Here is a 70,160-nt window from a genome sequence, read left to right as displayed (position 1 = left end):
TGCAAAATATATTCAATTGCAGCACTATTGTGGAGCACCTTTTATTTCTTATGTGGGAAAGTGACCATTTCTAACAGGTGCTGAAAGCTTATGCTCTTTCTCTGCCTCCTGCACATCCTGCCAAGTACCAGGATGTACTAAATACTGCTGTACAGATGGAAATACACCCATATTGACACTTCTGAGGTACGAGGTTACATCTCCCTACATGCGGGTTCGTGGCACCTCACCTTAAAACAAACATACACTGATAGCAGCTCATTTTTTTCCTACCTGCCTTGGAAATGTTACCTGCAATTTTATTACCCAAATGGTAAATGGACTGGTTCTTATGTAGCGCGTTCTACTCATCTGAGCGCTCAAAGCACTGATGAGGCCAATCACCGTGATGTCATCTGCAAACTTAATGATGGTGTTGGAACCATCAGCAGGTCTGCAGTCGTGGGTGAAGAGGGAGTAGAGGAAAGGGCTCATCACACAGCCTTGTGGTACACCGGTGTTCATTGTGATGGTAGATGAGCAGCGGTTATCCAGCCGGACATGTTGGGGGCGGTTGGTCAGGAAGTCCAGTAACCATTTGCAGATGAGGGAACTGATGCCCAGGTCTGTCAGTTTCCTGATGAGTTGTGAGGGGTGGATTGTATTGAACGCTGCACTGAAGTTTATAAAACAGCATTCTGGCGTAGGTGTTGTTGTTGTCCAGGTGTGAGAGGACAGAGTGCAGTGCGATGGAGACTGCATCCTCTGTGCTCCTGTTCTGGCGGTATGCGAATTGGTGGGGGTCCAGGGTGGGGGGGAGACAGGATTTGAAGTGTGCTAGGACCAGCTGCTCTAAGCACTTAGTGATGATGGGGGTGAGTGCTACTGGGCGGTAGTCATTGAGGCAAGATGGGTTGGAGTTTTTGGGTATCGGGACGATGGAGGTGGATTTGAAGCAGGCCGGTACCACAGCGTGGGCCAAGGACAGACTGAATATGTCTGTGAGCACTCCTGCAAGCTCCCCAGAACACGCTCTGAGAACACGCCCGGGGATGCCATCAGGACCTGCAGCCTTGTGGACATTGATCCTGCTCAGCACCGCTCCTACATCGGTGGGGGAGAGAGTCAGAGGTTGGTGGTCTGCTTTGGTTGTGGGTTCCCTCGCTCAAAACGAGCATAAAAGTTGTTGAGCTCATTGAGGAAGGAGACATCAGAGCAGAGGAGGAGCCAGACATTTGAAACACCCGGGGCTTAGCCCTAAAGGGTAGTATGCATGTGGGATCTTTTTTTTTTTTTTGAGGGGGGGGGGGGGGGGGGGGGGGGGGGTGTAGAAATGACTGAAAGATTAATAGGCTCTGTTTTGAGTTTTGTTCAAAAAAGAATGACTTCATATAGGGAAATATATATATCACACATGCAGGACACCATAAACTAGTTTTTTAATTAAGCAGCAAGGCGGAACAAAGTCGGGCTGTATCAAGACACAGGGACTGAACCCCAATTCAACCAGACCCAGAACTGATCCAGAATTAAAACAGGACTACAACAGTTCAAAAGCAGGATTACTGAGGACTTAACCAAGACATAACCACAATCAGAACTAGATGATAGTAGCACTAAAAATCATCATAGACCTGCACTACACTTATTTATTTAATTCTACCAAAATATTTAGATTGAGAAAAGTTTATATAATTATTCAGCCTTGTTGTGCAAACAAGCCTGCATAACTTAATAAATATAGAATTTGAAAAATAGCAAACCTAAAAAGAAACACTAGGTACGAGATACATGAGTACCTATGATACAGTGATACTTTTAGTAAGCAACCATTTGACTAACATGTGTCTCACCTGCTCTTGTTCATCTCTGTTCTGTCCTCATTCTCCATCTCAATCTCTGCTCCTCTCTCTCCCTCTTTGTGCTGATAATCATCAAATATACAGTTGAAACCACATATTTACAAACTCTTCAGATCAAAACACAAACACTTTTTTAATTGTAACATCAAATCAGACTAAATGTTTATTTTTTTAGATTGATAAATATAAAAACATATTTGTTAACTTTAAGAGTAAAGAGAGAAACTGTCTGTGTTTTTAATTGCAAATGGCACCAAATTGTATTCAAACTTGAGCCACACTTATGGAGCTCCACGATTCTTCTCCTGGTGTTTTGGTTGATATCTCTTGATTTTCCCATGTCACAGAAACAGGCTCTGTGTTTTGCCTTATATGCATCCACAGCTGTGCCACCAGTTTACTCACATGGACTCTACTAACCTATCAGAAGCTTCTTCAGCTCAGAATGGAATCGTCTGGAGTTTTCTTATTAATTAACAATAAACTTAGTGTACATGTACTCCTAAATTTAATGAAAGTGATAAAAAATAGACAGCTCTGTCTCTCTTTATTCTGACATTTAACTAATTCAAAATATATTTCAATATTTATCTAAAACAAAAGTTTACTCTAAATTGATGTTGTACAGTAAAAATGTTTTATGTTTTCTCCCTAAAGTGTAAATATCTGGTTACAAATGTGAATATCCTGCTGTGTACTGAAATCCCTCTTGTTTTGCATAGAAATATACTGAACAACATACAAAGCATAATATATAAAATAACATTTACCTGAGTTTTTTCTTTGAAAGAACCCTCTAATGTCCATTCTTATATTTCAGTACATAACTGAAACCGAATTAGTCGGGGAGGGTAAGAACTGAAAATATGAAATAAACACACGTAAGCTAAGATTCTCTAAAAAATAGCATTTGTTCGGCTTTTCATTTCGCCATTTGTTGATTCACTTGACGAGCAAGTAAAATAATATTGGTCAAGTGATCAGTTTCATATCAATCTTTCGTGATGCACCGTCACATTTACATTATTTGTACGGTACGAATGATTTGCTTTGGTACCTGCTCAAACTTAAGCTCTCCTTAGTATGGCTGGCTCCGTCTCTCCAACAGTGCACTCACGGGCAGCAGCTCCCCCCGCCCCCTCGCTCAGTCGCTTAGTGCCTGAGCTCGGATCATACCAATATCAGGGGGGGATTCACGCACAGTCGTAAATTCCCACAGTGTGCACTATGTGCTTCGAATATTGTGTGTACTTTTTGTTTTATACAGTTGTCAGCCAGGCATCTAACTATGAAAAAATTACACTCCAAAATACCCCGGGCTTCTGACAAAACAACCCGGGCTTAAGCCCCGTAAGCCACCCCCACGCTCCGCCCCTGCATCAGAGGATGCGGGGGAGGGTTTGGTGGTCCTGTAGTCTGTGATGGTCTGGAGTCCTTGCCACATGCGTCGGGGGTTGGAGTTGGAGAAGTGTTCTTCTACCTTCTTTTTGTAATGGTGTTTGGCTTTTTTGATGCCCTTCTTTAGATTAGCCCTGGCTGTGCTGTAGGCGTGTGCATCTCCTGACCTAAAGGCGGTGTTGCGGGCCTTCAGGAAGAGACAAAGATCCCGGTTCATCCAAGGCTTCTGGTTGGGGTACATGGTGATCCGTTTCTGGGTGTAAAGTAAAGTGTGCATGTTAGTCCCCGTAGGGATATAGTTCCTCTGCATTTAACCCATTCACCCAGTGAAGCAGTGGGCAGCCACCAATGCAGCGCCCGGGGAGCAGTGTGTAGGGACGGTACCTTGCTCAGGGGTACCTCAGGGTAGCCGTTCAGTGGAGTCGAACCACCGACCTTCCGATCATGGTGCCACCACTCTACCTACTGAGCTATCCCTGCCCACTGTCAGGTGGTGACACTGTCTGTGGTTTTGGAGATGTAATCCAGTACAGATGAGGCGTACTGGTCCAGGTCTGTGTGGGTGAACATATTCCAGTCTGTTGGTGTGGTTGAAGTTCACCTTTATGTGCTGAAGGTGAAAACACTGAGCAAAGGGAGGAGTGTATGATCTGTAGATACTATGGAAGCTGAAGATTGTACCTGACACCCGTTTGCTGCTGCCACCTTCTGGCCTTCAGGTGCTCTGGACGTGCTGTTTTTTGTCCTACAGCTTTAAGAGGCTCTGTCTCGGCTCTTAGTTGTTGGCACACCTGTTCACCATAAGTCATCACAGCACAGCTCATGGGCTGGGCTCCTCCAAAGGTAACCACCAAGCTGATGTTGGTTGGAGTTGTTTTATATGTTTAGATTAGTTTGTTGTCTCCTGCATGCTGTCATCTGCTGCTCTCCCTCAGGTATGTTCCCAGCTCAGGTGTGTTTGTGAGGGAGTGTTAGGGACCCGCAGAGACACTGGAGACAATAACTTGTACGAGCACAACTAAACTCATGGCTGCTGATCATTTAAGGTTTACCTTCAAAGTAGGAACTGCTGTCCTCCCTTAAACTGTGTGTACAGTGACTGGAGAACAATCCTCAGTGCTGGCCTGCACCTGGGACACTGCAAACCAGGGTGCTTTGCTAGAAAGCAAGTTCAGCACATGCAGGATGTGTTTCTGATATCGCGGTTTCGCAATCTAGCTTTGAGCACATTCATGGTTCCTTTCATCCTCGGCACCAGTTGCTGCTTGTTGGGAACATGACCTCCAATCTGTCCACTAACTCTTGGGAAGAGCCCATCAGGATGCTTGGTGAAAAACCTCATTTTAAAAACAGCCCTGCACACTGTTCCTTCACCGTGACCAAAGAGTTCCATGATTCCAGATGCTGACAAGTAATGTCGCTCGATTGTAACAGATCAAGTAGTGTAATTGTGTTTGTGTGCAGTTCTTTATTTATATATTTGGATTGTCCGGGCATACGAGCACAGCTAAACCTACAGCCGCTGATCATTTAACCTTTAGCTTGGCTTCCCAGTTAAAGTGTTTACAGAGAGGGAATGATTGAATCAGGGTGTCATTTCTCATCTGCACGTGTATGTTGTCCATGCTACCTCAGAGATATTTCAAAGGAAAGGTTAGACCTGTCTCCTTGAGGGATTATTTAAAGCTTCAAGTCCTCTGATCCTCCGTCTTGCCATCAGCTCAGTTTAATCTAGACCAGGCTAAAAGTTTATTATCTTAGGACGGTCTAAGTCATCTGGATGTAAAGTGACTTTAATGTGCATTTCGGCTCCGGAGCCTAATAAAGCTCTTTCCTGGCAGGTGTTGGTGGGTCGAGCAGTCTGACGGAGGAACGTAGTCGGCCATCTTGGAAAGAAGAAAATGTTTTCTTCACACACGGTGAGAAAAACATCGTTTTTATAAATCATGAGTCCGAACATTTTACAGACTTTTATACGTGAAATTGTTCGTAGTTTATAAACACATCTGGAAGTGCCGTGCAAACCAAGGCCGAGCTGCTTTTAGGAAACGTGAAAAGTCTCAGTACAACTTTCATGAATGATCATCATTTATTGTCATTATATCATTATGATTATTGTTAACTACCACCCTTTAGTAATTATTTACAGTTTTCCAGAACATGAGAAACTAAATGCATGTTAAGAAAAGAAAATAGTAAATGGAAAGACGAAGGCTTCAACCTCTTAGACCTTTCCTTATTTCCAACACAGCTGATTTAAATGGTTAAATGACTTCCAGTTCTCCTGGTAATGAACTAATCAATTGATTCAGGTGTGCTGACCCAGGGTGAGATCTAAAACCTGCAGGACACCGGCCCTCGAGGCCTGGAGTTCGACACCCCTGGTCTTACACCAAGGACTAAATGGTTCATTTTTGGCTCGCTGCACTGTAACAGGGACGGGGTGATTTGCAGAGCACTTTGTAAATGAGGACTGTGTGCAAGAGGTGCAAGTGCACGGGTGAAGTCGCACTGTCCCCTCTGCATTTGATTGTCCCTCGTTGGGTCGGGCGTAAAGACTGAGCAGGGCAATCAGCTGGTAGAACCGATGTCCACAAGATGCAATCAGCGATGCACTTGTTTAAATGTATTTTATGCAATAATACAGTCTTTCTTTTCCAAAACGCATCCAAACAATTTACAACACAACAGGTTACTATTATGGGCATCATCCAACAAACAGGTTTCTTATCGAAGCAGAGAGGCCGGCACGACAAAACAAGATTTAACTCAAACACTTATTAAGCTTCTGACTCCCTGCCTGTGTCTTTGTTGCTGTAGGAACAAGACGACAAAGAGAGCCCAACACCTCAGTGCTCTCAGTTGGCTGAAGATGCTCACTCAAGTGCAAACTTACTTGAGCACTACAGGTGTGATCAGTGTAACAAGAAGTTTCATGCCCCGTGTCACCTCAGAAGACACCAGCGCATCCACAGTGGGGAAAAGCCCTTCAGTTGTGACCAGTGTGGGAAGGCTTTTACTCGGAAAAGCAACTTAAAAACACATCACCTCAGCCACAGCGGCGTCAAACCACACACATGCCACCAGTGTGGAAAGACATTTCGTTCTATGGGCAACTTGAAAACTCATCAGCGCCTACACAGAGGAGTCAAACCATACGCATGTAGCCAGTGTGGCAAGGCTTTTACTCAGATGAGCCACTTACAAACCCATAAGATGGTCCACAGCGGAGAAAAACCCCACACATGTGAGGAGTGCGGAAAGACATTTAGTTTGAAGGGCAACTTGAGAACTCATCAGCGCCTGCACAGAGGAGTCAAACCATACGCATGTAGCCAGTGTGAGAAGGCTTTTACTCGGATGAGCCACTTAAAAATCCATGAGATGGTCCACAGCGGAGAAAAACCCCACACATGTGAGGAGTGTGGAAAGGCTTTTAATTATAAGAGCAACTTAAAGAGACATAAACTGGTCCACAGTGGAGTTAAAGCACACAAGTGTGACCAGTGTGGGAGGGCTTTTGCTTTGAAGTCGAGCTTGGCGACACACAAGCTGGCGTCGCATGTGACCTTTCTGGGAAAGCCTCCAGCCAGCGACCCCAGAAACACACCAACAGACGCTGATACGTGATCGGTGCAGCAGTTCAGTTTACACAAACTCGAGCTTAAGTCAACTCTACGCTTACTGACCATGGACACGCACCAGTGCGACCAGTGTGACAAAGCCTAGAACCAGTTTAGAGGTAATTCAGTCAGTTTTTTTTAAACAACCTAATGTGTATATAAAAGATTTGTTACTGGTAATACAGCAAAACTTGATTGTAGTTTTTAAAGTTCAAGTTAAACCATGTGAAATAAGTTGGATAATACACGGTGTTACATATGGGACACAAACGCAGCGTTTTGGGACAACATGGTTTCTGTTGGGTTTACACAAACTGTAAAGATGTTATTACGATGTTATTACGATGTTATTACGATGTTATTACGATGTTATTACGATGTTATTACGATGTTATTACGATGTTATTACGATGTTATTACGATGTTATTACGATGTTATTACGATGTTATTACGATGTTATTACGATCAATGTTAGCTCTACATGGGTGTTAGATTTCAAAATAAAATCCTTTTAAACGATCGTCTCGTTTCATTTATCACCAGCAGAACAGTCTCCAACAGTGTCCAACTTTATGGCTCATAATGGGCAAAGACGCGGCTACAACTTTGATGCTAATCTGAAGTGAATAAAACTATAATAGGACATGAAATGCATTTAGATCTGTACATATGCTGTAATGATCACATGATGTGGCGCCATCCTTTCTGAAATTAAACCGACAACAGATTTGTTGTCTGGGGCATTTAACACAAACTGATTTGAATAAAACGACATCATGAATGCAAAAAACGATGCAGCTGCATTCATATTCATATTTCCTCCTCGGTTCCAACTATTAATACAGAAATGCAAATGCATCATTCTTTTCTTGAAATTTAAACACAGGTTTATAAACGGTCTCAGCAGTTCTTAAGTACATTTAGTAAAACAGGTAAACACTTACTAAAACACAGTCATTGTGTCCTTACATGCTGTCGTTTTAGCAGACTCTCAAACCAGTTTCAGTCCAGTAGTGTCCGTATCACTGCCGCCCAAAACCAGTATCACGAGCTCAGTGTGTCACATGGCCTTGCTTGACCAGATGGTGCTATTCAAAATGTTGCCAAAAGGGATAATGAGCATCACTCTCATGCCAACAGTTATGGCAAAGATTTTATTCTGCGCGTTTGATCTGAGACACGACTGGTTATTAGGGGTGCAACGATATTCGTATCGATATTGAACCGTTCGATACAGTGCTTTCGGTTCGGTACGCATATGTATCGAACAATACAACATTTGTAATTTATTTTATCAATTTTCCTTCTGACGATGCTGTCTGTGTTGAGCGCTCAGAGAATCTGTGTTCGACTACTCCGCCTAGGCTGCACTGTCCAGCGCAGATCCACTGAGCGCTCAACACAGACAGCATAGTCAGAAGGAAGAGCGCAGGGCAAGCTAGCGAGACAGAAGCTAAGCTCTCCTTGCAACAGGCAAATTGAACCTCATTCAGATCTGGCGTTTGGAATTATTTTGGTTTTCATGTGACGTATGACCCTGAAGGTAAGCGAGTCATGGACTAAAGTAAAACAGTATGTTGGATGTGCCATGCAATGCTCAATTACATGGGTGGGAGCTAGTGTGTTAGCGCAGTTAGCTCGTTAACGTGTTGGCCATCTAGCCCCATGCACGGGGCGATCGGCGGTAGCTCGTTAACGGAGATTTGCCGTGTTGTGGCGTTAAGGTCATTTCAACGAGATTAACCTGAAAGCACTAGTGGGAACACAACGAATATGACTGCACATTTATGCCGACATCATCCTAGTGCAAAGACAAAAACAACAAGCATGCTACTAACTTTAGCCGAGTCATTTAGACAGCTGTTAGCACATGATTCTCCTTATGCTGCTGAGAATATAACCCAGAAGAAGCGGATAGTATAGCTTTTATTTTGGAAAGAGGCATTTCTCTGTAATAAACTCTCTTTTCCAAAGATGAGTGATTCCTCAATCAGATACAGGGCTTGCAATATCGCTAGCCCGACGTCCTGGAGCTAGCGATTTTTTCAGTCGGGCTACCAAAATCTATCTTTGCCCTGCCCGTCGGGCTATTGTAGGAAAAATATATGTCAATGCTTTTGCATTCTTTCAGAAATGTAGCTGGGTAATTATGTCATTGGCATCGGTGAGCCACTGTCAATATGTGACATATTGAAGTCGCGTTTGAATTTGCGCTTGTTTTTTTGCTTTCACTTTGCAATCGTGTGAACTGTGTATAGAGAGCGACAGCACTGATCTGTGAGTGATGATAATTTGCGCACCAATTCCTCTGACATCGTCTTATTAATCGTTAGCTTACTATGCAAACATGACAAGTGAAATCTCCCGCAGCTTAAACATGTGAGAGGTTGATCGCGCAGAGAATCGCTGAGCTTATGTGAGTGCGTGTAAAAGCATTTCAGTTCTGCTGAGCCAAATAAGACAGGTCAGGGTGAAGAAGTGACAGCCAAAGAAAAGCTTACCACAAAACGGAGAAGTTATGACAAATCAGACTATAAGGCAAAAAGAAAGTGCAGCTTTATGGTTTCATGGACAAAAGAATTTCTGTGGCTGCGATATGATGAGCTAAATAACCAGGGCTGCACATAAGTGGTCCGCAGGTGCGCATTCGCTGTCAAAATAAAAAACATGCACAAGGGTTAGGGTTAAATTTAAAAACTGTACTTTTGAGTTAAAATATATATTTATAATTTTAATAAATGACAAATTAAAAATGCATGAACATTTTTTTGTATCGAAAAAAATATTGAAACGTGACACCAAAGTATCGAACCGAACCGAACCGTGAATTTTGTGTATCGTTGCACCCCTACTGGTTATCCATCAAAGTTCAACACTTTAAAGTCCACAACTTTCCACACTCTGATAAGCACATCCCAGCGGTGACCGCCCCGCCGGTTCCCAGACTGCAGCCTTGCCGTTCGCTCTGGGGCTTATTTTTAGCTACACACATGGCACTTTTCCATTTTATCATTCTTTATTAAACATCTTACAAAGAAGTATTTAACTTTAATTAGTTTTACCAGAGTGTGCATGTTTATGGATGTTAGAGAAAAATACAAGGTGCAGATACTGCACATCTGCAGTCCCCATCAGGTCACATGTGCATATAACCAAAAGTCAAATACAGAAAATGATCCTGCTACTTTGGCCCTAGTGCAACTCTCTGTTGGTCTTTGGTTTAAACTGCAAGAGTGGCTACAAATCTGTGGTTAAGCTGCACTTCCTGCTGTTTCTCCCTCTGTACTCGTTGCTCTTTAGGTCAGTATGTGGTAGTTTTCCATGTCCCAGTGGAGATTTCCTCTCGTGCAAGCTTTCCTCACGCGCACACTGAGCCCTCATCCTTTCTACACAAAATTCGTTTGTCTACTTCATAAACAAGACTAATAGTCAACAAACATCTTGGCTTCACTTGGATTCTCAAGTTTAAAATACATGGAAAGTTTGGGAAACTATGGTTTACCCTGACGGGAGCATGAATGTGGACAGCAGCGGTGGCACCGAAATTTATTCAGTATTTGCTGAGGCATCAGATTCTCGACAGCTGGCAGTAAAGAAAGAGTCAGGAGGCTGGGTGTAGTGGACACCGGTATATGTCTAAGCACCGACCTGGCAGATCTGATTACAATGTTAAAAACATAGAGCTTAACCCTCATCAGTAACATGACAACTGTAACATGCTGTAAGTATGAGCACTTTTATGAAACTTCACTAAAGTGTATTATTGTGTTGTCAAGCTTGAATGCATTGTAAGTGAATGGGTTCTGTTTGTTCAGCTACAACTGGGAAGAAAAACTTTCTGACCAATAAGGTGGAGACGGTGGCATACTTGTGTTGTATCAGCCTATCGGAAGGTTTTTGAAGGTCTGATTTCAAGATATAACACTGGGACAGATGATAGTTTAACAAGGCTGTAGCAATATTACTGTTGTTATTGCTAATGACTGTTACGTGTCTCTGCTGGAGCAGACCTAGAGTAGATATTATGTTTTGTCTGTCCCTGCTCTCATGAACAAGGCATCTTTCAAACTGCTTGAAGGAATTTCTTCAGTTTCCGTAAGGATTTTGCCAAAGTTTAAGGTCATCCCAACACTGCGACACTCATTCTGAGTTCATTTGTGAAGTGTGACAGAACTTCACACAAATGCCAAACAGGACAACAGCAAGTTAAAACAATGCTGAAGTGTTTTTATTGTATGACGAGCAGAAAAGAATTTGAGGTTGCAACGTTATCCTTGTTGCACTGCAATCTTGGGATGTGAGAACCTGAAAGCCTGAAATCTGTACCCCATCCACAACACACCTTTTCTCTGTACTCCTCCCCAGCACCCTGCAGTCACATGCGCCTGCAGGTAGATAAAAACCTCAAAAGAGACACTGGTCGCCATTCTGCTCAGAAGCTTTTCAGGAGCTTTCAGAAGATTCACGAGTTCAGGCGTCTCCACCGTGCAGACATACAGGAGCAGGTATGGACCTCTCACTCGCTACAAAAACATCTGAGCTGTATTCGGTGCAATACTGTGAGCCAGTTTCTTGTTTAGAGTGGATGTTTCAGGCTACAGCAGCATTACAGTAACTTTTGTGCATTTTTCCTGCAGTAATTGTGCGTTTACAAACACATTTCAGCAGCACATGCAAACCATCACAGTATAAATGCAGCTCTCTGTTTCCATATTTGGCAACCTTTGGTCTTCCACAACAGCTCCAGGACGGTGTAACCAGGGCAACAGAGTAATATATTGTCCTAAAAGGATAATATTTTACCAAGCCTTGCAACATGCTGCAAATAGCGACGCGCTAAATAGCATGTTAGATAAACTGCCAAAAATACATCCAGAGGAGCAGGTGTTTGGTCTCTCACTCTCATGTCATGAGCTCTCAGCAGATGGTGGAACATGAGCCGCTTTGTTTTGGACTAAACTCCATGTTAAACTGGACTTTATGACAGAGAAATATGGAGTGAAAGGAAAGGCCTTACTTCAGCCTGCAAATCGGTTTTTAATGCACAGGAACTGGAAATTATTAACCTGATAACCTGGGAAGTCATTAGCTTACATACGTGTAAAATAAATATGAAATCATTTGTAAGCGTCAGTGTTTCATGTGATTTCTAAGTCATTTTTAACATGTGACCTGTTTGGTGTAGGATGCATTTGGTGGGCACTTTGGGGCTTTTTCTGACCTTGCTGCATCTCTCTAACTCGCTGCTGCTGGGAGCCTTTAACATCAAATCCTTCGGAGACACCAAAGCCTCCAACACCACTCTGATGAACATCATTACCAAGGTCTGGGACTTTTCCCTCTTTGGTAGATATGACAGTTTGTACAAAATGTTTACATCCACCCATTTGTAATGCAATTTGGGTCAGAGTGCTTTCAAAACCAATCCAGAAGTGTTATCTTGTGTGTGCGTTTTGAAATAGTTTGAACTGAATTTTGAGAAATGCTTTGGATGATTTGGCCTGTTGCAGAAGTAAACCTGAATATTCCCAGAATATTCCCACCTCTATGCTTAAGGAATGATCAATGAAATAACTGGATGTGCAACAGCTGTAGCGTTGCCTTTACAATCTAAAGCTTAACACATGAATTTTTTCGTGCAAGGTAAAATATAAACAAACGTGATGTTGCAAGATGGACAATCAGGTGATTCATTTTCATTTTTTATGTGTGTTTTGCAGATTGTCCAACGCTATGACGTCATTCTGATCCAAGAGGTCAGAGACAGTGATCTCTCAGCAACCCAAAAACTCATGGAGTACGTCAACAAGTGAGTCCACACACCGAACATGGAACATTCAGAGTAACACTGAGCATGAAATGCAAACGTATGGAAACATAAAAGTGTGTGTTTGTTTCCCCCCAGAGATTCTCCTCAGTACAAATACATCGTCAGCGAGCCTCTCGGTGCGAGCACCTATAAAGAGCGATATCTCTTCCTTTACAGGTGCACCACGATGAAAAAAATAAGTCTCTACTCTACACACAGTGAAATGATATTTATTCAGTTCAATTTTATTTACACAGCGCCAAATCACAACAAGAGTCGCCTCAAGGCGCTTTATACTGTCAGGTAGACCCTACAATAACACATACAGAGAAAAACCCAACAATCAAATGACCCCTATGAGCAGCACTTTGGCAACAGTGGGAAGGAAAAACTCCCTTTTGACAGGAAGAAACCTCCGGCAGAGTCAGGCTCAGGGAGGGGCGGCTGTTTGCAACAAAACATGGTTCGTTGCAGTGATGCCGTGTAAAAAGCATTTTTAGTTCTTGCTCTAAATATGTATTTTGTAGAAAGGGAAAAAATCTTTTTCATGGCAGAATGTGAATAGTTTGATTGTTTTCTTTGTTTCTTAAAGCCAAACAATTTAACAAAAATAAAAATGACTTGTTCACGTTGCCCGGGGTTAAAGTCAGGATTGGTGTTGGATCATCATCATCACTTAGACCTCAGAGGGTTAAAGAACCTCCCATAAGTTTCTCAAATAACCATTCAAAACAACTTGATTAAAAATTTATATTTCCAGCATGTTTGTAGTGTTTGAGGCATGTTTGAAGTAATTTAACGGCAAATCCTCCGTCTTTGTTCTGGCATAAACATACATCTTATACACACTCAGAATTCAGAAGAAGTGATTTAAAAAAAGGGGAAAAGCAGAACTACAATAAATTTGTCCCGAGAAGCAACTGGACATGTTTAGAAATGAAGTACACACTGGCAGCAAATGAAAAGGTGGTGATTTTCTCCACAGGGAGGCGCTGGTATCGGTGGCAAAAAGCTACACCTATGACGACGGCCCGGAGGAAACTGGACAAGACGCCTTTAGCAGGGAGCCGTTTGTCGTAATGTTCTCCTCCAAACACACTGGTAGGTGCTGTGGCTCGAGTTATACAGCTGTTTCTGCATCACACTGATAATGATGTGGATCCTCATTCAAACATTTGTGCGTGGTAGTTCCTGGGACATGTTAGTCACTAGTCCTTTATCATTCTCATGCGGTGTAAGCGCCTCCGTCACTGTCAACACTCCTTCGTTCCCTTCTCTTCTGTAGCTGTGAGAGACTTTACTCTGATCCCTCAGCACACCTCCCCAGAATCAGCTGTTCGGGAGCTAAATGCTCTCTATGACGTGGTGGCAGATGTCCGCGCTCGCTGGAACAATGATGTATTTACAGCCTACAAGTAAAAATCATTTATTTGGTGGAAAAACACACATTCGGTAAATGCGACTCACACTACTCTCCCTGCAGGACATCGTGCTGCTGGGTGACTTCAACGCAGGCTGTAGTTATGTGTCCGGGTCTGACTGGCAGCAGATCCGCATCTTCACTGACAAGACTTTCCATTGGCTGATCACTGATGCGGCCGACACTACCGTGTCGCAAACTGTCTGCCCTTACGACAGGTAGACAGATTGTGGCAGGTCGTTCTGATGTGTGCACGCAAACTCTAAACTCTAATCATCTTTCTGTGTTTGCAGGATTGTGGTCACTGCGGACATGATGAGAGGAGTGGTGAAAGATAGTGCGAAGGTGTATAACTACATGACGGACCTGAATCTCAAACAAGATCTGGTAACAGATGAATTTCAATCCTTATCTCTGTAAGAATTCATTTGAACTAAAAAGCACAACCTGCCTCATTCCCCGCTGACACTAATGGAAACGTCAATATAAAAAGTTAACATAATGCTGTATTCACTGCAACTGAGACCATAGACTCGTCAGCAAAATGTTTACTGAGCTCCAATCAGAAGAGAGGCATTCTACACAAAGGGCAAAGCAGTCGCCCCATCAGAAATCATGCAGTTTTAAAGCACTTTTGCTTTTTTAATATCAGCTTTGAGCTACAGAAAATCGAGCAACTTTGTAAAGCAGTGGCTGTAGTAACGACCACAGAGATGCAAACAAAATCATAATGCAGTGTATACTGTAGTGATGGCATTACCATGCAGGCACGTTGAGTTTTTCAGCACTGGAAAGAAACCTGTGGAAACTGAAGCCGTCTGCAGCACAAACTGTGAGCCACTAAAAGAACGGTTTCTCTGTCTCTCAGGCGTTGGCTGTCAGCGACCACTTCCCCGTGGAGGTGAAGCTGAGCGGTTAGGCTCACGTTGCTTGAACCGTGACTTCCACAAGCTTTCCACACATCGTGCTCAATCTGCAGCCAGCACAATGATCATTCAGTTGGGGACTACTGTCAGCCACAGCTTCATGAAATGCAAATGCACAATAAAGCCACTAAAAGAATTTCACTGAAAACTTGTGTGTTGTAAAGAATTCGGCTTCTTGTTGCAGTGGAGCACATTTGTCTGGAACATTTACTGAGACCCTTTGTTGATTTGGAAACCTTTAATAACGCGTTTGTATTTTATTTCACTTCTTTTGTCTGCTTAAATGTCTTCAGAGTTTAAAGTTTTTAATTAATTTCCCAAAACAGCTCAGACACACAGCAAAACACTAACCTGCAAAACTGAGCCAAAAATGTTGAAAAAACATAAAAGAGCGGTAGAGTAATACATCTGTAGGGGAGACCGGGGATAGTTGTCACATCTTTGACATTTCTGTCTGTAAATTGGAGCTCTTTTAAGGTAGTGGATTCAAAATGTAATGCAAAGTATTTACATGTCTCTGCTATTAAATAGTGCAGCTACTTTCTCTGCAGCACAATTACCCATTGCATGGTATGGCCTCAAACACGAAGAGTGAAATGTTACAATTAACCCCATAGTCTGGGTTAGTTGTAACATATCCTGGGGTGAAATGTAACACAATGAAATAAGAGTACTAACAAAACATTAACATGTAATCTTTGTTTATTCAACACATGAATGCACTTACATCCATTTATGTAGCTGTGTGTGTGTGTGTGTGTGTGTGTGTGTGTGTGTGTGTGTGTGTGTGTGTGTGTGTGTGTGTGTGTGTGTGTGTGTGTGTGTGTGTGTGTGTGTGTGTGTGTGTGTGTGTGTGTGTGAGACAGAATGCAGAAATCTAGCTTAAATTCCAAATTATGGAATTTTCTGCAACTGAATATTTCATTAACTTTGGTTGGTCTTCCTTGAGTTTGGCCTCATTGGCTCAGTGGGCATTATAACCTACAACTTTTGCACCAACTTTGAACATAACAATGAAGCTGAAAAAATGTAGCTGTGCACCAGCATCGCAATTCCATTACTTTTGGGTTTCGTGCACCCATCCTGAATTTATTTCCACTACCAGTACTTCCTACTGGTCCATCTCTGACACAGTGGTCAGCATAATGTATGTGTGGGAACACAAACAGTGGAGGAATTGTGTTGCCAATGGCATTAACCGCATACACAAAAGCGACCAGTGAAGCTCTCTCTGCTGATGTCGTTGCCCCAACTTGTTTAATATAAGTTAAAGTAATAGTGTGGTAAGTTGTAACATCTGCTTATTGTTACAACTGACCCCGACTTTGCTGTTACAACTGACCCAGACTCCTATAGCCATGAACTAGCTAACATTACAGCCAACGGCTAAAACATTAGCACTAAAGACCTACACAGAATATATCCCATAGACATACAAATAACATAATTTAAGTTTGATGAGTTTAACTGCAAAGCAGATAATGCTATTAGAAATTGAAATAAAGTAGAAAAACTTACTTTTTGGCATACAAATGACTTTTTTTCGTGTTAAATTGTCTGTGTTTGACAAAATGTGCTGATTTTTCACATGTGATAGCAGAACTGAGTTGGGCATGCACAGGATGAGTCACATCATTTGAACTTAGCCCTGATTGGAGAAACTGGAAGTGTTACAACTGACCCACGTTACAACTATCCCCGGTCTCCCCTACCAAAAGAAGAACAATGTATTCATTAAAATACAATCAGTCATCTTCAGTTACTCCTGTAAAGCTGAAATGTGTTCACCACATATGTTAACCTGTGATTTTTAAACACTGAAATGGAAAATCAGGTTGTCTGCATACAAAAGCTAAAGACGCCTGGGAAATAGAGACACTAGAGTTTCTAATAGCGTCCAAGAGAAGTGTGCTTGGAGAGACGATAGCTGACTGCAGCCTCAAGATGGCAGTGATGTAGAAGCACATCACTTATGCTTTGGTATAACTGACTAGACAAGCACTGCTTGTCCTGGCTGAACAGTTGAGTTGGGGTTGCTGTAGTTCAGTTCTACTAATTGGAAGGTTTGCAGTTCAATACCAAGCTGCTGCAAAATACTTAGCCTCCCCCCCGAGGATGTAATATTAAAGTGAATACACGTGCTGATTTCATCTCTTTACATGAAAGAACATTTACTTTTCCAGGAGTCACATTAGTGACTTGTAGCTTTAGGCTTAGTAGACGACTCACACTGACAAATCCAAACACATTTGAGGGTAATACTCTTAAATGTGTAAATGTAGTGCTCAAAGAAAACAGGGAGCACCACAGCAGAGGTCATTCATGTCTGTCACACACAGGACGTGACAGTGAAAAGTGTGGAGACACTGCACACCTGAAGTTTAGCCGATTGTGTTGCGCTGACACTCAGGTCCTTTTGAAGTGTCGTATATTGATTCAATTGTCCAAAACACAAACATACAAAGAATGAAAAATGCTCCTTGTTATAAGAATGCAAGATTCATTTTGATTTGGTTGTCCGCTGAATTTTTAACATTCTCAGCTGTCATTTGAATGTAGAGACGTCTGAGTTACAGAGATAATGAATGAGAACCACACGCTTTAATCCATTTAATGTATGAATCCAGACATTTATTTGGATATTTCACAGTAAAAACCAAACATTTGTTAGAGATGACAAAGGCTTTGCCACATTTAGATGCACTAAAGGTCAGATTTGCTTAGTTCTTCATATGTGAGACTCTTTTGCAACAATTAGCAGTTTGCTCGTGTAAGCATACTGCAGGTAATGCTGAGTGATGGAGAAGGCTCGGCAGGTTGCCCGAGTGTACGGCTCTTCAAACCAAAACAAAAAGTCACACCCTAACCTCGAGTGTTTTTATTAACACCTTGAGGGGTAAATGCTGGGTTTTATCCCCCAAACATGTAGACTGCTCACTGCCTGATGTCAGATCACATCTGTAGCTGGTGCTACAAAGTGTGCAAACATGTTTCCCCTCTCTAAGCCTTTCTTCTCTTAAGCATCTCCAGATACATCCCCAGGGACTTCTGAATAGAGTCCTTGGTGATGAACTTGACAAAGTTATTGACATCAGCCTCTCTGTTAGCCGCCAGCTTGTCTATGGTTGGCTTCCTCATCATGGACTTTGTGAGCTGTCTGGCGTGATCTGCAAATGAAACAAATGCACATGTAAGGAAGCTGTGCATTCATATACAATTTCTTCTATGAATACTGACATGGGCTTCAATTCATTGCAAAATATATTCAATTGCAGCACTATTGTGGAGCACCTTTTATTTCTTATGTGGGAAAGTGACATTTCTAACAGGTGCTGAAAGCTTATGCTCTTTCTCTGCCTCCTGCACATCCTGCCAAGTACCAGGATGTACTAAATACTGCTGTACAGATGGAAATACACCCATATCGACACTTCTGAGGTACGAGGTTACATCTCCCTACATGCGGGTTCGTGGCACCTCACCTTAAAACAAACATACACTGATAGCAGCTCATTTTTTTCCTACCTGCCTTGGAAATGTTACCTGCAATTTTATTACCCAAATGGTAAATGGACTGGTTCTTATGTAGCGCGTTTCTACTCATCTGAGCGCTCAAAGCACTGATGAGGCCAATCACCGTGATGTCATCTGCAAACTTAATGATGGTGTTGGAACCATCAGCAGGTCTGCAGTCGTGGGTGAAGAGGGAGTAGAGGAAAGGGCTCATCACACAGCCTTGTGGTACACCGGTGTTCATTGTGATGGTAGATGAGCAGCGGTTATCCAGCCGGACATGTTGGGGGCGGTTGGTCAGGAAGTCCAGTAACCATTTGCAGATGAGGGAACTGATGCCCAGGTCTGTCAGTTTCCTGATGAGTTGTGAGGGGTGGATTGTATTGAATGCTGAACTGAAGTCTATAAACAGCATTCTGGCGTAGGTGTTTGTTAGGTATTTTAGTACCATGGTAGCATTTACTGGATATTGTTTTATAGTGACATTATGCAGGAAAACTCTGTCATTCAATAAGGCCCCTTTGTTTCAGTGTTTTTCTCTTTGACCCAAGAATTGATGTGTGAGAATCACAGGCTGGTACAAGGTTGAAATACCACAGAGATCACTCCCTCAGCTACATTAGTTTCTTAATCTTTTAGACGCCTGTTGAAGGCCAAATGGTTTGTTTCAGATTTCACTAATGTAAGAACTCTTCGTTTTGTGCCTTGAAAATATGTCGCTGAGATAATCACAATTGTAGCTGAACTGATACACTACACAAAGGATGCTTCTTCACCCATGGGCAGGAACACGCTGCCTTATCTTGGTCTGTACTGGTTTAAACTGATAATCTGCTGTCTCATGAATTTTACCCTCTATATAAACTGTTGTACTTGTGAATAAAGTTGAGTCACTTTGGGAAGACAATCTAAAGCAGTCTCTGTTTTCTTGTTCTCCCAAGCTGCTCCCGAGCTCGTACTAACACGCTGAATGGCATGCTTGAATATTACTTGAGAATATATTTGACTGTGTTACAGACTAAGGGACATTCTCTGCTGATAGGTGAAGGTACATTCTCTGCTGATAGACGTCCACGCCTCGGAGGAAGCCGATCCACGGATTAGGCCCTGGAAGCCGTTTCCTTCAATTTTGGTGTCAGAAGTGGGATCCTGACGAAGGTAGGCACTCGTCTTTTATTTTATAAGACTGTGTTATGCCTTTCTCAGTGATCCACATAGAAACGGGATACGCTGACGAGGCCTTCTTTAGTGGCCCACATAGTAACAAGTGGGATACGCTGAGGAGCCTTCTTTAGTGGCCCACATAGAAACACAGGAAGTTGCCTGTTGTTTTGTAAATTAAAGCAGAAAGGACACAGGAAGTTGCCTGCTGTCATAAACTAAGAAGTTGCTCACCAGCAGAAAGGACACAGGAAGTTGCCTGTGGTCATAAAACGAGAAGTTGCTCGTTAAAAAGTGAGAAGTTGCTCACTAAAAAGATAAAATTGCTAGCAAAAAAATCAAGTAACCTCAGGTGTGCCACAGCAAAAATAAAAACTAACTTAAATCCTTCAAGCGTCTAAACCCCTCTGGAAATCACTGACCATGGGTCAGAATAATTCAAAGACCTTAGACGGGTCCGATAAAAACTCAAAATTAACTGTAAAACCGAAAAAAATAAAATATAAAATCACAAATAGCGGCTCAGTACGACTCCCACTTCCGGTTACGTTTAACCCACGCTCGCGAATCAATGAAGACTTCCATGATTACTTATCCAGAACATGCGGAAGTGCTTACGTGACTGATTTCGTCTCGAACTTAAGAACTATAACTTTAATGCATCCTAATGTATTTCCGGAGCCCTATCCCGAACGATTATCGCCAGAAAACAGGTCAGTAGAAATGTTAAATACTATTTGTGATAAGGAAAGTAGGCTGATTAAAAAGTCCTGTAAAAAATATATGATAGAATGTCGTGATGTGATCAATCGCATGCTACCGCTATGGAAAAAAGGACCCGAGCCAGACGTAAATGCTTTAAATCAAGCCAGTGTAGGCTCTAGTAAATCCACTGCAGAAAAAACTAGCCTTATATGCCCATCCGTTCAACCTACGGCTCCGCCGCCTTATGATGAAAAGACAGAATTAATAGCTGCTGCGGCGGCTGCACGTCATCAGCGCGTATATCCTGATATAACAGCAGAATCCCAAAAGAGTGAGGAAAGCACTGAAATGACACCTAAATCAGAAGAAGATGACTGGTTTAACCTAGATCAAAGACAGGAACGAGAATACACTGAACGAGAAAGAGAGTTACAGGAACATAAAAAGCAAACAAAACAGTTAATGGCAGAGTGTGAGGAAATCATGAAAGATCCTTTAACTGAACGTACGGAAGCTGAACTGCAGCAAGCCGTTTCCGTCATAGATAATCATGTTCAGCGCCACACTAGAGTAGCGAATGGTTTAACTGTGCCAAAAGCAATAACTAACACCAGAAATTTAATAAGGAACTACTTAAAGCAGAAAAAAGAGGAAAAAACTCAAGAGGGCCCCCACAAAAACACCCGTTATAAAGAAAAGCAGGGATCACAATTTAATGACGTCAGCACCTCCCTTCCATTCATGATAATAGGGGACATGTGTTGCATTCAACCCCCTAAAATTTCAGAGTTAGCAGCAACCATTAAAGAACTTCCCGATCCTCTACAAAATCCTACAGCCTTTGTTTCTGCATTACAGAGAAGTACCAGATACCACCACTTGGGTGGGCCTGATTATAGATATATATTATGTCAACGAATCCCAGGTGTGACTGAATCTCAGCTTATTGAAGAAGTAGAGGAACTAGACCCTAAAAATGACCAAGCAGCCAACACCACCTCGTTTTTGTGGATAAACGATGACAAAATCACAGCCTTTTTTCAAAATCTAAAGAAATTTCTGCTCACAATGTCTAGAGATAAAATTGATTTAAATGCAGTAACCATGTGTAAGCAAAAGCCAGATGAATCTATTCTAGTGTTTATGAAACGTTTCACGCACTGCTGGACTAATGAGGCATGCATGCCTGAAGGAGGAAATGATCAGATTTTCATAACAACATTCTTAAACAATATTCATCCAGAATGTTCACAACTATTGAAGCTGACTGCCACTGATAATCTCTATGACATGAAGATAAAGAACTTTATCACACTTGTCAAAACAAAAGCTGGTGCAGATCTTTTCCCCAACAGCACGAAGGCTAAAAGTGTTAAGATGATGTTGAATTTTGATGTTGAAGGCTCAGAGGAAAGTGAAAAAATGATGTATGCAGGGGCCCCGCCCCCTCAACAAGCGCAGCAGGGAGATTTCAGAAGGAGAGATAGGAGTGGAGACGCATGTTTTTATTGTGGAAAAATAGGACACTGGAGGAGGGAATGCAAATCAGCAGCACGTAGGTCTCAACCACAAAACACAGGACCAGCTCCTGCCACTAGGCGTCAGCAGAGCTCTTCCAGACAAGGTAACTGGCAACGCAGACAGGAATCATGGCCCCTTTGCACTTAGGGAGCAACCTTATAATCCACATTTTAATCCCCATCCATATGATAACGAAAGACTGGACCAACCATAGGGAGGCCCAGGTGATGATGAGGGACAGTGTGAAGCACTACACACGATGCTGCATTTGCAATTGTCCCGTAACACAGAAAGCTTGCCCATGTTAGATATAGAGATAGGTGAAAAGACTTATTCCTTTTTAGTTGACAGTGGAGCCACTAAAAGTTCACTGTCTGGAAAATTCTATAGTGGGCCTGTTTCCTCTGTGTGCATCAACACCATGGGAATAAACGGAACTCTAGTGCAATGCCCCAAAACTCATTCTCTAAAAACACGCTGGGGCCCAAAACCGGACGAAATTACATATCATCCATTCATAATTATTCCAAACTCGCCTGTGAATCTATTAGGCAGAGATTTAATGGCAAAAATGAACTTGTGTATTTCATTTAACACAAAGGGTGAAATGTTTGCAGATACTGATAACAGCTATGTTTTCTCTGCCCTATGCACCGACACCATGGAGAAGGAACAGCCTCTGTGTCAGCTGGACGCCTCAGCGGAGAATGAACTCAATATCCATCTGACTGGTATCCCACGTCACACTCTGTGTCAAAAACATGTGCAAACACCGTTACCAGGTAGCCCCATGCCTGGAAGCCACATATTTGTTTCTCTCACACTGTTCAACAACATGATAACTGCTCACACCAGAGAAGGCCGAACAGTGGTTTTGTCACATAACTCAGACATAGGCTATGACATTACTGCACCATGTCGACACATAGATCTAACCTACCCCATACACTGTACTATCTTTGCTGTCACATTGCCAGCTGAATATCAAAACATGACATTATGGTCAAGAGGTGAGAATGATGTAGGATTTATTGACTGTACACCTTATCATGCTCAGCTGAAAAACAACAAGCCGGTATATGTCAAGCAATGTCCCATTTCCGCTGAAAAAGCCGCAGCCTTAGACATCATCATAGGAGATTTATTGACAGCTGGAGTAATAAAGCCCACAGTATCTCCATATAACACTCCTGTCAATCCTGTGCCAAAGCCTAACAAACCTGGCGTATGGCGTTTCACACAAGACTTAAGGCAAATTAATGCAGTCATTATGCCTCTGCCACCTCTTGTCCCAGATGTTCCCAGCATACTGACATCTATTCCAGCAACAGCCACACATTTTACTGTGGTGGATTTGTGCTCCGCCTTTTTCTCAGTACCTGTGCATGAGGACACACAGCCGATATTTGCTTTTACACATAGAGATAAGCAGTACACATGGACTCGCTTACCCCAAGGCATGGTAGACAGCCCTGCGGCTTTCTCAATGGTGGTACGTGCTACCCTGGACGGCTTCACTCCTCCAGAGGGCTGTACTCTGATCCAGTATGTAGATGATCTCCTCCTCTGTGCTGAAAGTGAAAAACTATGTCAAACTGCCACACACATGCTACTCCAGCACCTCCAACAGACTGGCCACAAAGCATCAGCAAAGAAAATGCAGTACTGTCAGACTTCTGTTCAATATTTGGGATTTACACTGTCTCACGGACAACTTTCCATGACTACAGACAGGGTCAAAGCTGTGACCTCTGTCCCTAAGCCCACTACACAGAAGGAAATGCTGTCTTTCCTAGGCATGGTGAACTATTGCAGACAGTGGATACCAGACTGTTCTTTTCATGACCACATTCTGCGTGAATGCTGCAAAAAAGACAAGCCTCCTCGAATACTGTGGTCCACAGAAATGACTGCCTCTTTCAATGCATTACAGGGAGCGCTGACCTCCGCCCCTTGTTTGGGTCTGCCTGACTACCACTTACCGTTCCACCTGTACGTCACAGAGAACGGCACAACCTGTGCAGGTGTATTGGCCCAAGAGCATGGCTGTGGCTACCGTCCAGTAGCCTTCTACTCAAAGGTGCTGCCAGCAGTAGTTCAGGGGATGCCGGCCTGCCTGAGAGCAGTAGCAGCTTGCTCTATCATGATAAGGGACTGCGAGAAGCTCACACTCTCACATGACACTATTCTACACACCAATCACCAGGTCACGACCATTCTAGCAAACATAACTACACAACACATGACCGCACAACGTCGCTCAGGTTATGAAGCTACACTGACTTCAACAGCAAATCTCACTATAAAAGCAAGCAGCACACCCAATTCGCCAGCACACTTACTCATTCGTATGCTGTGTTCCTCTGACCGACAGGATGGTTCAGACGACCCTGACGTTCATGACTGCATGACACGTATACAGGAATCCACAGCACCACGCCCAGAGTTAGAGCAGACACCAATCCCAGACTCAGTCATTGTTTATGTGGACGGGTCCTGTTCAAAACCAAATGACAACTTATTTCTTTGTGGCTATTCGGTGGTGACATTGCCTGACATCATACTAGAGGCTCACTCATTACCATTTCACTCAGCACAAAAAGCAGAGCTCATGGCTTTAATACGCACCTGTGAGTTACATGTGGATAAGCGGGTAACAATTTACACTGATAGCCGTTATGCATTCGGTGTGGTGCATGACTTTGGCACATTGTGGAGACAAAGAGGATTTAGATCTGCTGATGGAAAATCGATTGCTAATTCTGACCTTGTTCAAAGACTTTTGCAGGCTATACAGCTGCCATCGGCAATTGCAGTTGTTAAAACGAAGGGGCACAGCACGGCTGACACAGACGAAGCAGTGGGAAATGCTCTTGCAGACGTAACCGCGAAAGCAGCTGCTGCCTCATAGCAACCACCCAGAAGGGAAGTATTATCTTTGCCTTTACAGCTGCCACTTGTCACGCTCCCAGACTATTTAGAAACAAATGTTGACCTAAAATTCATACAAGAGCAAGCCTCTGCCTTAGATTACACTTACTGGGAAAGTAATGATTGTACCTTAGATAACAGAGACGGCTTATACAAAAACCTTGAGGGTTTGATTGCCCTCCCATCTTCACTACTGCCAATCCTTGTCCGCCATTTTCACGGTGTGAGTCATGTCGGACAAAGAGGGGTAATAGGAGCAATAAAATCAAGATTTGTAATCGAGAAAACATCACACGCAGTAAAACGCATATTAGCAACCTGTCTAACATGTGCACGAACTAATGTAGGAAAACCAAAAGCAAAACATCAGCATTTACCACAACCAGATTTCCCATTTCATACATTACAAATTGATTTTACACACATGCCAGCACAAGGAAGCATCAAGTACTTACTGGTAATAGTGGACCAATTTAGTAAATGGGTAGAAGCTTACCCAACATCAAAAGAAACTGCAGAAGTAGTCTGTCAAAAGTTGTGCAATGAAATAATACCCAGATTTGGAATACCTCACCAAATTAACAGTGATAGAGGACCTTCATTTACATCAGAAGTAATTCAAAAGTGTGCTAAAACTCTAGCAATAGACTGGAAATATCATGTGCCATACCATCCTCAGAGTTCAGGAGTTGTAGAAAGAATGAATAGGACCATAAAAAATCGCCTGACTAAAGCAATGATAGAAACAGGAATGACCTGGATCAAACTACTTCCTCAAATCCTCTGCGAGATTAGAATGACTCCATCCGCAGCAACCAAATTATCTCCATTTGAAATAATCATGGGAAGACCGTTTCCAACACCATGGTCAGCCTCCAGAGGGGCACCGCTATTGGAAGGGGACATAGACACTGCATTGTCTGACTATGTTCATAACCTGGTAGAAACACTGAATAATAACTATCAGAAAGTTTGTCTCTCTCAGCCTCTCCCTTCCATAGATCCAACCCATCCGTGGAAACCAGGAGATGCGGTATTGGTAAAGTTGCTAAAACCAAGGGCACTCGGGGAGGCCGCGTGTTCCAGCCCCCAGACTGTACTTGCAGTGACGAGAACCAGCATCCTAACAGACGGACAACCTCAGTGGATTCATGCCAGCAGGGTTAAGACCAGCCCCACCAAACCACCTAAGGCGTCGGATCAAGTAGATGACGTCTCCGGCGAGCCAGCGCCCGGATTCAATACACCTATAGATGACGACTCAGGCGAGCCAACGCCCGGATCCAATACACCTACACACACACAATCACTGATTAACACACAACGCCTGAAAGAACAACAACAAGGTACTCGAACATCCAGCAGGAACAGAAAGCCGAAAGTACCACACAATGTCTAACCTGATAAAGATAGACTCGTTTCATCCTGATAATGGAGAAAATGAAATGCCCATTGTCATCACACGACGCTTATACGGTGTCTCTCGAACCTGGGACCAGGCCAGGAGACGACTAAAGAACTGTCTTTTTTATATATTTAGGTTATTAATCATATCTACTGCATTAACCTTAGGATTTTTATTTACTATTTCGTATTGTAAAGTGCAACCCTGTTCACATTTCTGCAAGCCACATTCTCAATGATAACCCATATAGCTACCAGTACAGCTACTTCAATGTATTTGCAATTAGCACAAATTGATCCTGAGGATGTGCCAGATGTTGCCAATGATGTTCCTGATGTGTATATTGAACATTAGGTTGTGAACTATTACATTTTATTATTTGCTTTTTATATTATGTTATTACATTTGTGATTTTTCCTTTCTATTTGAGTTATTATTTTAAAAAATAATAAAAGAGGGGAACTGTTAGGTATTTTAGTACCATGGTAGCATTTACTGGATATTGTTTTATAGTGACATTATGCAGGAAAACTCTGTCATTCAATAAGGCCCCTTTGTTTCAGTGTTTTTCTCTTTGACCCAAGAATTGATGTGTGAGAATCACAGGCTGGTACAAGGTTGAAATACCACAGAGATCACTCCCTCAGCTACATTAGTTTCTTAATCTTTTAGACGCCTGTTGAAGGCCAAATGGTTTGTTTCAGATTTCACTAATGTAAGAACTCTTCGTTTTGTGCCTTGAAAATATGTCGCTGAGATAATCACAATTGTAGCTGAACTGATACACTACACAAAGGATGCTTCTTCACCCATGGGCAGGAAGACACTGCCTTATCTTGGTCTGTACTGGTTTAAACTGATAATCTGCTGTCTCATGAATTTTACCCTCTATATAAACTGTTGTACTTGTGAATAAAGTTGAGTCACTTTGGGAAGACAATCTAAAGCAGTCTCTGTTTTCTTGTTCTCCCAAGCTGCTCCCGAGCTCGTACTAACACGCTGAATGGCATGCTTGAATATTACTTGAGAATATATTTGACTGTGTTACAGACTAAGGGACATTCTCTGCTGATAGACGTCCACGCCTCGGAGGAAGCCGATCCACGGAGTAGGCCCTGGAAACCGTTTCCTTCAGTGTTGTTGTTGTCCAGGTGTGAGAGGACAGAGTGCAGTGCGATGGAGACTGCATCCTCTGTGCTCCTGTTCTGGCAGTATGCGAATTGGTGGGGGTCCAGGGTGGGGGGGAGACAGGATTTGAAGTGTGCTAGGACCAGCTGCTCTAAGCACTTAGTGATGATGGGGGTGAGTGCTACTGGGCGGTAGTCATTGAGGCAAGATGGGTTGGAGTTTTTGGGTATCGGGACGATGGAGGTGGATTTGAAGCAGGCCGGTACCACAGCGTGGGCCAAGGACAGACTGAATATGTCTGTGAGCACTCCTGCAAGCTCCCCAGAACTCGCTCTGAGAACACGCCCGGGGATGCCATCAGGACCTGCAGCCTTGTGGACACTGATCCTGCTCAGCACCGCTCCCACATCGGTGGGGGAGAGAGTCATAGGTTGGTGGTCTGGTGTCATGTCTGCTTTGGTTGTGGTTGTGGGGTTCCCTCGCTCAAAACGAGCATAAAAGTTGTTGAGCTCATTGAGGAAGGAGACATCAGAGCAGAGGAGGAGCCAGACATTTGAAACACCCGGGGCTTAGCCCTAAAGGGTAGTATGCATGTGGGATTTTTTTTTTTTTTTGAGGGGGGGGGGGGGGGGGGTGTAGAAATGACTGAAAGATTAATAGGCTCTGTTTTGAGTTTTGTTCAAAAAAGAATGACTTCATATAGGGAAATATATATATCACACATGCAGGACACCTTAAACTAGTTTTTTAATTAAGCAGCGAGGCAGAACAAAGTCGGGGCTGTATCAAGACACAGGGACTAAACCCCAATTCAACCAGACCCAGAACTGATCCAGAATTAAAACAGGACTACAACAGTTCAAAATCAGGACTACTGAGGACTTAACCAAGACATAACCACAATCAGAACTAGATGATAGTAGCACTAAAAATCATCATAGACCTGCACTACACTTATTTATTTAATTCTACCAAAGTACAATATTTAGATTGAGAAAAGTTTATATAATTATTTAGCCTTGTTGTGCAAACAAGCCTGCATAACTTAATAAATATAGAATTTGAAAAATAGCAAACCTAAAAAGAAACACTAGGTACGAGATACATGAGTACCTATGATACGGTGATACTTTTAGTAAGCAACCATTTGACTAACATGTGTGTCTCACCTGCTCTTGTTCATCTCTGTTCTGTCCTCATTCTCCATCTCAATCTCTGCTCCTCTCTCTCCCTCTTTGTGCTGACAATCATCAAATATACAGTTGAAACCAGATATTTACAAACTCTTCAGATCAAAACACAAACACTTTTTAATTGTAACATCAAATCAGACTAAATGTTTATTTTTTTAGATTGATAAATATAAAAACATATTTGTTAACTTTAAGAGTAAAGAGAGAAACTATCTGTATTTCTTAATTGCAAATGGCACCAAATTGTATTCAAAACTGAGCCACACTTTATGGAGCTCCACGATTCTTTTCCTGGTGTTTTTGGTTGATATCTCTTGATTTTCCCATGTCACAGAAACAGGCTCTGTGTTTTGCCTTATATGCATCCACAGCTGTGCCACCAGTTTACTCACATGGACTCTACTAACCTATCAGAAGCTTCTTCAGCTCAGAATGGAATCGTCTGGAGTTTTCTTATTAATTAACAATAAACTTAGTGTACATGTACTCCTAAATTTAATGAAAGTGATAAAAAATAGACAGCTCTGTCTCTCTTTATTCTGACATTTAACTAATTCAAAATATATTTCAATATTTATCTAAAACAAAAGTTTACTCTAAATTGATGTTGTACAGTAAAAATGTTTTATGTTTTCTCCCTAAAGTGTAAATATCTGGTTACAAATGTGAATATCCTGCTGTGTACTGAAATCCCTCTTGTTTTGCATAGAAATATACTGAACAACATACAAAGCATAATATATAAAATAACATTTACCTGAGTTTTTTCTTTGAAAGAACCCTCTAATGTCCATTCTTATATTTCAGTACATAACTGAAACCGAATTTGGTCGGGGAGGGTAAGAACTGAAAATATGAAATAAACACACGTAAGCTAAGATTCTCTAAAAAATAGCATTTGTTCGGCTTTTCATTTCGCCATTTGTTGATTCACTTGAAGAGCAAGTAAAATAATATTGGTCAAGTGATCAGTTTCATATCAATCTTTCGTGATGCACCGTCACATTTACATTATTTGTACGGTACGAATGATTTGCTTTGGTACCTGCTCAAACTTAAGCTCTCCTTAGTATGGCTGGCTCCGTCTCTCCAACAGTGCACTCACGGGCAGCAGCTCCCCCCGCCCCCTCGCTCAGTCGCTTAGTGCCTGAGCTTGGATCATACCAATATCAGGGGGGATTCACGCACAGTCGTAAATTCCCACAGTGTGCACTATGTGCTTCGAATATTGTGTGTACTTTTTGTTTTATACAGTTGTCAGCCAGGCATCTAACTATGAAAAAATTACACTCCAAAATACCCCGGGCTTCTGACAAAAACAACCCGGGCTTAAGCCCCGTAAGCCACCCCCACGCTCCGCCCCTGCATCAGAGGATGCGGGGGAGGGTTTGGTGGTCCTGTAGTCTGTGATGGTCTGGAGTCCTTGCCACATGCGTCGGGGGTTGGAGTTGGAGAAGTGTTCTTCTACCTTCTTTTTGTAATGGTGTTTGGCTTTTTTGATGCCCTTCTTTAGATTAGCCCTGGCTGTGCTGTAGGCGTGTGCATCTCCTGACCTAAAGGCGGTGTTGCGGGCCTTCAGGAAGAGACGAAGATCCCGGTTCATCCAAGGCTTCTGGTTGGGGTACATGGTGATCCGTTTCTGGGTGTAAAGTAAAGTGTGCATGTTAGTCCCCGTAGGGATATAGTTCCTCTGCATTTAACCCATTCACCCAGTGAAGCAGTGGGCAGCCACCAATGCAGCGCCCGGGGAGCAGTGTGTAGGGACGGTACCTTGCTCAGGGGTACCTCAGGGTAGCCGTTCAGTGGAGTCGAACCACCGACCTTCCGATCATGGTGCCACCACTCTACCTACTGAGCTATCCCTGCCCACTGTCAGGTGGTGACACTGTCTGTGGTTTTGGAGATGTAATCCAGTACAGATGAGGCGTACTGGTCCAGGTCTGTGTGGGTGAACATATTCCAGTCTGTTGGTGTGGTTGAAGTTCACCTTTATGTGCTGAAGGTGAAAACACTGAGCAAAGGGAGGAGTGTATGATCTGTAGATACTATGGAAGCTGAAGATTGTACCTGACACCGTTTGCTGCTGCCACCTTCTGGCCTTCAGGTGCTCTGGACGTGCTGTTTTTTGTCCTACAGCTTTAAGAGGCTCTGTCTCGGCTCTTAGTTGTTGGCACACCTGTTCACCATAAGTCATCACAGCACAGCTCATGGGCTGGGCTCCTCCAAAGGTAACCACCAAGCTGATGTTGGTTGGAGTTGTTTTATATGTTTAGATTAGTTTGTTGTCTCCTGCATGCTGTCATCTGCTGCTCTCCCTCAGGTATGTTCCCAGCTCAGGTGTGTTTGTGAGGGAGTGTTAGGGACCCGCAGAGACACTGGAGACAATAACTTGTACGAGCACAACTAAACTCATGGCTGCTGATCATTTAAGGTTTACCTTCAAAGTAGGAACTGCTGTCCTCCCTTAAACTGTGTGTACAGTGACTGGAGAACAATCCTCAGTGCTGGCCTACACCTGGGACACTGCAAACCAGGGTGCTTTGCTAGAAAGCAAGTTCAGCACATGCAGGATGTGTTTCTGATGTCGCGGTTTTGCAATCTAGCTTTGAGCACATTCATGGTTCCTTTCATCCTCGGCACCAGTTGCTGCTTGTTGGGAACATGACCTCCAACTATCTGTCCACTAACTCTTGGGAAGAGCCCATCAGGATGCTTGGTGAAAAACCTCATTTTAAAAACAGCCCTGCACACTGTTCCTTCACCGTGACCAAAGAGTTCCATGATTCCAGATGCTGACAAGTAATGTCGCTCGATTGTAACAGATCAAGTAGTGTAATTGTGTTGTGTGCAGTTCTTTATTTATATATTTGTATTGTCCGGGCATACGAGCACAGCTAAACCTACAGCCGCTGATCATTTAACCTTTAGCTTGGCTTCCCAGTTAAAGTGTTTACAGAGAGGGGAATGATTGAATCAGGGTGTCATTTCTCATCTGCACGTGTATGTTGTCCATGCTACCTCAGAGATATTTCAAAGGAAAGGTTAGACCTGTCTCCTTGAGGGATTATTTAAAGCTTCAAGTCCTCTGATCCTCCGTCTTGCCATCAGCTCAGTTTAATCTAGACCAGGCTAAAAGTTTATTATCTTAGGACGGTCTAAGTCATCTGGATGTAAAGTGACTTTAATGTGCATTTCGGCTCCGGAGCCTAATAAAGCTCTTTCCTGGCAGGTGTTGGTGAGTCGAGCAGTCTGACGGAGGAACGTAGTCGGCCATCTTGGAAAGAAGAAAATGTTTTCTTCACACACGGTGAGAAAAACATCGTTTTTATAAATCATGAGTCCGAACATTTTACAGACTTTTATACGTGAAATTGTTCGTAGTTTATAAACACATCTGGAAGTGCCGTGCAAACCAAGGCCGAGCTGCTTTTAGGAAACGTTGAAAAGTCTATCAGTACAACTTTCATGAATGATCATCATTTATTGTCATTATATCATTATGATTATTGTTAACTACCACCCTTTAGTAATTATTACAGTTTTCCAGAACATGGAGAAACAAAATGCATGTTAAGAAAAGAAAATAGTAAATGGAAAGACGAAGGCTTCAACCTCTTAGACCTTTCTTATTTCCTTCACTTGTAAATGAGGACTGTATGCAAGAGGTGCAAGTGCACGGGTGAAGTCGCACTGTCCCCTCTGCATTTGATTGTCCCTCTTGGGTCGGGCGTAAAGACTGAGCAGGGCAATCAGCTGGTAGAACCGATGTCCACAGATGCAATCAGCGATGCACTTGTTTAAATGTATTTTATGCAATAATTACAGTCTTTCTTTTCCAAAACGCATCCAAACAATTTACAACACAACAGGTTACTATTATGGGCATCATCCAACAAACAGGTTTTCTTATCGAAGCAGAGAGGCCGGCACGACAAAACAAGATTTAACTCAAACACTTATTAAGCTTCTGACTCCCTGCCTGTGTCTTTGTTGCTGTAGGAACAAGACGACAAAGAGAGCCCAACACCTCAGTGCTCTCAGTTGGCTGAAGATGCTGCACTCAAGTGCAAACTTACTTGAGCACTACAGGTGTGATGCAGTGTGTAACAGAAGTTTCATGCCCCGTGTCACCTCAGAAGACACCAGCGCATCCACAGTGGGAAAAGCCCTTCAGTTGTGACCAGTGTGGGGAAAGACTTTTACTTGGAAAGGCAACTTAAAAACACATCACCTCAGCCACAGCGGCGTCAAACCATACATGTGCCACCAGTGGGAAAGACATTTAGTTTTGATGAGCAACTTGAGAATCTCATCAGCGCCTGCACAGAGGAGTCAAACCATACGCATGTAGCCAGTGTGAGAAGGCTTTTACTCGGATGAGCCACTTAAAAATCCATGAGATGGTCCACAGCGGAGAAAAACCCCACACATGTGAGGAGTGCGGAAAGGCTTTTAATTATAAGAGCAACTTAAAGAGACATAAACTGGTCCACAGTGGAGTTAAAGCACACAAGTGTGACCAGTGTGGGAGGGCTTTTGCTTTGAAGTCGAGCTTGGCGACACACAAGCTGGGCGTCGCATGTGACCTTTCTGGGAAAGCCTCCAGCCAGCGACCCCAGAAAACACACCAACAGACGCTGATACGTGATCGGTGCAGCAGTTCAGTTTACACAAACTCGAGCTTAAGTCAACTCTACGCTTACTGACCATGGACACGCACCAGTGCGACCAGTGTGACAAAGCCTAGAACCAGTTTAGAGGTAATTCAGTCAGTTTTTTTTTAAACAAGCTAATGTGTATATAAAAGATTTGTTACTGGTAATACAGCAAAACTTGATTGTAGTTTTTAAAGTTCAAGTTAAACCATGTGAAATAAGTTGGATAATACACGGTGTTACATATGGGACACAAACGCAGCGTTTTGGGACAACATGGTTTCTGTTGGGTTTACACAAACTGTAAAGATGTTATTACGATGTTATTACGATGTTATTACGATGTTATTACGATGTTATTACGATGTTATTACGATGTTATTACGATGTTATTACGATGTTATTACGATGTTATTACGATGTTATTACGATGTTATTACGATGTTATTACGATGTTATTACGATCAATGTTAGCTCTACATGGGTGTTAGATTTCAAAATAAAATCCTTTTAAACGATCGTCTCGTTTCATTTATCACCAGCAGAACAGTCTCCAACAGTGTCCAACTTTATGGCTCATAATGGGCAAAGACGCGGCTACAACTTTGATGCTAATCTGAAGTGAATAAAACTATAATAGGACATGAAATGCATTTAGATCTGTACATATGCTGTAATGATCACATGATGTGGCGCCATCCTTTCTGAAATTAAACCGACAACAGATTTGTTGTCTGGGGCATTTAACACAAACTGATTTGAATAAAACGACATCATGAATGCAAAAAACGATGCAGCTGCATTCATATTCATATTTCCTCCTCGGTTCCAACTATTAATACAGAAATGCAAATGCATCATTCTTTTCTTGAAATTTAAACACAGGTTTATAAACGGTCTCAGCAGTTCTTAAGTACATTTAGTAAAACAGGTAAACACTTACTAAAACACAGTCATTGTGTCCTTACATGCTGTCGTTTTAGCAGACTCTCAAACCAGTTTCAGTCCAGTAGTGTCCGTATCACTGCCGCCCAAAACCAGTATCACGAGCTCAGTGTGTCACATGGCCTTGCTTGACCAGATGGTGCTATTCAAAATGTTGCCAAAAGGGATAATGAGCATCACTCTCATGCCAACAGTTATGGCAAAGATTTTATTCTGCGCGTTTGATCTGAGACACGACTGGTTATTAGGGGTGCAACGATATTCGTATCGATATTGAACCGTTCGATACAGTGCTTTCGGTTCGGTACGCATATGTATCGAACAATACAACATTTGTAATTTATTTTATCAATTTTCCTTCTGACGATGCTGTCTGTGTTGAGCGCTCAGAGAATCTGTGTTCGACTACTCCGCCTAGGCTGCACTGTCCAGCGCAGATCCACTGAGCGCTCAACACAGACAGCATAGTCAGAAGGAAGAGCGCAGGGCAAGCTAGCGAGACAGAAGCTAAGCTCTCCTTGCAACAGGCAAATTGAACCTCATTCAGATCTGGCGTTTGGAATTATTTTGGTTTTCATGTGACGTATGACCCTGAAGGTAAGCGAGTCATGGACTAAAGTAAAACAGTATGTTGGATGTGCCATGCAATGCTCAATTACATGGGTGGGAGCTAGTGTGTTAGCGCAGTTAGCTCGTTAACGTGTTGGCCATCTAGCCCCATGCACGGGGCGATCGGCGGTAGCTCGTTAACGGAGATTTGCCGTGTTTGTGGCGTTAAGGTCATTTCAACGAGATTAACCTGAAAGCACTAGTGGGAACACAACGAATATGACTGCACATTTATGCCGACATCATCCTAGTGCAAAGACAAAACAACAAGCATGCTACTAACTTTAGCCGAGTCATTTAGACAGCTGTTAGCACATGATTCTCCTTATGCTGCTGAGAATATAACCCAGAAGAAGCGGATAGTATAGCTTTTATTTTGGAAAGAGGCATTTCTCTGTAATAAACTCTCTTTTCCAAAGATGAGTGATTCCTCAATCAGATACAGGGCTTGCAATATCGCTAGCCCGACGTCCTGGAGCTAGCGATTTTTTCAGTCGGGCTACCAAAATCTATCTTTGCCCTGCCCGTCGGCTATTGTAGGAAAAATATATGTCAATGCTTTTGCATTCTTTCAGAAATGTAGCTGGGTAATTATGTCATTGCATCGGTGAGCCACTGTCAATATGTGACATATTGAAGTCGCGTTTGAATTTGCGCTTGTTTTTTTTGCTTTCACTTTGCAATCGTGTGAACTGTGTATAGAGAGCGACAGCACTGATCTGTGAGTGATGATAATTTGCGCACCAATTCCTCTGACATCGTCTTATTAATCGTTAGCTTACTATGCAAACATGACAAGTGAAATCTCCCGCAGCTTAAACATGTGAGAGGTTGATCGCGCAGAGAATCGCTGAGCTTATGTGAGTGCGTGTAAAAGCATTTCAGTTCTGCTGAGCCAAATAAGACAGGTCAGGGTGAAGAAGTGACAGCCAAAGAAAAGCTTACCACAAAACGGAGAAGTTATGACAAATCAGACTATAAGGCAAAAAGAAAGTGCAGCTTTATGGTTTCATGGACAAAAGAATTTCTGTGGCTGCAATATGACGAGCTAAATAACCAGGGCTGCACATAAGTGGTCCGCAGGTGCGCATTCGCTGTCAAAATAAAAAACATGCACAAGGGTTAGGGTTAAATTTAAAAACTATACTTTTGAGTTAAATATATATTTATAATTTTAATAAATGACAAATTAAAAAATGCATGAACATTTTTTTGTATCGAAAAAATATTGAAACGTGACACCAAAGTATCGAACCGAACCGAACCGTGAATTTTGTGTATCGTTGCACCCCTACTGGTTATCCATCAAAGTTCAACACTTTAAAGTCCACAACTTTCCACACTCTGATAAGCACATCCCAGCGGTGACCGCCCCGCCGGTTCCCAGACTGCAGCCTTGCCGTTCGCTCTGGGGCTTATTTTTAGCTACACACATGGCACTTTCCATTTTATCATTCTTTATTAAACATCTTACAAAGAAGTATTTAACTTTAATTAGTTTTTACCAGAGGTGTGCATGTTTATGGATGTTAGAGAAAATACAAGGTTGCAGATACTGCACATCTGCAGTCCCCCATCAGGTCACATGTGCATATAACCAAAAGTCAAATACAGAAAAATGATCCTGCTACTTTGGCCCTAGTGCAACTCTCTGTTGGTCTTTGGTTTAAACTGCAAGAGTGGCTACAAATCTGTGGTTAAGCTGCACTTCCTGCTGTTTCTCCCTCTGTACTCGTTGCTCTTTAGGTCAGTATGTGGTAGTTTTCCATGTCCCAGTGGAGATTTCCTCTCGTGCAAGCTTTCCTCACGCGCACACTGAGCCCTCATCCTTTCTACACAAAATTCGTTTGTCTACTTCATAAACAAGACTAATAGTCAACAAACATCTTGGCTTCACTTGGATTCTCAAGTTTAAAATACATGGAAAGTTTGGGAAACTATGGTTTACCCTGACGGGAGCATGAATGTGGACAGCAGCGGTGGCACCGAAATTTATTCAGTATTTGCTGAGGCATCAGATTCTCGACAGCTGGCAGTAAAGAAAGAGTCAGGAGGCTGGGTGTAGTGGACACCGGTATATGTCTAAGCACCGACCTGGCAGATCTGATTACAATGTTAAAAACATAGAGCTTAACCCTCATCAGTAACATGACAACTGTAACATGCTGTAAGTATGAGCACTTTTATGAAACTTCACTAAAGTGTATTATTGTGTTGTCAAGCTTGAATGCATTGTAAGTGAATGGGTTCTGTTTGTTCAGCTACAACTGGGAAGAAAAACTTTCTGACCAATAAGGTGGAGACGGTGGCATACTTGTGTTGTATCAGCCTATCGGAAGGTTTTTGAAGGTCTGATTTCAAGATATAACACTGGGACAGATGATAGTTTAACAAGGCTGTAGCAATATTACTGTTGTTATTGCTAATGACTGTTACGTGTCTCTGCTGGAGCAGACCTAGAGTAGATATTATGTTTTGTCTGTCCCTGCTCTCATGAACAAGGCATCTTTCAAACTGCTTGAAGGAATTTCTTCAGTTTCCGTAAGGATTTTGCCAAAGTTTAAGGTCATCCCAACACTGCGACACTCATTCTGAGTTCATTTGTGAAGTGTGACAGAACTTCACACAAATGCCAAACAGGACAACAGCAAGTTAAAACAATGCTGAAGTGTTTTTATTGTATGACGAGCAGAAAAGAATTTGAGGTTGCAACGTTATCCTTGTTGCACTGCAATCTTGGGATGTGAGAACCTGAAAGCCTGAAATCTGTACCCCATCCACAACACACCTTTTCTCTGTACTCCTCCCCAGCACCCTGCAGTCACATGCGCCTGCAGGTAGATAAAAACCTCAAAAGAGACACTGGTCGCCATTCTGCTCAGAAGCTTTTCAGGAGCTTTCAGAAGATTCACGAGTTCAGGCGTCTCCACCGTGCAGACATACAGGAGCAGGTATGGACCTCTCACTCGCTACAAAAACATCTGAGCTGTATTCGGTGCAATACTGTGAGCCAGTTTCTTGTTTAGAGTGGATGTTTCAGGCTACAGCAGCATTACAGTAACTTTTGTGCATTTTTCCTGCAGTAATTGTGCGTTTACAAACACATTTCAGCAGCACATGCAAACCATCACAGTATAAATGCAGCTCTCTGTTTCCATATTTGGCAACCTTTGGTCTTCCACAACAGCTCCAGGACGGTGTAACCAGGGCAACAGAGTAATATATTGTCCTAAAAGGATAATATTTTACCAAGCCTTGCAACATGCTGCAAATAGCGACGCGCTAAATAGCATGTTAGATAAACTGCCAAAAATACATCCAGAGGAGCAGGTGTTTGGTCTCTCACTCTCATGTCATGAGCTCTCAGCAGATGGTGGAACATGAGCCGCTTTGTTTTGGACTAAACTCCATGTTAAACTGGACTTTATGACAGAGAAATATGGAGTGAAAGGAAAGGCCTTACTTCAGCCTGCAAATCGGTTTTTAATGCACAGGAACTGGAAATTATTAACCTGATAACCTGGGAAGTCATTAGCTTACATACGTGTAAAATAAATATGAAATCATTTGTAAGCGTCAGTGTTTCATGTGATTTCTAAGTCATTTTTAACATGTGACCTGTTTGGTGTAGGATGCATTTGGTGGGCACTTTGGGGCTTTTTTCTGACCTTGCTGCATCTCTCTAACTCGCTGCTGCTGGGAGCCTTTAACATCAAATCCTTCGGAGACACCAAAGCCTCCAACACCACTCTGATGAACATCATTACCAAGGTCTGGGACTTTTCCCTCTTTGGTAGATATGACAGTTTGTACAAAATGTTTACATCCACCCATTTGTAATGCAATTTGGGTCAGAGTGCTTTCAAAACCAATCCAGAAGTGTTATCTTGTGTGTGCGTTTTGAAATAGTTTGAACTGAATTTTGAGAAATGCTTTGGATGATTTGGCCTGTTGCAGAAGTAAACCTGAATATTCCCAGAATATTCCCACCTCTATGCTTAAGGAATGATCAATGAAATAACTGGATGTGCAACAGCTGTAGCGTTGCCTTTACAATCTAAAGCTTAACACATGAATTTTTTCGTGCAAGGTAAAATATAAACAAACGTGATGTTGCAAGATGGACAATCAGGTGATTCATTTTCATTTTTTATGTGTGTTTTGCAGATTGTCCAACGCTATGACGTCATTCTGATCCAAGAGGTCAGAGACAGTGATCTCTCAGCAACCCAAAAACTCATGGAGTACGTCAACAAGTGAGTCCACACACCGAACATGGAACATTCAGAGTAACACTGAGCATGAAATGCAAACGTATGGAAACATAAAAGTGTGTGTTTGTTTCCCCCCAGAGATTCTCCTCAGTACAAATACATCGTCAGCGAGCCTCTCGGTGCGAGCACCTATAAAGAGCGATATCTCTTCCTTTACAGGTGCACCACGATGAAAAAAATAAGTCTCTACTCTACACACAGTGAAATGATATTTATTCAGTTCAATTTTATTTACACAGCGCCAAATCACAACAAGAGTCGCCTCAAGGCGCTTTATACTGTCAGGTAGACCCTACAATAACACATACAGAGAAAAACCCAACAATCAAATGACCCCTATGAGCAGCACTTTGGCAACAGTGGGAAGGAAAAAACTCCCTTTTGACAGGAAGAAACCTCCGGCAGAGTCAGGCTCAGGGAGGGGCGGCTGTTTGCAACAAAACATGGTTCGTTGCAGTGATGCCGTGTAAAAAGCATTTTTAGTTCTTGCTCTAAATATGTATTTTGTAGAAAGGGAAAAAATCTTTTCATGGCAGAATGTGAATAGTTTGATTGTTTTCTTTGTTTCTTAAAGCCAAACAATTTAACAAAAATAAAAATGACTTGTTCACGTTGCCCGGGGTTAAAGTCAGGATTGGTGTTGGATCATCATCATCACTTAGACCTCAGAGGGTTAAAGAACCTCCCATAAGTTTCTCAAATAACCATTCAAAACAACTTGATTAAAAATTTATATTTCCAGCATGTTTGTAGTGTTTGAGGCATGTTTGAAGTAATTTAACGGCAAATCCTCCGTCTTTGTTCTGGCATAAACATACATCTTATACACACTCAGAATTCAGAAGAAGTGATTTAAAAAAAGGGGAAAAGCAGAACTACAATAAATTTGTCCCGAGAAGCAACTGGACATGTTTAGAAATGAAGTACACACTGGCAGCAAATGAAAAGGTGGTGATTTTCTCCACAGGGAGGCGCTGGTATCGGTGGCAAAAAGCTACACCTATGACGACGGCCCGGAGGAAACTGGACAAGACGCCTTTAGCAGGGAGCCGTTTGTCGTAATGTTCTCCTCCAAACACACTGGTAGGTGCTGTGGCTCGAGTTATACAGCTGTTTCTGCATCACACTGATAATGATGTGGATCCTCATTCAAACATTTGTGCGTGGTAGTTCCTGGGACATGTTAGTCACTAGTCCTTTATCATTCTCATGCGGTGTAAGCGCCTCCGTCACTGTCAACACTCCTTCGTTCCCTTCTCTTCTGTAGCTGTGAGAGACTTTACTCTGATCCCTCAGCACACCTCCCCAGAATCAGCTGTTCGGGAGCTAAATGCTCTCTATGACGTGGTGGCAGATGTCCGCGCTCGCTGGAACAATGATGTATTTACAGCCTACAAGTAAAAATCATTTATTTGGTGGAAAAACACACATTCGGTAAATGCGACTCACACTACTCTCCCTGCAGGACATCGTGCTGCTGGGTGACTTCAACGCAGGCTGTAGTTATGTGTCCGGGTCTGACTGGCAGCAGATCCGCATCTTCACTGACAAGACTTTCCATTGGCTGATCACTGATGCGGCCGACACTACCGTGTCGCAAACTGTCTGCCCTTACGACAGGTAGACAGATTGTGGCAGGTCGTTCTGATGTGTGCACGCAAACTCTAAACTCTAATCATCTTTCTGTGTTTGCAGGATTGTGGTCACTGCGGACATGATGAGAGGAGTGGTGAAAGATAGTGCGAAGGTGTATAACTACATGACGGACCTGAATCTCAAACAAGATCTGGTAACAGATGAATTTCAATCCTTATCTCTGTAAGAATTCATTTGAACTAAAAAGCACAACCTGCCTCATTCCCCGCTGACACTAATGGAAACGTCAATATAAAAAGTTAACATAATGCTGTATTCACTGCAACTGAGACCATAGACTCGTCAGCAAAATGTTTACTGAGCTCCAATCAGAAGAGAGGCATTCTACACAAAGGGCAAAGCAGTCGCCCCATCAGAAATCATGCAGTTTTAAAGCACTTTTGCTTTTTTAATATCAGCTTTGAGCTACAGAAAATCGAGCAACTTTGTAAAGCAGTGGCTGTAGTAACGACCACAGAGATGCAAACAAAATCATAATGCAGTGTATACTGTAGTGATGGCATTACCATGCAGGCACGTTGAGTTTTTCAGCACTGGAAAGAAACCTGTGGAAACTGAAGCCGTCTGCAGCACAAACTGTGAGCCACTAAAAGAACGGTTTCTCTGTCTCTCAGGCGTTGGCTGTCAGCGACCACTTCCCCGTGGAGGTGAAGCTGAGCGGTTAGGCTCACGTTGCTTGAACCGTGACTTCCACAAGCTTTCCACACATCGTGCTCAATCTGCAGCCAGCACAATGATCATTCAGTTGGGGACTACTGTCAGCCACAGCTTCATGAAATGCAAATGCACAATAAAGCCACTAAAAGAATTTCACTGAAAACTTGTGTGTTGTAAAGAATTCGGCTTCTTGTTGCAGTGGAGCACATTTGTCTGGAACATTTACTGAGACCCTTTGTTGATTTGGAAACCTTTAATAATGCGTTTGTATTTTGTTTCACTTCCTTTGTCTGCTTAAATGTCTTCAGAGTTTAAAGTTTTTTAATTAATTTCCCAAAACAGCTCAGACACACAGCAAAACACTAACCTGCAAAACTGAGCCAAAAATGTTGAAAAAACATAAAAGAGCGGTAGAGTAATACATCTGTAGGGGAGACCGGGGATAGTTGTCACATCTTTGACATTTCTGTCTGTAAATTGGAGCTCTTTTAAGGTAGTGGATTCAAAATGTAATGCAAAGTATTTACATGTCTCTGCTATTAAATAGTGCAGCTACTTTCTCTGCAGCACAATTACCCATTGCATGGTATGGCCTCAAACACGAAGAGTGAAATGTTACAATTAACCCCATAGTCTGGGTTAGTTGTAACATATCCTGGGGTGAAATGTAACACAATGAAATAAGAGTACTAACAAAACATTAACATGTAATCTTTGTTTATTCAACACATGAATGCACTTACATCCATTTATGTAGCTGTGTGTGTGTGTGTGTGTGTGTGTGTGTGTGTGTGTGTGTGTGTGTGTGTGTGTGTGTGTGTGTGTGTGTGTGTGTGTGTGTGTGTGTGTGTGTGTGTGTGTGTGTGTGTGTGTGTGAGACAGAATGCAGAAATCTAGCTTAAATTCCAAATTATGGAATTTTCTGCAACTGAATATTTCATTAACTTTGGTTGGTCTTCCTTGAGTTTGGCCTCATTGGCTCAGTGGGCATTATAACCTACAACTTTTGCACCAACTTTGAACATAACAATGAAGCTGAAAAAATGTAGCTGTGCACCAGCATCGCAATTCCATTACTTTTGGGTTTCGTGCACCCATCCTGATTTATTTCCACTACCAGTACTTCCTACTGGTCCATCTCTGACACAGTGGTCAGCATAATGTATGTGTGGGAACACAAACAGTGGAGGAATTGTGTTGCCAATGGCATTAACCGCATACACAAAAGCGACCAGTGAAGCTCTCTCTGCTGATGTCGTTGCCCCAACTTGTTTAATATAAGTTAAAGTAATAGTGTGGTAAGTTGTAACATCTGCATTATTGTTACAACTGACCCCGACTGTTGCTGTTACAACTGACCCAGACTCCTATAGCCATGAACTAGCTAACATTACAGCCAACGGCTAAAACATTAGCACTAAAGACTTACACAGAATATATCCCCATAGACATACAAATAACATAATTTAAGTTTGATGAGTTTAACTGCAAAGCAGATAATGCTATTAGAAATTGAAATAAAGTAGAAAAACTTACTTTTTGGCATACAAATGACTTTTTTTCGTGTTAAATTGTCTGTGTTTGACAAAATGTGCTGATTTTTCACATGTGATAGCAGAACTGAGTTGGGCATGCACAGGATGAGTCACATCATTTGAAACTTAGCCCTGATTGGAGAAACTGGAAGTGTTACAACTGACCCACGTTACAACTATCCCCGGTCTCCCCTACACAAAAGAAGAAACAATGTATTCATTAAAGATTATTTTCAGTCATCTTCAGTTACTCCTGTAAAGCTGAAATGTGTTCACCACATATGTTAACCTGTGATTTTTAAACACTGAAATGGAAAATCAGGTTGTCTGCATACAAAAAGCTAAAGACGCCTGGGAAATAGAGACACTAGAGTTTCTAATAGCGTCCAAGAGAAGTGTGCTTGGAGAGACGATAGCTGACTGCAGCCTCAAGATGGCAGTGATGTAGAAGCACATCACTTATGCTTTGGTATAACTGACTAGACAAGCACTGCTTGTCCTGGCTGAACAGTTGAGTTGGGGTTGCTGTAGTTCAGTTCTACTAATTGGAAGGTTTGCAGTTCAATACCAAGCTGCTGCAAAATACTTAGCCTCCCCCCGAGGATGTAATATTAAAGTGAATACACGTGCTGATTTCATCTCTTTACATGAAAGAACATTTACTTTTCCAGGAGTCACATTAGTGACATTAGTGACTTGTAGCTTTAGGCTTAGTAGACGACTCACACTGACAAATCCAAACACATTTGAGGGTAATACTCTTAAATGTGTAAATGTAGTGCTCAAAGAAAACAGGGAGCACCACAGCAGAGGTCATTCATGTCTGTCACACACAGGACGTGACAGTGAAAAGTGTGGAGACACTGCACACCTGAAGTTTAGCCGATTGTGTTGCGCTGACACTCAGGTCCTTTTGAAGTGTCGTATATTGATTCAATTGTCCAAAACACAAACATACAAAGAATGAAAAATGCTCCTTGTTATAAGAATGCAAGATTCATTTTGATTTGGTTGTCCGCTGAATTTTTAACATTCTCAACTGTCATTTGAATGTAGAGACGTCTGAGTTACAGAGATAATGAATGAGAACCACACGCTTTAATCCATTTAATGTATGAATCCAGACATTTATTTGGATATTTCACAGTAAAAACCAAACATTTGTTAGAGATGACAAAGGCTTTGCCACATTTAGATGCACTAAAGGTCAGATTTGCTGTTAGTTCTTCATATGTGAGACTCTTTTGCAACAATTAGCAGTTTGCTCGCGTAAGCATACTGCAGGTAATGCTGAGTGATGGAGAAGGCTCGGCAGGTTGCCCGAGTGTACGGCTCTTCAAACCAAAACAAAAAGTCACACCCTAACCTCGAGTGTTTTTATTAACACCTTGAGGGGTAAATGCTGGGTTTTATCCCCAAACATGTAGACTGCTCACTGCCTGATGTCAGATCACATCTGTAGCTGGTGCTACAAAGTGTGCAAACATGTTTCCCCTCTCTAAGCCTTTCTTCTCTTAAGCATCTCCAGATACATCCCCAGGGACTTCTGAATAGAGTCCTTGGTGATGAACTTGACAAAGTTATTGACATCAGCCTCTCTGTTAGCCGCCAGCTTGTCTATGGTTGGCTTCCTCATCATGGACTTTGTGAGCTGTCTGGCGTGATCTGCAAATGAAACAAATGCACATGTAAGGAAGCTGTGCATTCATATACAATTTCTTCTATGAATACTGACATGGGCTTCAATTCATTGCAAATATATTCAATTGCAGCACTATTGTGGAGCACCTTTTATTTCTTATGTGGGAAAGTGACATTTCTAACAGGTGCTGAAAGCTTATGCTCTTTCTCTGCCTCCTGCACATCCTGCCAAGTACCAGGATGTACTAAATACTGCTGTACAGATGGAAATACACCCATATCGACACTTCTGAGGTACGAGGTTACATCTCCCTACATGCGGGTTCGTGCCACCTCACCTTAAAACAAACATACACTGATAGCAGCTCATTTTTTTCCTACCTGCCTTGGAAATGTTACCTGCAATTTTATTACCCAAATGGTAAATGGACTGGTTCTTATGTAGCGCGTTTCTACTCATCTGAGCGCTCAAAGCACTGATGAGGCCAATCACCGTGATGTCATCTGCAAACTTAATGATGGTGTTGGAACCATCAGCAGGTCTGCAGTCGTGGGTGAAGAGGGAGTAGAGGAAAGGGCTCATCACGCAGCCTTGTGGTACACCGGTGTTCATTGTGATGGTAGATGAGCAGCGGTTATCCAGCCGGACATGTTGGGGGCGGTTGGTCAGGAAGTCCAGTAACCATTTGCAGATGAGGGAACTGATGCCCAGGTCTGTCAGTTTCCTGATGAGTTGTGAGGGGTGGATTGTATTGAATGCTGAACTGAAGTCTATAAACAGCATTCTGGCGTAGGTGGTGTTGTTGTCCAGGTGTAGTAGTAGTATAGTAGTAGTATTTATTTATTGTCATTGTCAAGAACAATGAAATTGCGTTTGGGGCTTCCATACAACCCAAAAAAAGAAGAAAATAATAAATACCCCTTAAAACCCAAGTGTACATATTTAACCCAGTGTGACTCCAATGCAATAAGACAATCCTTAGCAATAATGTTCGTAGAAATTCAGACAAAGACCTGAGAAACATGACAAAATACAACAATGCAACCCATTCAATATTATTGTACTGTGAGATATGATATCAGATATGATAGTTATCTATTTAAGAAAGAGGGGGGGGGGCAGGAGGGGGAAGATAATAAAGATATGATGCACCAATGCAGACCAGTTCATTGCTATTAAGAAGTTGGATATGGTTATTGTCCGTGAGAGGGGGGCAGAGAGTTCAGGAGCCTCACAGCCTGTGGATACAGGCTGTTGGCCAGTCTGGATGTTCTGGCCTGTATAGACCTGTACCTTCTCCCTGAGGGCAGCAGATGGAAAAGGTGGCGCGCAGGGTGATGTTGGTCCCGCAGGATACTGTGCACCCTCCTCAGACAGCGAGTGGGGAAGATATTACTGATCTCTGGCAGACTTGTTCCAATAATTCTGCCAGCTTCTTTCACCACCCGCTGGAGTGCTTGCTGATCGGCCTTGGTGCAGCTGGGGAACCACACTAGAAATCCATACGTCAGAACGCTGCTGATGGCACAGTTGTAGAAGTTCAACATCAGAGATCTGGGAATGTGTGCGCTCCGCAGTCTCCTCAGGTAGTAGAGGCGCTGTTGGGCCTTCCGTACAACTGAGGTGATATGGTTGCCCCAGGACAGGTCCTCGGTCACAGTTACCCCCAAGAATTTAAAACTGCTCACCCTCTCCACCGCCTCACTGCCAATGAAGAGAGGCAGATGGTTGTTATGACCCCTCTTCCGGAAATCTACAATGATCTCCTTGGGTCTTTTTGGTGTTTAAGACCAAGTTATTGTCGTGGCACCATGACTCTAGTTGTTGCACCTCTGTCCTATAGTTTGTCTCATCATTGTTGGATATAAGTCCGAACACTGTAGTGTCATCTGCAAACTTAACAATGAGATTGGACGCGCAGGAGGAAATACAGTCATGGGTGAAGAGGGTGTATAGCAGAGGGCTCAGAACACACCCCTGAGGGGCACCGGTGTTGACCACAAGGGTGGAAGAGGTGTTCTTACCCACTCTGACACTCTGTCTACGGTTAGTGAGGAAGTCCACAATCCAGTTGCACAGAGAGGAGTTAAGTCCCAGTTGGTGGAGTTTGGGACGGAGTTTGTATGGCCGGATGGTATTAAAAGCCGAGCTGTAGTCTACAAAGAGGAGCCGTGCATAGGTGTTCCTGTGTTCCAAGTGCTTCAGTAATGTGTGCAGCACTGTGGCGATCGCATCCTCGGTTGACCGGTTCTCCCTGTATGCAAACTGGTGCGAGTCCAGGGATGGTGGAAAAGCAGCTCTGATGTGTTTAATGACCAGTCTCTCCAGGCATTTGGCGGGAATGGGGGTGAGTGCCACAGGTCTGAAATCGTTCAGACATGTGACATTTGACTGTTTTGGGATGGGAACGATGGTTGCTGCTTTGAAACAGGATGGTACCAGTGAACAGGACAACGAGGTGTTATATATAGAGGTGAAGACGTCCGCCAGGTCCGCAGCACAGTCTTTTAGCACCCGGCCCAGCACTCCATCTGGCCCGGCCGCCTTCCTGGTGTTAATGCTCCGGAACACACGCCTCAGCTCATGAGTGCTCAGGACCGGAGCAGGGTCGGTTGAGGGGAGAGGGGACAGGACAGGGTCGGTGTTCTCCCTGTCAAAACGGGCATAAAAGAGATTTAGATCCTCAGCCAGAGTAGAACTGTCGGCTGAGGGTGATGGTGTTCTTCTTTTGTAGTCCGTGATAGCCCTGATGCCCTCCCAGACCTGCCTTGGGTTTGTGTTGTTCTCAAACCTGGCCTCGATACGCCTCCTGTGCTGCTGCTTGGCAGTCTTGATGCCTCTTCTCAGGTTGGCCCTGGCAGCACTGTATGCCTCCTGGTCCCCGGATTTGAAAGCGTTGTTCCTTGTTCGAATAAGTTGTTGAACTCCGTGTGTCATCCAGGGTGGATTATTAGGGAACACACGGAATCGTTTCCAAGTTGTTACATTGTCCACACAGAAACAGATGTAGTCCAAGACAGTGGAGGTGTAACTGTCCAATGCGACACGATTGTCAGTGTCCTGCACCTTGAATACATCCCAGTCTGTGCAGTGGAAACAGTCCTGAAGCATCGGAATAGCATCCTGCGGCCATGTTCTCACGGTTTTGGTTGTAATCCCAGTGCTCTTGATCTTTTGTGTGTATATTGGGTGTAGCAGAAGGGAGAGATGGTCTGACAGACCCAGGTGGGGATAAGCCTGGGCTCTGTACGCATTCGCCATGTTGGTGTACACCTGGTCCAACGTTCTATCTCCTCTGGTAGCACACTTCACATTACGGTGGAAATTGTGAAGTACAGATTTCAGGTCCGCGTGGTTAAAATCCCCAGCCGCAATAAAGACACTGTCCGGGTGTGCTACCAGGCTGTTATTGATGCTGCTGCTCAATTGTGCTAACGCTAGCTTAGCATTAGCATCTGGTGGAATGTAAACAGCGCAGATGTAAACGGCAGAAAATTCCCGAGGGAGATAGAATGGACGGCACTTTAACACCAACAGTTCTACCTCTGTACTGCACAGTCTTTCCGTTACCGTGACGTTCGTGCACCAAAGTTGTTAATATAGATGCACAGCCCCCCGCCAGTCTTCTTACCCGAGTCCGCAGACCTGTCGGCTCGATAGGCGGTGCGGCCTGCTAGATCAATAGCCGCATCGGGAATGGCGCTGTCCAGCCAGGTTTCAGTGAAAATCATGCACGAACAGTTATTAAAAGTCCGTCGAGTGGCGATCTGCAGTCGTATCTCATCCAGTTTGTAACGGATTGAACGGGCGTTGGAGAGGAATATGATCGGGAGTGGTGGTTTAAACGGACCAGTCTTTAGCCGTGCCCACAGGCCTCCCCGCCTGCCTCTCTTCTGCCTCCGCTCGCAACGTCTGTGAGAGGACAGAGTGCAGTACGATGGAGACTGCATCCTCTGTGCTCCTGTTCTGGCGGTATGCGAATTGGTGGGGGTCCAGGGTGGGGGGGAGACAGGATTTGAAGTGTGCTAGGACCAGTCGCTCTAAGCACTTAGTGATGATGGGGGTGAGTGCTACTGGGCGGTAATCATTGAGGCAAGATGGGTTGGAGTTTTTGGGTATCGGGACGATGGAGGTGGATTTGAGCAGGCCGGTACCACAGCGTGGGCCAAGGACAGGTTGAATATGTCTGTGAGCACTCCTGCAAGCTCCCCAGAACACGCTCTGAGAACACGCCTGGGGATGCCATCAGGGCCTGCAGCCTTGTGGACATTGATCCTGCTCAGCACCGCTCCTACATCGGTGGGGGAGAGAGTCAGAGGTTGGTGGTCTGGCGTCACGTCTGCTTCGGTTGTGGTTGTGGGGTTCCCTCGCTCAAAACGAGCATAAAAGTTGTTGAGCTCATTGAGGAAGGAGACATCAGAGGATGCGGGGGAGGGTTTGGTGGTCCTGTAGTCTGTGATGGTCTGGAGTCCTTGCCACATGCGTCGGGGGTTAGAGTTGGAGAAGTGTTCTTCTACCTTCTTTTTGTAATGGTGTTTGGCTTTTTGATGCCCTTCTTTAGATTAGCCCTGGCTGTGCTGTAGGCGTGTGCATCTCCTGACCTAAAGGCGGTGTTGCGGGCCTTCAGGAGGAGACGAACATCCCGGTTCATCCAAGGCTTCTGGTTGGGGTACATGGTGATCCGTTTCTGGGTGGTGACACTGTCTGTGGTTTTGGAGATGTAATCCAGTACAGATGAGGCGTACTGGTCCAGGTCTGTGTGGGTGAACATATTCCAGTCTGTGTTTTTAAATCTGTCCTGGAGCACTGCGTCTGTCCCCTCTGGCCACACTTTAATTGTCCTCACAGCAGGTTTCACACGTTGGATGAGTGGTGAATACCGAGGTGTGAGGAACAGGGAGAGATGGTCCGATTGTCCAATGTGGGGGAGGGGTGTGGCTTTGTAGGCTCCAGCCAGGTTGGAATACACATGGTCTAAAGTCTCCTCTGGTGTGGCAGGAGACATGTTGGTGGAATCTGGGGAGGACTGTCTTTAAGTTGGTGTGGTTGAAGTCGCCAGCAACAATAAAAGCAGCCTCGGGGTGTTTATTCTGGTGTTTGTTAATGGCTGCAGAAAGTTCTTTCATGGCCAACCTAGCATTAGCGTCGGGGGGGATATACACGGCAGTGAGTATGATAGAGGTCTAGAGAATCTAGACCAGGCTAAAAGTTTATTATCTTAGGACGGTCTAAGTCATCTGGATGTAAAGTGACTTTAATGTGCATTTCGGCTCCGGAGCCTAATAAAGCTCTTTCCTGGCAGGTGTTGGTGGGTCGAGCAGTCTGACGGAGGAACGTAGTCGGCCATCTTGGAAAGAAGAAAATGTCTTCACACACGGTGAGAAAAACATCGTTTTTATAAATCATGAGTCCGAACATTTTACAGACTTTTATACGTGAAATTGTTCGTAGTTTATAAACACATCTGGAAGTGCCGTGCAAACCAAGGCCGAGCTGCTTTTAGGAAACGTGAAAAGTCTATCAGTACAACTTTCATGAATGATCAACATTTATTGTCATTATATCATTATGATTATTGTTAACTACCACCCTTTAGTAATTATTTACAGTTTTCCAGAACATGAGAAACTAAATGCATGTTAAGAAAAGAAAATAGTAAATGGAAAGACGAAGGCTTCAACCTCTTAGACCTTTCCTTATTTCCAACACAGCTGATTTAAATGGTTAAATGACTTCCAGTTCTCCTGGTAATGAACTAATCAATTGATTCAGGTGTGCTGACCCAGGGTGAGATCTAAAACCTGCAGGACACCGGCCCTCGAGGCCTGGAGTTCGACACCCCTGGTCTTACACCAAGGACTAAATGGTTCATTTTTGGCTCGCTGCACTGTAACAGGGACGGGGTGATTTGCAGAGCACTTTGTAAATGAGGACTGTGTGCAAGAGGTGCAAGTGCACGGGTGAAGTCGCACTGTCCCCTCTGCATTTGATTGTCCCTCGTTGGGTCGGGCGTAAAGACTGAGCAGGGCAATCAGCTGGTAGAACCGATGTCCACAAGATGCAATCAGCGATGCACTTGTTTAAATGTATTTTATGCAATAATACAGTGTCAGAGTCAGAGAGAGGACGGCACGACAAAACAAGATTTAACTCAAACACTTATTAAGCTTCTGACTCCCTGCCTGTGTCTTTGTTGCTGTAGGAACAAGACGCCAAAGAGAGCCCAACACCTCAGTGCTCTCAGTTGGCTGAAGATGCTCACTCAAGTGCAAACTTACTTGAGCACTACAGGTGTGATCAGTGTAACAAGAAGTTTCATGCCCCGTGTCACCTCAGAAGACACCAGCGCATCCACAGTGGGGAAAAGCCCTTCAGTTGTGACCAGTGTGGAAAGACTTTTACTCGGAAAAGCAACTTAAAAACACATCACCTCAGCCACAGCGGCGTCAAACCACACATGTGCCACCAGTGTGGAAAGACATTTAGTTTGATGGGCAACTTGAGAACTCATCAGCGCCTGCACAGAGGAGTCAAACCATACGCATGTAGCCAGTGTGGGAAGGCTTTTACTCAGATGGGCCACTTACAAACCCATAAGATGGTCCACAGCGGAGAAAAACCCCACATATGTGAGGAGTGCGGAAAGACATTTAGTTTGATGAGCAGCTTGAGAACTCATCTGCGCCTGCACAGAGGAGTCAAACCATACGCATGTAGCCAGTGTGAGAAGGCTTTTACTCGGATGAGCCACTTAAAAATCCATGAGATGGTCCACAGCGGAGAAAAACCCCACACATGTGAGGAGTGCGGAAAGGCTTTTAATCATCAGAGCAACTTAAAGAGACATAAACTGGTCCACAGTGGAGTTAAAGCACACAAGTGTGACCAGTGTGGGAGGGCTTTTGCTTTGAAGTCGAGCTTGGAGACACACAAGCTGGCGCCGCATGTGACCTTTCTGGGAAAATCTCCAGCCAGCGACCCCAGAAACACGCCAACAGACGCTGATCGGTGCAGCAGTTCAGTTTACACAAACTCGAGCTTAAGTCAACCCTACACTTACTGACCATGGACACGCACCAGTGCGACCAGTGTGACAAAGCCTAGAACCAGTTTAGAGGTAATTCAGTCAGTTTTTTTAAACAAGCTAATGTGTATATAAAAGATTTGTTACTGGTAATACAGCAAAACTTTATTGTAGTTTTTAAAGTTCAAGTTAAACCATGTGAAATAAGTTGGATAATACACGGTGTTACATATGGGACACAAACGCAGCGTTTTGGGACAACATGGTTTCTGTTGGGTTTACACAAACTGTAAAGATGTTATTACGATGTTATTACGATGTTATTACGATGTTATTACGATCAATGTTAGCTCTACATGGGTGTTAGATTTCAAAATAAAATCCTTTTAAACGATCGTCTCGTTTCATTTATCACCAGCAGAACAGTTTTCAACAGTGTCCAACTTTATGGCTCATAATGGGCAAAGACGCGGCTACAACTTTAATGCTAATCTGAAGTGAATAAAACTATAATAGGACATGAAATGCATTTAGATCTGTACATATGCTGTAATGATCACATGATGTGGCGCCATCCTTTCTGAAATTAAACCGACAACAGATTTGTTGTCTGGGGCATTTAACACAAACTGATTTGAATAAAACGACATCATGAATGCAAAAAACGATGCAGCTGCATTCATATTCATATTTCCTCCTCGGTTCCAACTATTAATACAGAAATGCAAATGCATCATTCTTTTCTTGAAATTTAAACACAGGTTTATAAACGGTCTCAGCAGTTCTTAAGTACATTTAGTAAAACAGGTAAACACTTACTAAAACACAGTCATTGTGTCCTTACATGCTGTCGTTTTAGCAGACTCTCAAACCAGTTTCAGTCCAGTAGTGTCCGTATCACTGCCGCCCAAAACCAGTATCACGAGCTCAGTGTGTCACATGGCCTTGCTTGACCAGATGGTGCTATTCAAAATGTTGCCAGAAGGGATAATGAGCATCACTCTCATGCCAACAGTTATGGCAAAGATTTTATTCTGCACGTTTGATCTGAGACACGACTGGTTATCCATCAAAGTTCAACACTTTAAAGTCCACAACTTTCCACACTCTGATAAGCACATCCCAGCGGTGACCGCCCCGCCGGTTCCCAGACTGCAGCCTTGGCGTTCGCTCTGGGGCTTATTTTTAGCTACACACATGGCACTTTTCCATTTTATCATTCTTTATTAAACATCTTACAAAGAAGTATTTAACTTTAATTAGTTTTACCAGAGTGTGCATGTTTATGGATGTTAGAGAAAAACATAATATAAAATAAAATATAAATATAAGGTGCAGATACTGCACATCTGCACCCCCCAACAGGTCACATGTGCATATAACCAAAAGTCAAATACAGAAAATAATCCTGCTACTTTGGCCCTAGTGCAACTCTCTGTTGGTCTTTGGTTTAAACTGCAAGAGTGGCTACAAATCTGTGGTTAAGCTGCACTTCCTGCTGTTTCTCCCTCTGTACTCGTTGCTCTTTAGGTCAGTATGTGGTAGTTTTCCATGTCCCAGTGGAGATTTCCTCTCGTGCAAGCTTTCCTCACGCGCACACTGAGCCCTCATCCTTTCTACACAAAATTCGTTTGTCTACTTCATAAACAAGACTAATAGTCAGCAAACATCTTGGCTTCACTTGGATTCTCAAGTTTAAAATACATGGAAAGTTTGGGAAACTATGGTTTACCCTGACGGGAGCATGAATGTGGACAGCAGCGGTGGCACCGAAATTTATTCAGTATTTGCTGAGGCATCAGATTCTCGACAGCTGGCAGTAAAGAAAGAGTCAGGAGGCTGGGTGTAGTGGACACCGGTATATGTCTAAGCACCGACCTGGCAGATCTGATTACAATGTTAAAAACATAGAGCTTAACCCTCATCAGTAACATGACAACTGTAACATGCTGTAAGTATGAGCACTTTTATGAAACTTCACTAAAGTGTATTATTGTGTTGTCAAGCTTGAATGCATTGTAAGTGAATGGGTTCTGTTTGTTCAGCTACAACTGGGAAGAAAAACTTTCTGACCAATAAGGTGGAGACGGTGGCATACTTGTGTTGTATCAGCCTATCGGAAGGTTTTTGAAGGTCTGATTTCAAGATATAACACTGGGACAGATGATAGTTTAACAAGGCTGTAGCAATATTACTGTTGTTATTGCTAATGACTGTTACGTGTCTCTGCTGGAGCAGACCTAGAGTAGATATTATGTTTTGTCTGTCCCTGCTCTCATGAACAAGGCATCTTTCAAACTGCTTGAAGGAATTTCTTCAGTTTCCGTAAGGATTTTGCCAAAGTTTAAGGTCATCCCAACACTGCGACACTCATTCTGAGTTCATTTGTGAAGTGTGACAGAACTTCACACAAATGCCAAACAGGACAACAGCAAGTTAAAACAATGCTGAAGTGTTTTTATTGTATGACGAGCAGAAAAGAATTTGAGGTTGCAACGTTATCCTTGTTGCACTGCAATCTTGGGATGTGAGAACCTGAAAGCCTGAAATCTGTACCCCATCCACAACACACCTTTTCTCTGTACTCCTCCCCAGCACCCTGCAGTCACATGCGCCTGCAGGTAGATAAAAACCTCAAAAGAGACACTGGTCGCCATTCTGCTCAGAAGCTTTTCAGGAGCTTTCAGAAGATTCACGAGTTCAGGCGTCTCCACCGTGCAGACATACAGGAGCAGGTATGGACCTCTCACTCGCTACAAAAACATCTGAGCTGTATTCGGTGCAATACTGTGAGCCAGTTTCTTGTTTAGAGTGGATGTTTCAGGCTACAGCAGCATTACAGTAACTTTTGTGCATTTTTCCTGCAGTAATTGTGCGTTTACAAACACATTTCAGCAGCACATGCAAACCATCACAGTATAAATGCAGCTCTCTGTTTCCATATTTGGCAACCTTTGGTCTTCCACAACAGCTCCAGGACGGTGTAACCAGGGCAACAGAGTAATATATTGTCCTAAAAGGATAATATTTTACCAAGCCTTGCAACATGCTGCAAATAGCGACGCGCTAAATAGCATGTTAGATAAACTGCCAAAAATACATCCAGAGGAGCAGGTGTTTGGTCTCTCACTCTCATGTCATGAGCTCTCAGCAGATGGTGGAACATGAGCCGCTTTGTTTTGGACTAAACTCCATGTTAAACTGGACTTTATGACAGAGAAATATGGAGTGAAAGGAAAGGCCTTACTTCAGCCTGCAAATCGGTTTTTAATGCACAGGAACTGGAAATTATTAACCTGATAACCTGGGAAGTCATTAGCTTACATACGTGTAAAATAAATATGAAATCATTTGTAAGCGTCAGTGTTTCATGTGATTTCTAAGTCATTTTTAACATGTGACCTGTTTGGTGTAGGATGCATTTGGTGGGCACTTTGGGGCTTTTTCTGACCTTGCTGCATCTCTCTAACTCGCTGCTGCTGGGAGCCTTTAACATCAAATCCTTCGGAGACACCAAAGCCTCCAACACCACTCTGATGAACATCATTACCAAGGTCTGGGACTTTTCCCTCTTTGGTAGATATGACAGTTTGTACAAAATGTTTACATCCACCCATTTGTAATGCAATTTGGGTCAGAGTGCTTTCAAAACCAATCCAGAAGTGTTATCTTGTGTGTGCGTTTTGAAATAGTTTGAACTGAATTTTGAGAAATGCTTTGGATGATTTGGCCTGTTGCAGAAGTAAACCTGAATATTCCCAGAATATTCCCACCTCTATGCTTAAGGAATGATCAATGAAATAACTGGATGTGCAACAGCTGTAGCGTTGCCTTTACAATCTAAAGCTTAACACATGAATTTTTTCGTGCAAGGTAAAATATAAACAAACGTGATGTTGCAAGATGGACAATCAGGTGATTCATTTTCATTTTTTATGTGTGTTTTGCAGATTGTCCAACGCTATGACGTCATTCTGATCCAAGAGGTCAGAGACAGTGATCTCTCAGCAACCCAAAAACTCATGGAGTACGTCAACAAGTGAGTCCACACACCGAACATGGAACATTCAGAGTAACACTGAGCATGAAATGCAAACGTATGGAAACATAAAAGTGTGTGTTTGTTTCCCCCCAGAGATTCTCCTCAGTACAAATACATCGTCAGCGAGCCTCTCGGTGCGAGCACCTATAAAGAGCGATATCTCTTCCTTTACAGGTGCACCACGATGAAAAAAATAAGTCTCTACTCTACACACAGTGAAATGATATTTATTCAGTTCAATTTTATTTACACAGCGCCAAATCACAACAAGAGTCGCCTCAAGGCGCTTTATACTGTCAGGTAGACCCTACAATAACACATACAGAGAAAAACCCAACAATCAAATGACCCCTATGAGCAGCACTTTGGCAACAGTGGGAAGGAAAAACTCCCTTTTGACAGGAAGAAACCTCCGGCAGAGTCAGGCTCAGGGAGGGGCGGCTGTTTGCAACAAAACATGGTTCGTTGCAGTGATGCCGTGTAAAAAGCATTTTTAGTTCTTGCTCTAAATATGTATTTTGTAGAAAGGGAAAAAATCTTTTTCATGGCAGAATGTGAATAGTTTGATTGTTTTCTTTGTTTCTTAAAGCCAAACAATTTAACAAAAATAAAAATGACTTGTTCACGTTGCCCGGGGTTAAAGTCAGGATTGGTGTTGGATCATCATCATCACTTAGACCTCAGAGGGTTAAAGAACCTCCCATAAGTTTCTCAAATAACCATTCAAAACAACTTGATTAAAAATTTATATTTCCAGCATGTTTGTAGTGTTTGAGGCATGTTTGAAGTAATTTAACGGCAAATCCTCCGTCTTTGTTCTGGCATAAACATACATCTTATACACACTCAGAATTCAGAAGAAGTGATTTAAAAAAAGGGGAAAAGCAGAACTACAATAAATTTGTCCCGAGAAGCAACTGGACATGTTTAGAAATGAAGTACACACTGGCAGCAAATGAAAAGGTGGTGATTTTCTCCACAGGGAGGCGCTGGTATCGGTGGCAAAAAGCTACACCTATGATGACGGCCCGGAGGAAACTGGACAAGACGCCTTTAGCAGGGAGCCGTTTGTCGTAATGTTCTCCTCCAAACACACTGGTAGGTGCTGTGGCTCGAGTTATACAGCTGTTTCTGCATCACACTGATAATGATGTGGATCCTCATTCAAACATTTGTGCGTGGTAGTTCCTGGGACATGTTAGTCACTAGTCCTTTATCATTCTCATGCGGTGTAAGCGCCTCCGTCACTGTCAACACTCCTTCGTTCCCTTCTCTTCTGTAGCTGTGAGAGACTTTACTCTGATCCCTCAGCACACCTCCCCAGAATCAGCTGTTCGGGAGCTAAATGCTCTCTATGACGTGGTGGCAGATGTCCGCGCTCGCTGGAACAATGATGTATTTACAGCCTACAAGTAAAAATCATTTATTTGGTGGAAAAACACACATTCGGTAAATGCGACTCACACTACTCTCCCTGCAGGACATCGTGCTGCTGGGTGACTTCAACGCAGGCTGTAGTTATGTGTCCGGGTCTGACTGGCAGCAGATCCGCATCTTCACTGACAAGACTTTCCATTGGCTGATCACTGATGCGGCCGACACTACCGTGTCGCAAACTGTCTGCCCTTACGACAGGTAGACAGATTGTGGCAGGTCGTTCTGATGTGTGCACGCAAACTCTAAACTCTAATCATCTTTCTGTGTTTGCAGGATTGTGGTCACTGCGGACATGATGAGAGGAGTGGTGAAAGATAGTGCGAAGGTGTATAACTACATGACGGACCTGAATCTCAAACAAGATCTGGTAACAGATGAATTTCAATCCTTATCTCTGTAAGAATTCATTTGAACTAAAAAGCACAACCTGCCTCATTCCCCGCTGACACTAATGGAAACGTCAATATAAAAAGTTAACATAATGCTGTATTCACTGCAACTGAGACCATAGACTCGTCAGCAAAATGTTTACTGAGCTCCAATCAGAAGAGAGGCATTCTACACAAAGGGCAAAGCAGTCGCCCCATCAGAAATCATGCAGTTTTAAAGCACTTTTGCTTTTTTAATATCAGCTTTGAGCTACAGAAAATCGAGCAACTTTGTAAAGCAGTGGCTGTAGTAACGACCACAGAGATGCAAACAAAATCATAATGCAGTGTATACTGTAGTGATGGCATTACCATGCAGGCACGTTGAGTTTTTCAGCACTGGAAAGAAACCTGTGGAAACTGAAGCCGTCTGCAGCACAAACTGTGAGCCACTAAAAGAACGGTTTCTCTGTCTCTCAGGCGTTGGCTGTCAGCGACCACTTCCCCGTGGAGGTGAAGCTGAGCGGTTAGGCTCACGTTGCTTGAACCGTGACTTCCACAAGCTTTCCACACATCGTGCTCAATCTGCAGCCAGCACAATGATCATTCAGTTGGGGACTACTGTCAGCCACAGCTTCATGAAATGCAAATGCACAATAAAGCCACTAAAAGAATTTCACTGAAAACTTGTGTGTTGTAAAGAATTCGGCTTCTTGTTGCAGTGGAGCACATTTGTCTGGAACATTTACTGAGACCCTTTGTTGATTTGGAAACCTTTAATAACGCGTGTGTATTTTATTTCACTTCCTTTGTCTGCTTAAATGTCTTCAGAGTTTAAAGTTTTTTAATTAATTTCCCAAAACAGCTCAAACACACAGCAAAACACTAACCTGCAAAACTGAGCCAAAAATGTTGAAAAAAAGCGGTAGAGTAATACAATCAGTCATCTTCAGTTACTCCTGTAAAGCTGAAATGTGTTCACCACATATGTTAACCTGTGATTTTTAAACACTGAAATGGAAAATCAGGTTGTCTGCATACAAAAAGCTAAAGACGCCTGGGAAATAGAGACACTAGAGTTTCTAATAGCGTCCAAGAGAAGTGTGCTTGGAGAGACGATAGCTGACTGCAGCCTCAAGATGGCAGTGATGTAGAAGCACATCACTTATGCTTTGGTATAACTGACTAGACAAGCACTGCTTGTCCTGGCTGAACAGTTGAGTTGGGGTTGCTGTAGTTCAGTTCTACTAATTGGAAGGTTTGCAGTTCAATACCAAGCTGCTGCAAAATACTTAGCCTCCCCCCCGAGGATGTAATATTAAAGTGAATATTACATCCTGTGAATATTACGTGCTGATTTCATCTCTTTACATGAAAGAACATTTACTTTTCCAGGAGTCACATTAGTGACTTGTAGCTTTAGGCTTAGTAGACGACTCACACATTGACAAATCCAAACACATTTGAGGGTAATATCAGAATCAGAATCAGAATCAGAATGGGTTTATTGCCAGATGTTGAGGTTTACAACATTAGGAATTTGCTGCGGTGCTTCAGTGCAGACAATAAGAATTAAAGTGCTATGTAGAAAGAAAGATATGTGCATGAGATATACATGAGATATGTACATGAGAATAAGAATTATGAGTGCTACGTAGAAAGATATATACATGATATATCCATGATATATACATGAGTGCAGGTGGTGATCAGTGCCAAACATGAAATGATGCAGTGACACAGCGTAGGGTCATGTGTTAGTGGCGGGGACAGTCATGTGGTTATTGTTCATGTGTCCCACAGCAGAGGGGAAGAAACTGTTCTTGTGGCGAGAGGTTCTGGTGCGAATGGACCGGAGCCTCCTGCCTGAGGGGAGCAGGTCAAACAGACTGTGTCCAGGGTGAGAAGGGTCAGCTGAGATCCGGGCTGCACGCCGCAGTGTCCTGGAGGTGTACAGGTCCTGCAGAGATGGGAGTCTGCAGCCAATCACCTTCTCAGCAGAGCGCACAACACGCTGCAGTCTCTGTTTGTCCCTGATAGTGGCTCCAGCGTACCACACGGTGATGGAGGAGGTGAGGATGGACTCGATGATTGCGGTGTAGAATTGCATCATCGTCCGTGTTGGCAGGTTGAATTTCTTCAGCTGCCTCAGGAAGTACATCCTCTGCTGGGCTTTCTTGATGACGGAGGTGATGGTGGGCTCCCACTTCAGGTCCTGGGTGATGGTGGTACCCAGGAAGCGGAATGAGTCCACAGAGGTGATGGGGGTGTCAGTCAGGATGATGGGGGGGAGTGGGGCTGTGTGCTTCCTGAAGTCCATAATAATCTCCACTGTCTTCTGGGCATTCAGCACCAGGTTGTTGTGGCTGCACCAGGACACCAGACGTTCAACCTCCCTCCTGTAGGCAGACTCATCCCCGTCAGAGATGAGCCCAATGACGGTGGTGTCATCTGCGAACTTGATTAGCTTGACAGACTGGTGGGTGGAGGTGCAGCAGTTGGTGTACAGGGAGAAGAGCAGAGGAGAAAGAACACAGCCCTGAGGGGAGCCGGTGCTGATGGTCCGGGAGTCCGAGACATTCTTTCCCAGCCTCACGTGCTGCTTCCTGTCCGTCAGGAAGTCAGTGATCCACCGGCAGATGGGATCAGGCACATTCATCTGGGAAAGCTTGCCTCGGAGATGGTCTGGAAGGATGGTGTTGAAGGCAGAGCTGAAGTCCACAAACAGGATCCTGGCGTAGGTTCCTGGGGAGTCCAGATGCTGCAGGATGAAGTGTAGGGCCATGTTGATGGCGTCGTCTACAGACCTGTTGGCTCTATATGCAAACTGCAGGGGGTCCAGGAGGGGGGCCGTGAGGGTCTTGAGATGGGAGAGAACTAGGCGCTCAAATGACTTCATGACCACAGATGTCAGAGCCACGGGTCTGTAGTCATTTAGTCCAGTGATCCTAGGTTTCTTGGGGACAGGGATTATGGTAGAGGACTTGAAGCAGGCAGGCACATGACATGCCTGCAGTGAGGAGTTGAAGATGCCAGAAAACACTGGGGCCAGCTCGTTTGCACAGTGTCTGAGGGTGGCAGGAGACACACCGTCTGGGCCGGGAGCTTTCCGAGCATTCAGACTCCTAAACTGCTTCCTCACATCTGCTTCATGAATATGAAGAGTTGTGGTCGGAGGAGGTGGTGTGAAATCCTCTTTTGTGTGGGGTGAGGAGGGGGGTGTTGCAGGTAAACAGTTTGAAGGTGGTGATGGCTCTATGTAGGGGGGAGAGGTGGGGGAATGAGTGTCCAAAGTGCCTCTATTGTTGGGGTCGTTGGAGGTGTGAAGGCTGCCTGATGGCTCGTCAAAACGACAGTAGAAGTCGTTGAGGGTGTTGGCCAAGAGCAAGTCATCAGTGGAGTGGGGGGTTTTAGGCTTGTAGTTTGTGATATTCCTAAAACCTTTCCACACAGAGGCCGAGTCATTCTCTGAGATCTGCTGCTGCATCTTCTCAGAGTGCTGATGTTTAGCAATGTCCACTTCCTTAGTGAACCTGTACTTGGCCTCTCTGTAATACTCTTAAATGTGTAAATGTAGTGCTCAAAGAAAACAGGGAGCACCACAGCAGAGGTCATTCATGTCTGTCACACACAGGACGTGACAGTGAAAAGTGTGGAGACACTGCACACCTGAAGTTTAGCCGATTGTGTTGCGCTGACACTCAGGTCCTTTTGAAGTGTCGTATATTGATTCAATTGTCCAAAACACAAACATACAAAGAATGAAAAATGCTCCTTGTTATAAGAATGCAAGATTCATTTTGATTTGGTTGTCCGCTGAATTTTTAACTCCTGGCTGACCCTTAAAAATGCATCCCTTTAGAGCCCTGGGGACCAAAAATGGTCCCGCCCCAAAAGTGCAATAAAAAGATTATATATTCATATTTTTTTTCACTTTAAATTGGTCAGTCTTTTAAAACTACTTCTCCCTGAAATATTCATATAAAGTTTTAATTCGATTGTCGTTGTTTTAACCCTTTAAATCCCAGTTTCATTACATGAGCGCCCTGTTTTTTTAGCCCCAAAAAACTAAATATTTTCCAAAAAGAACATTTGAAGTAATATTTGATTGTTATTATAATTAGGCCTTTAGATGGACCAAAGATTGGCACCAACATTCATTTTGATCGCCTTTTATTTTTTTTGCAGGAGCGCATTTCATAAAATGCACACACTATCGGTCCTAATCGACCACGCCCAAAAAAGTGCTATAAAAATTTATATATTAATATTTTATTCCACTTTAAATTAGCCAGTCTTTTAGACCTACTTCTCCTTGAAATATTCATGTCAAGTTTTAATTACATTTCGCGGATTTTAACCCTTTATATCCCGGTTTCGTCACATGAGCGCACTGCTTTTTTTGCCCCAAAAAGCATAAAACTTGAATATTTTCCAAAAAAAACATTTGAGGTAATATTCAATTGTTATTATAATTAGGCCTTTAGATGGACTAAAGATTGGCACCAACATTCATTTCGATCGCCTTTTATTATTTTTTTCAGGACCAGAAAATGGTCTCCAGGTGGCAAATGCTTCTCCTCTAGGCCGAAATAAGTGCATCTTCCCGGGGTAAGTCGCGACGATCACCGGGGCACGATCACCGGGGACTCCTTTTTCCAGCACATACGTCCGGTACCACGTGACAACAAATACGTCATTTCCTGTTGACTAAAAAAAAAAAGCACCCTCTCACGGTCCTAGGGACCGAAAATGGTCCCGCCCGATCAGCGGGCGAAGCCGCTGCTGCACGCCGGAAATGAGGCTTCATTTCCCGCAGGTCTGTCCAAGCAGCCCGCTGTTTTCCAGCAGGGATCAAATGTGGAGCAAGGGCGCCACCCGGTGGACAAATAAAAAAATTACAACTCTAAGGCTCATAGACCAAAACGAAACGGAAACATAAGTAATCACCAAGACATTAACAGTAATAATTCTGCAGTGAAAAATAGCGTTTATAATGGAAGTCAATGGGTCAAAAATGGTCCCAGGGCCTCTTAACATTCTCCACTGTCATTTGAATGTAGAGACGTCTGAGTTACAGAGATAATGAATGAGAACCACACGCTTTAATCCATTTAATGTATGAATCCAGACATTTATTTGGATATTTCACAGTAAAAACCAAAACATTTGTTAGAGATGACAAAGGCTTTGCCACATTTAGATGCACTAAAGGTCAGATTTGCTGTTAGTCCTTCATATGTGAGACTCTTTTGCAACAATTAGCAGTTTGCTCGCGTAAGCATACTGCAGGTAATGCTGAGTGATGGAGAAGGCTCGGCAGGTTGCCCGAGTGTACGGCTCTTCAAACCAAAACAAAAAGTCACACCCTAACCTCGAGTGTTTTTATTAACACCTTGAGGGGTAAATGCTGGGTTTTATCCCCCAAACATGTAGACTGCTCACTGCCTGATGTCAGATCACATCTGTAGCTGGTGCTACAAAGTGTGCAAACATGTTTCCCCTCTCTAAGCCTTTCTTCTCTTAAGCATCTCCAGATACATCCCCAGGGACTTCTGAATAGAGTCCTTGGTGATGAACTTGACAAAGTTATTGACATCAGCCTCTCTGTTAGCCGCCAGCTTGTCTATGGTTGGCTTCCTCATCATGGACTTTGTGAGCTGTCTGGCGTGATCTGCAAATGAAACAAATGCACATGTAAGGAAGCTGTGCATTCATATACAATTTCTTCTATGAATACTGACATGGGCTTCAATTCATTGCAAAATAGATTCAATTGCAGCACTATTGTGGAGCACCTTTTATTTCTTATGTGGGAAAGTGACATTTCTAACAGGTGCTGAAAGCTTATGCTCTTTCTCTGCCTCCTGCACATCCTGCCAAGTACCAGGATGTACTAAATACTGCTGTACAGATGGAAATACACCCATATCGACACTTCTGAGGTACGAGGTTACATCTCCCTACATGCGGGTTCGTGGCACCTCACCTTAAAACAAACATACACTGATAGCAGCTCATTTTTTCCCTACCTGCCTTGGAAATGTTACCTGCAATTTTATTACCCAAATGGTAAATGGACTGGTTCTTATGTAGCGCGTTTCTACTCATCTGAGCGCTCAAAGCACTGATGAGGCCAATCACCGTGATGTCATCTGCAAACTTAATGATGGTGTTGGAACCATCAGCAGGTCTGCAGTCGTGGGTGAAGAGGGAGTAGAGGAAAGGGCTCATCACACAGCCTTGTGGTACACCGGTGTTCATTGTGATGGTAGATGAGCAGCGGTTATCCAGCCGGACATGTTGGGGGCGGTTGGTCAGGAAGTCCAGTAACCATTTGCAGATGAGGGAACTGATGCCCAGGTCTGTCAGTTTCCTGATGAGTTGTGAGGGGTGGATTGTATTGAATGCTGCACTGAAGTCTATAAACAGCATTCTGGCGTAGGTGTTGTTGTTGTCCAGGTGTGAGAGGACAGAGTGCAGTGCGATGGAGACTGCATCCTCTGTGCTCCTGTTCTGGCGGTATGCGAATTGGTGGGGGTCCAGGGTGGGGGGGAGACAGGATTTGAAGTGTGCTAGGACCAGCTGCTCTAAGCACTTAGTGATGATGGGGGTGAGTGCTACTGGGCGGTAGTCATTGAGGCAAGATGGGTTGGAGTTTTTGGGTATCGGGACGATGGAGGTGGAGTTGAACCAGGCCGGTACCACAGCGTGGGCCAAGGACAGACTGAATATGTCTGTGAGCACTCCTGCAAGCTCCCCAGAACACGCTCTGAGAACACGCCCGGGGATGCCATCAGGGCCTGCAGCCTTGTGGACACTGATCCTGCTCAGCACTGCTCCTACATCGGTGGGGGAGAGAGTCATAGGTTGGTGGTCTGGTGTCATGTCTGCTTTGGTTGTGGTTGTGGGGTTCCCTCGCTCAAAACGAGCATAAAAGTTGTTGAGCTCATTGAGGAAGGAGACATCAGAGCAGAGGAGGAGCCAGACATTTGAAACACCCGGGGCTTAGCCCTAAAGGGTAGTATGCATGTGGGATTTTTTTTTTTTTTGGGGGGGGGGGAGGGGGGGGGTGTAGAAATGACTGAAAGATTAATAGGCTCTGTTTTGAGTTTTGTTCAAAAAAGAATGACTTCATATAGGGAAATATATATATCACACATGCAGGACACCTTAAACTAGTTTTTTAATTAAGCAGCGAGGCAGAACAAAGTCTGGCTGTATCAAGACACAGGGACTAAACCCCAATTCAACCAGACCCAGAACTGATCCAGAATTAAAACAGGACTACAACAGTTCAAAAGCAGGATTACTGAGGACTTAACCAAGACATAACCACAATCAGAACTAGATGATAGTAGCACTAAAAATCATCATAGACCTGCACTACACTTATTTATTTAATTCTACCAAAGTACAATATTTAGATTGAGAAAAGTTTATATAATTATTTAGCCTTGTTGTGCAAACAAGCTGCATAACTTAATAAATATAGAATTTGAAAAATAGCAAACCTAAAAAGAAACACTAGGTACGAGATACATGAGTACCTATGATACAGTGATACTTTTAGTAAGCAACCATTTGACTAACATGTGTGTCTCACCTGCTCTTGTTCATCTCTGTTCTGTCCTCATTCTCCATCTCAATCTCTGCTCCTCTCTCTCTCCCTCTCTGCTCCTCTCTCTCTCCCTCTCTGCTCCTCTCTCTCTCCCTCTCTGCTCCTCTCTCTCCCTCTTTGTGCTGACAATCATCAAATATACAGTTGAAACCAGATATTTACAAACTCTTCAGATCAAAACACAAACACTTTTTTAATTGTAACATCAAATCAGACTAAATGTTTATTTTTTTAGATTGATAAATATAAAAACATATTTGTTAACTTTAAGAGTAAAGAGAGAAACTGTCTGTGTTTTTTAATTGCAAATGGCACCAAATTGTATTCAAACTGAGCCACACTTATGGAGCTCCACGATTCTTTTCCTGGTGTTTTGGTTGACATCTCTTGATGTTCCCATGTCACAGAAACAGCCTCTGTGTTTTGCCTTATATGCATCCACAGCTGTGCCACCAGTTTACTCACATGGACTCTACTAACCTATCAGAAGCTTCTTCAGCTCAGAATGGAATCCTCTGGAGTTTTCTTATTAATTAACAATAAACTTAGTGTACATGTACTCCTAAATTTGATGAAAGTGATAAAAATAGACAGCTCTGTCTCTCTTTATTCTGACATTTAACTAATTCAAAAGATATTTCAATATTTATCTAAAACAAAAGTTTACTCTAAATTGATGTTGTACAGTAAAAATGTTTTATGTTTTCTCCATAAAGTGTAAATATCTGGTTACAAATGTGAATATCCTGCTGTGTACTGAAATCCCTCTTGTTTTGCATAGAAATATACTGAACAACATACAAAGCATAATATATAAAATAACATTTATTTGAGTTTTTTCTTTGAAAGAAGCCTCTAATGTCCATTCTTATATTTCAGTACATAACTGAAACCGATTTAGTCGGGGAGGGTAAGAACTGAAAATATGAAATAAACACACGTAAGCTAAGATTCTCTAAAAAATAGCATTTGTTCGGCTTTCATTTCGCCATTTGTTGATTCACTTGAAGAGCAAGTAAAATAATATTGGTCAAGTGATCAGTTTCATATCAATCTTTCGTGATGCACCGTCACATTTACATTATTTGTACGGTACGAATGATTTGCTTTGGTGCCTGCTCAAACTTAAGCTCTCCTTAGTATGGCTGGCTCCGTCTCTCCAACAGCGCACTCACGGGCAGCAGCTCCCCCCGCCCCCTCGCTCAGTCGCTTAGTGCCTGAGCTTGGATCATACCAATATCAGGGGGGGATTCACGCACAGTCGTAAATTCCCACAGTGTGCACTATGTGCTTCGAATATTGTGTGTACTTTTTGTTTTATACAGTTGTCAGCCAGGCATCTAACTATGAAAAAATTACACTCCAAAATACCCCGGGCTTCTGACAAAACAACCCGGGCTTAAGCCCCGTAAGCCACCCCCACGCTCCGCCCCTGCATCAGAGGATGCGGGGGAGGGTTTGGTGGTCCTGTAGTCTGTGATGGTCTGGAGTCCTTGCCACATGCGTCGGGGGTTGGAGTTGGAGAAGTGTTCTTCTACCTTCTTTTTGTAATGGTGTTTGGCTTTTTTGATGCCCTTCTTTAGATTAGCCCTGGCTGTGCTGTAGGCGTGTGCATCTCCTGACCTAAAGGCGGTGTTGCGGGCCTTCAGGAAGAGACGAAGATCCCGGTTCATCCAAGGCTTCTGGTTGGGGTACATGGTGATCTGTTTCTGGGTGTAAAGTAAAGTGTGCATGTTAGTCCCCGTAGGGATATAGTTCCTCTGCATTTAACCCATTCACCCAGTGAAGCAGTGGGCAGCCACCAATGCAGCGCCCGGGGAGCAGTGTGTAGGGACGGTACCTTGCTCAGGGGTACCTCAGGGTAGCCGTTCAGTGGAGTCGAACCACCGACCTTCCGATCATGGTACCACCACTCTACCTACTGAGCTATCCCTGCCCACTGTCAGGTGGTGACACTGTCTGTGGTTTTGGAGATGTAATCCAGTACAGATGAGGCGTACTGGTCCAGGTCTGTGTGGGTGAACATATTCCAGTCTGTTGGTGTGGTTGAAGTTCACCTTTATGTGCTGAAGGTGAAAACACTGAGCAAAGGGAGGAGTGTATGATCTGTAGATACTATGGAAGCTGAAGATTGTACCTGACACCCGTTTGCTGCTGCCACCTTCTGGCCTTCAGGTGCTCTGGACGTGCTGTTTTTGGTCCTACAGCTTTAAGAGGCTCTGTCTCGGCTCTTAGTTGTTGGCACACCTGTTCACCATAAGTCATCACAGCACAGCTCATGGGCTGGGCTCCTCCAAAGGTAACCACCAAGCTGATGTTGGTTGGAGTTGTTTTATATGTTTAGATTAGTTTGTTGTCTCCTGCATGCTGTCATCTGCTGCTCTCCCTCAGGTATGTTCCCAGCTCAGGTGTGTTTGTGAGGGAGTGTTAGGGACCCGCAGAGACACTGGAGACAATAACTTGTACGAGCACAACTAAACTCATAGCTGCTGATCATTTAAGGTTTACCTTCAAAGTAGGAACTGCTGTCCTCCCTTAAACTGTGTGTACAGTGACTGGAGAACAATCCTCAGTGCTGGCCTGCACCTGGGACACTGCAAACCAGGGTGCTTTGCTAGAAAGCAAGTGCAGCACGTGCAGGATGTGTTTCTGATATCGCGGTTTCGCAATCTAGCTTTGAGCACATTCATGGTTCCTTTCATCCTCGGCACCAGTTGCTGCTTGTTGGGAACATGACCTCCAACTATCTGTCCACTAACTCTTGGGAAGAGCCCATCAGGATGCTTGGTGAAAAACCTCATTTTAAAAACAGCCCTGCACACTGTTCCTTCACCGTGACCAAAGAGTTCCATGATTCCAGATGCTGACAAGTAATGTCGCTCGATTGTAACAGATCAAGTAGTGTAATTGTGTTTGTGTGCAGTTCTTTATTTATATATTTGTATTGTCCGGGCATACGAGCACAGCTAAACCTACAGCCGCTGATCATTTAACCTTTAGCTTGGCTTCCCAGTTAAAGTGTTTACAGAGAGGGAATGATTGAATCAGGGTGTCATTTCTCATCTGCACGTGTATGTTGTCCATGCTACCTCAGAGATATTTCAAAGGAAAGGTTAGACCTGTCTCCTTGAGGGATTATTTAAAGCTTCAAGTCCTCTGATCCTCCGTCTTGCCATCAGCTCAGTTTAATCTAGACCAGGCTAAAAGTTTATTATCTTAGGACGGTCTAAGTCATCTGGATGTAAAGTGACTTTAATGTGCATTTCGGCTCCGGAGCCTAATAAAGCTCTTTCCTGGCAGGTGTTGGTGGGTCGAGCAGTCTGACGGAGGAACGTAGTCGGCCATCTTGGAAAGAAGAAAATGTTTTCTTCACACACGGTGAGAAAAACATCGTTTTTATAAATCATGAGTCCGAACATTTTACAGACTTTTATACGTGAAATTGTTCGTAGTTTATAAACACATCTGCACTGTAAACCCGAACAAGTTGACTGAACTTAAAACTTTTGTGGAAACTGATTACCTCAAAAGATTTAAGTACAAAAACTCATATCTTCTAACTCAAAATTTGTATTTATTGTTAACCTAAAAATTTTAAATTATATTTTATATTTTATTAATTGAGCTTTACTCAAAGACTGTATACTTTAATTTCAATATTTTTGTGTTTCTTGTAGTTTATTATTTTGATGCAACACAATGCAATTATATTACAACCTAAACTCAAATTATCTGATTATTAATTAAAAGATATTTATGTTGTGAGTGTAGACTACTAAAAAAAAGTACAGAAATTCAGTTACTTTACATTTTGTTTATTTAACATTTTTTCATGAAAATTTAAAAACATCACAAATGTTTTTATAAAACAACTAACATGGACATCGGCACCAAAAAGTGAGCATTATAAATTCTGTGTAGAACATTTATCTTTTATCTTTTTATAAACTCACAAAGGACGACATCAGTCCTAATTGCATCTTTCTCAAAATACACAAAAATGCAAAACAAAAAGTCAAATACTAATCACTTTTTTTTTAAATAGAAATGAAAAACAATTTTTTAAAATGGGTACAAAGACGATCAGCTTCCAAATAACCAGATAAGGCAGTCAAGTATAGGAAAATTAGGTAAACTGATGGAGTTAAATCCACCCAAAGCCTGTAGTAAACTTAAAGTGCTTAAAGTGCTTCAAACAAAGTGCTCAGTAACAGAGTGCGTGTCCTAACAAACATTGCCTTATATTCCTTAAGAGCATGTAGGCAGGGGTTTCAGGGGTTTGCCGTCATCAAGCCCCATGAAGATATTTTGGACTAAGGCAAATGTGTGAACCAGCTTCCTGGGGTAGTCTAAATGCAGAGCATAGATCAAGCCAAACAATAAAGCAAATGCATTTGCAAATCTGGGAATATCACGCATCACCTAGTCGCCTTTCACCAAAACAGCCATGCTTGAGGAAGTAAAATGGACTGGACTGGGAAGCGCCGTCGGTAACCACTGTGAGAAGGGCAACTGGAGTGTCAATGAGGGTTGACTCATCCAATGCGTCCGCCTGGAATAGACACAGTATCAATGGTAAATGGCCTGTATTTGTATAGCGCTTTACACATTCAGTCATCCAGACATTCACACCCATTCACACACTGGTGATGGCAGCTACATTGTAGCCACAGCCACCCTGGGGCGCACTGACAGAGGCGAGGCTGCCGGACACTGGCGCCACCGGGCCCTCTGACCACCACCAGTAGGCAACGGGTGAAGTGTCTTGCCCAAGGACACAACGACCGAGACTGTCGGAGCCAGGGCTCGAACCGGCAACCTTCCGATTACAAGGCGAACTCCCAACTCTTGAGCCACGATCGCCCCAATTAAATAAGTAAGGTTGGTTTGAGAGAATGTGACAAGCATGACCTGTAATCTAGCAAAACATTCAGCAGTGTAGTGGGTTACTTTGTAACGAGTTAGGGTACTCTACTTTTTTTGAAAAATGTACATTAACGTGTTAGCTTCTTGCATTACATAATTTGTATTTTTATTATTTTTCTAAAAAAAAAAAGTAATTTTTTATTTCATGACTTTATCTCAAAAAGAAACTAAATCTTGACTTCAGCCTGGTTTTT

At 43.2% G+C, this 70,160-nt stretch overlaps 6 protein-coding genes and 2 long non-coding RNA genes across 15 annotated transcripts in view; 7 read left to right on the top strand and 1 right to left on the bottom strand.

The window, feature by feature from the left end:
- The first annotated feature begins 4,001 nt into the window (after nucleotides 1–4,001).
- LOC113033034 (gastrula zinc finger protein XlCGF7.1-like) lies at nucleotides 4,002–7,236 on the top strand. 2 transcript variants are annotated; one of them, XM_026186303.1, is made up of 3 exons: nucleotides 4,002–4,082; nucleotides 5,081–5,158; nucleotides 6,060–7,236. In XM_026186303.1, the coding sequence occupies exons 2-3, from the start codon at nucleotides 5,141–5,143 to the stop codon at nucleotides 6,867–6,869; spliced, it is 828 nt and encodes a 275-aa protein (XP_026042088.1). In that variant the 5' UTR covers nucleotides 4,002–4,082; nucleotides 5,081–5,140; the 3' UTR covers nucleotides 6,870–7,236. The 2 variants fall into 2 exon arrangements, with proteins under 2 accessions (XP_026042088.1, XP_026042087.1); XM_026186302.1 differs by lacking the exon at nucleotides 4,002–4,082 and adding an exon at nucleotides 4,089–4,174.
- Nucleotides 7,237–11,259: 4,023 nt separating this feature from the next.
- Nucleotides 11,260–15,166, top strand: LOC113033039 (deoxyribonuclease-1). 2 transcript variants are annotated; one of them, XM_026186311.1, is made up of 9 exons: nucleotides 11,260–11,368; nucleotides 12,049–12,187; nucleotides 12,584–12,672; nucleotides 12,769–12,849; nucleotides 13,658–13,773; nucleotides 13,958–14,070; nucleotides 14,156–14,310; nucleotides 14,386–14,479; nucleotides 14,961–15,166. In XM_026186311.1, the coding sequence occupies exons 2-9, from the start codon at nucleotides 12,050–12,052 to the stop codon at nucleotides 15,009–15,011; spliced, it is 837 nt and encodes a 278-aa protein (XP_026042096.1). In that variant the 5' UTR covers nucleotides 11,260–11,368; nucleotide 12,049; the 3' UTR covers nucleotides 15,012–15,166. The 2 variants fall into 2 exon arrangements, with proteins under 2 accessions (XP_026042096.1, XP_026042095.1); XM_026186310.1 differs by having other exon boundaries at nucleotides 12,748–12,849.
- Nucleotides 15,167–24,833: 9,667 nt separating this feature from the next.
- Nucleotides 24,834–26,608, top strand: LOC113034068 (uncharacterized). Its single transcript, XM_026188362.1, has 2 exons — nucleotides 24,834–26,183; nucleotides 26,541–26,608. The coding sequence occupies exons 1-2, from the start codon at nucleotides 25,274–25,276 to the stop codon at nucleotides 26,606–26,608; spliced, it is 978 nt and encodes a 325-aa protein (XP_026044147.1). The 5' UTR covers nucleotides 24,834–25,273.
- A 4,106-nt stretch (nucleotides 26,609–30,714) lies between these two features.
- LOC113033032 (zinc finger protein 239-like) lies at nucleotides 30,715–51,967 on the top strand. Of its 4 annotated transcripts, none has more exons than XM_026186297.1 (3): nucleotides 30,715–30,895; nucleotides 49,851–49,925; nucleotides 50,751–51,967. In XM_026186297.1, the coding sequence occupies exons 2-3, from the start codon at nucleotides 49,911–49,913 to the stop codon at nucleotides 51,609–51,611; spliced, it is 876 nt and encodes a 291-aa protein (XP_026042082.1). In that variant the 5' UTR covers nucleotides 30,715–30,895; nucleotides 49,851–49,910; the 3' UTR covers nucleotides 51,612–51,967. The 4 variants fall into 4 exon arrangements, with proteins under 4 accessions (XP_026042082.1, XP_026042078.1, XP_026042079.1 ...); XM_026186293.1 differs by lacking the exon at nucleotides 49,851–49,925 and adding an exon at nucleotides 31,805–31,882; XM_026186294.1 differs by lacking the exon at nucleotides 49,851–49,925 and adding an exon at nucleotides 31,805–31,882 and having other exon boundaries at nucleotides 30,716–30,803.
- Nucleotides 38,416–41,534, top strand: LOC113033041 (deoxyribonuclease-1-like). Its single transcript, XM_026186315.1, is given in 9 exon segments — nucleotides 38,416–38,443; nucleotides 38,445–38,555; nucleotides 38,952–39,040; nucleotides 39,137–39,217; nucleotides 40,026–40,141; nucleotides 40,326–40,438; nucleotides 40,524–40,678; nucleotides 40,754–40,847; nucleotides 41,329–41,534. Coding segments are annotated over 9 exon segments (837 nt in total). The 5' UTR covers nucleotide 38,416; the 3' UTR covers nucleotides 41,380–41,534.
- A 2,231-nt stretch (nucleotides 51,968–54,198) lies between the features above and the next one.
- LOC113033040 (deoxyribonuclease-1) lies at nucleotides 54,199–58,105 on the top strand. Of its 2 annotated transcripts, none has more exons than XM_026186314.1 (9): nucleotides 54,199–54,307; nucleotides 54,988–55,126; nucleotides 55,523–55,611; nucleotides 55,708–55,788; nucleotides 56,597–56,712; nucleotides 56,897–57,009; nucleotides 57,095–57,249; nucleotides 57,325–57,418; nucleotides 57,900–58,105. In XM_026186314.1, exons 2-9 carry the CDS (start codon nucleotides 54,989–54,991, stop codon nucleotides 57,948–57,950), a joined length of 837 nt encoding a protein of 278 aa, XP_026042099.1. In that variant the 5' UTR covers nucleotides 54,199–54,307; nucleotide 54,988; the 3' UTR covers nucleotides 57,951–58,105. The 2 variants fall into 2 exon arrangements, with proteins under 2 accessions (XP_026042099.1, XP_026042097.1); XM_026186312.1 differs by having other exon boundaries at nucleotides 55,687–55,788.
- A 9,153-nt stretch (nucleotides 58,106–67,258) lies between these two features.
- LOC113033042 (uncharacterized) overlaps nucleotides 67,259–70,160 on the top strand; it is a 6,019-nt gene continuing 3,117 nt past the window's right edge. Inside the window, exons 1-2 of one of the 2 annotated variants that reach the window (XR_003273981.1) lie at nucleotides 67,259–67,339; nucleotides 68,341–68,418. This is a non-coding gene — a long non-coding RNA (uncharacterized LOC113033042). The other variant, XR_003273980.1, reaches the window with a different exon arrangement.
- Nucleotides 69,573–70,160, bottom strand: part of LOC113033052 (uncharacterized) — a 1,315-nt gene continuing 727 nt past the window's right edge. Inside the window, exon 3 of the long non-coding RNA XR_003273993.1 lies at nucleotides 69,573–69,592. This is a non-coding gene — a long non-coding RNA (uncharacterized LOC113033052). The remainder of the gene's footprint in view (nucleotides 69,593–70,160) is intronic.

This window comes from Astatotilapia calliptera, chromosome 12, assembly GCF_900246225.1.
Source record: "Astatotilapia calliptera chromosome 12, fAstCal1.2, whole genome shotgun sequence".
Classification (NCBI taxonomy): Eukaryota; Metazoa; Chordata; class Actinopteri; order Cichliformes; family Cichlidae; genus Astatotilapia; species Astatotilapia calliptera.
Note: the sequence above shows the minus strand (reverse complement) of the source record. Positions and strands in the feature narration are given on the sequence as shown.

Coding starts and splice junctions, on each gene's coding strand:
- LOC113033039 (XM_026186310.1), top strand. CDS start 12,050: ATGCATTTGGTGGGCACTTTGGGGCTTTTTCTGACCTTGCTGCATCTC. Junction 12,673..12,747: donor CTCATGGAGTACGTCAACAA/GTGAGTCCACAC, acceptor GAAACATAAAAG/TGTGTGTTTGTTTCCCCCCA. Junction 14,480..14,960: donor TGAATCTCAAACAAGATCTG/GTAACAGATGAA, acceptor TCTGTCTCTCAG/GCGTTGGCTGTCAGCGACCA.
- LOC113034068 (XM_026188362.1), top strand. CDS start 25,274: ATGCCAGCACAAGGAAGCATCAAGTACTTACTGGTAATAGTGGACCAA. Junction 26,184..26,540: donor TAACACACAACGCCTGAAAG/AACAACAACAAG, acceptor ATTTGCAATTAG/CACAAATTGATCCTGAGGAT.
- LOC113033040 (XM_026186312.1), top strand. CDS start 54,989: ATGCATTTGGTGGGCACTTTGGGGCTTTTTCTGACCTTGCTGCATCTC. Junction 57,010..57,094: donor GCGCTCGCTGGAACAATGAT/GTATTTACAGCC, acceptor CTCTCCCTGCAG/GACATCGTGCTGCTGGGTGA. Junction 57,419..57,899: donor TGAATCTCAAACAAGATCTG/GTAACAGATGAA, acceptor TCTGTCTCTCAG/GCGTTGGCTGTCAGCGACCA.